Source organism: Protomyctophum parallelum, assembly GCF_964188405.1.
Source record: "Protomyctophum parallelum genome assembly, chromosome: 22".
Taxonomy (NCBI): domain Eukaryota; kingdom Metazoa; phylum Chordata; class Actinopteri; order Myctophiformes; family Myctophidae; genus Protomyctophum; species Protomyctophum parallelum.
Window position 1 is genome coordinate 15,111,601 of NC_139714.1, and position 72,089 is coordinate 15,183,689.

Sequence of the window (72,089 nt, forward strand, 5' to 3'; positions counted from 1 at the left end):
TGGATGTGCATGCAGCTCTATATATGTTGCTCTGTTATGGTTGACCCACAGAACGACCTGGCTGTAAATGTAGAGTAAAATGTGCTGCTCTCTCCCAGCGCCGGTCCACACACTAGTCCTCCTCATTCTAATGCTCAAATCCTCTTTGTGAAAGTGACGTGGCATCACTACTGATAGAAAGCTGGATTAAGCGTTATACACAGAGAGAGAGAGAGAGAGAGAGAGAGAGAGAGAGAGAGAGAGAGCAAGTGCTTTCATGGAGTGCACACATCAGGACAAAAACCCTCCACTCCATTTGACTTGTGCAGAAGAAGCCCCCCTGGGCACCCATCTCTTTCATCCCATTATACCAAACGGCTTCATGAGAGTCTCTCCAAAGACTGGGAGGACTTCAGGACAGCAGGCCGGCTCTCTGCATGGGACAACTATAACCACACAAGCCTCTCTGCTGTTTTGGCATCGGTTTCCACTGTGACACCCTCTCTCTCAGTGGGAGAATCTCCTGGTCTCTGCTGTTTTGGCATCCTTTTCCACTGTGACACCCTCTCTCTCAGTGGGAGAATCTCCTGGTCTCTGCTGTTTTGGCATCGTTTTCCACTGTGACACCCTCTCTCTCAGTGGGAGAATCTCCTGGTCTCTGCTGTTTTGGCATCGTTTTCCACTGTGACACCCTCTCTCTCAGTGGGAGAATCTCCTGGTCTCTGCTGTTCTGGCATCGTTTTCCACTGTGACACCCTCTCTCTCAGTGGGAGAATCTCCTGGTCTCTGCTGTTTTGGCATCGTTTTCCACTGTGACACCCTCTCTCTCAGTGGGAGAATCTCCTGGTCAACGCCCTCGACTGACACGCCTATAGAGGTTGCGGTGTTGTTGCTTTTATGGTTTTCCTTTTTTTCTTTCCTAAGCAGGTGCACCCTGCACGGTGACAGAGCCACGAGCACACACAGCCTCAACTCTGTTCCTCTGTGGGAACACTGCAGCTTCACATGTGATCACGGAGACAAGCAGGGATATAGTCAACACTCGAGCCCAGAACTGCGATTAAGATAAGAATGCATTGAAAACCTGGACAAGTTCATGTTGTTGTTGTCAATGTTGTGTCTCTCCCACGAGCGCTTCTGTTTTGTTTTCCCATCTGCAAACACATCTCAGTGACTTCCACTTTCCAGCGGAGACTTAATTTGAACTCCTTGTGCTCCTGGATTTCATGAATCTATCTGTTTGTTTTGTTTTCCCCCGAACCGAGAGCAGAATCTAACTGGCTGATATCTGCAGACCTGCGTCTAAAACTAGGCAGGTGATTGGTCCTCCGGGCCAGAAGGAATTCCGGTTCAAGGCCGAGAGTGAAGCCACCGTGGCTTCAGTAGACTCGGTCTGATGATGGAAGGGTTTGGATTTGATCACTTTGGAGCCGACGTGGAGAAGGACGAGAGCAACGAGGTGGACTATCGCACCATCGTAGGGGACGCCGAGCCCTCGTGTACCGCTGACCTTTCACCCCGCCGGGAAGGGGAACACAATTTAAGGCTGAGCCCCCACAGGCACGGACCCGGACACGAGACCTTGGCCCAGCGATACACACGCCTCCAGGCCGGTTTACACTCCGAGAGGTGAGTTATGGAGGAGCTACAGGGCTTCATTCAAGAGGTATTATGATCAGTAAATGCTGGAATACAAAGTCCATAAATGTCGTATCAAGTCATTACAGAGATATACACAATATTGTGTCTGGCAGAAACCACCCTAACTCCCTTTTTGAGGTTTTTGATTATTATTATTTAAAAAAAAGAGAGAAAACATAAATCAATGCTATATGGAACACCCTTTATGTTTGTGTAGTTGGTTAAAAGAATATATTGAACCGATAGAAAGGATTAACAAGTGCTTCAACTAAAACCTCCTAACTCCACTTGAGCTGGGTGATTTCTTTTCCTGAAAGATTCACATTTTGGAGTTAGGTGGTTTCTTCTGCAGACAGCAGAGATATGTTCTGCTTGTTGCTTTATTAACCAGTGTATAAATTACCTATAGTGTCCGTATTCTCGGAATGTCAATAAATTGGTGAACATTCTGCAAAAACAGGTGAACATTTGTGTTTATGAGCTTGTAGTTCGGCTATTTCCGACTAAGAGATAAGGGGGAAAGTCAATGAAGTAACTACGGGTTTAAGTTGTTCTCCACAAGAAGTGCTAAAGAAATGGAGTTCTGTAATGAAATAGCCACCATTTAAATCTGAGTCAGAATGTAATGTTCTGTTCTTTAACTATATAGAAGTGTCTATTTGTACGTCTCTAAATGTTTCGATGAATTGAACATGGTGGACCCTCTCGTAAACAAGTGTAATGCTTACGCATGTTTTATGATAAATGCTTTTGTGATGTATTCCCATGCTTTTGTTCTTGATTATTGTAAATCGCTCTGGATTAAGAGCGTCTGCTAAATGCCTAAATTGTAAATTGTAAATTGCTTAATTGGGTCGTCCACTCACAGTCAGTTTGTATTGAGTTTGTGCTTGAAATGTATACTGTAATTCTGCAAACTGTTAATACATATTTCAATCAATCAATCAAATTAAGTCTAAAAATATATATATTCTCCTGATTTCTGAGCATGCAAGCTTGGTTCTCTCTCTCGTCCATGCCCTCCAGCTTCGATGCTTTCACGGTCTGCATATTGTAGGCTTATGTAAATATGGCTGGATGTAGTCGGATGCGTTTACATAGTGAGCTCTTGCATTTTGGTCTGACTTGCAAATAACCTTGAAGGTGGGGAGGCCGATCCCTGGTTCTGGTCAATATGTTGGGTCTCATTTGTGGGTCATTTAGAACACGTACTGTTCCCCAAACACACGGGTCGGGACCCATTTGTGGGACACGGACACATTTTTATTATGGGTCCTTCATCTTTCGGTGTCCTACATTTTTGTTTTTTAATTATTATAATTTCAAAACATTTTCAAAAATCATACCCAGAAATGAATTATTAGGCTACCATATTATCAGATTTTTTTCCTTCAAAGTAATGTATTAAAAGAAGAAATTCCATATATTATTATAAAACTCATGTTTAAGAAGTAGAATAGTGAAAATAGCCAAGCTTGTCAATCTGCTATTTTCACTAATGTGGGTCCCGGAGGAATGTCTCATTTCTTTTTTGGGTCACAGGCGAAAAGGTTTGGGAACCAGTGATTTAGAGGATCCCATAACGTAACGTTTGGGAACCAGTGATTTAGAGGATCCCATAACGTAACGTTTGGGAACCAGTGATTTAGAGGATCCCATAACGTAACGCTTGGGAACCAGTGATTTAGAGGATCCCATAACGTAACGCTTGGGAACCAGTGATTTAGAGGATCCCATAACGTAACGCTTGGGAACCAGTGATTTAGAGGATCCCATAACATAACGTTTGGGAACCAGTGATTTAGAGGATCCCATAACGTAACGCTTGGGAACCAGTGATTTAGAGGATCCCATAACGTAACGTTTGGGAACCAGTGATTTAGAGGATCCCATAACGTAACGCTTGGGAACCAGTGATTTAGAGGATCCCATAACGTAACGCTTGGGAACCAGTGATTTAGAGGATCCCATAACGTAACGTTTGGGAACCAGTGATTTAGAGGATCCCATAACGTAACGCTTGGGAACCAGTGATTTAGAGGATCCCATAACGTAACGCTTGGGAACCAGTGATTTAGAGGATCCCATAACGTAACGTTTGGGAACCAGTGATTTAGAGGATCCCATAACGTAACGTTTGGGAACCAGTGATTTAGAGGATCCCATAACGTAACATTTGGGAACCAGTGATTTAGAGGATCCCATAACGTAACGTTTGGGAACCAGTGATTTAGAGGATCCCATAACGTAACGCTTGGGAACCAGTGATTTAGAGGATCCCATAACGTAACGCTTGGGAACCAGTGATTTAGAGGATCCCATAACAAATGACTTCTCTTAAAGGGACACTTCACCCTTTTTGCAAAAAAATATATGTTAATGACGTTTAGAAGCTTTAGATCACTTTCCTGGGGGTATTTATGTGTGTAATATGTGGTTTTAGTTATTTTAGATTGTAGCAGTGAGCCTGTTGTCTCTGATGTCATGGACACTGGTCTCACTACCTTTCTGGACTACAATTCCCATAATTCTTTGGTGCACTGCTCCTCCTTGTGGATAGGGGGAGAGCTGTCTTACTGAGACAACATGTAGTCCAGGAAGGAAGTGAGCCCAGTGTCCATGACATCAGAGACAACAGGCTCACTGCTACAATCTAAAATATCTAAAACCACATATTACACACATAAAGATCTCCAGGAAAGTGTTCTAAAGCTTCTAAACGTCATTAACATATTTTTTTTAGCAAAAAGGGTGAAGTGTCCCTTTAACGGGCCACTCCATCGTCATCCTATCTTCATATAACTTGGCCTCACTAATGCTCATTATACATCAAGCTAATGGAAACTATAGCCATTCCCTTCCTGGGAAGTTAGTACATTGAATGAGAAGCCACTGTTCTTTCATGAAGTAATGAGTACTTTTACTTGTAAAGGAGTATTTCATACATTGCAGTATTTTTTTTACTTTTACTTAAGTAAAGAATGTGAGTACTTTTTTCCACAACCAATATGGAGATAAGTGTGAAGTGCTTCTTTAACAGTTTCAACAGTTTCAACAGTTAAAGGACCACTTCGCCACTTTTCAACCTATCTTCATATAATAGGTCCTCACTAATAATCATGATAAAATGGCACGATTCTTTTCTACTCAGTCTGTGTCTCATAGGAGGGCTGTGGGCAGTTTAGAAACCGTCTTCCAGTGACATCATCATTAGGCAGATTTTTTTTTTACAAAAATGTTTAGATTTTCATTATCGTGAGAGCGATGGCTTCCATTTTCGCATTGCAACTTTTCAGGACTAGAAAGCCTGCAGTTTCTATTAGTTTGTATTCCCCACCGATGATGTCACTGGAAGACGGTTTCTGAACTGCCCACAGCCCTCCTATGAGACACAGACCGAGTAGAAAAAAAATTGCGCCATTTTTTCATGATTATTAGTGAGGACCTATTATATGAAGATAGGTTGAAAATTGGTGAAGTGGTCCTTTAAGGCACTATTTTAGGCTGGACTTCTCGGGGCACACACAAACACATTACCAAGCAAAGGTACCGGCACAGGGAATGCTACCACAGGGAAAGGTACCGGCACAGGGAATGGTACCACAGGGAATGGTACCACAGGGAAAGGTACCGGCACATGGAATGGTACCACAGGGAAAGGTACCGGCACAGGGAATGGTACCACAGGGAATGGTACCACAGGGAAAGGTACCGGCACAGGGAATGGTACCACAGGGAAAGGTACCGGCACAGGGAATGGTACCACAGGGAAAGGTACCGGCACAGGGAATGGTACCACAGGGAATGGTACCACAGGGAAAGGTACTGGCACAGGGAATGGTACCACAGGGAATGGTACCACAGGGAAAGGTACCGGCACAGGGAATGGTACCACAGGGAATGGTACCACAGGGAAAGGTACCGGCACAGGGAATGGTACCACAGGGAAAGGTACCGGCACAGGGAATGGTACCACAGGGAAAGGTACCGGCACAGGGAATGGTACCACAGGGAAAGGTACCGGCACAGGGAATGGTACCACAGGGAAAGGTACCGGCACAGGGAATGGTACCACAGGGAATGGTACCACAGGGAAAGGTACTGGCACAGGGAATGGTACCACAGGGAAAGGTACCGGCACAGGGAATGGTACCACAGGGAAAGGTACCGGCACAGGGAATGCCAACCGGGCTGAATCAAGTGCCCAGAAATAGCTACGGCGGTTACTGTACATGCAGGAACCACTGACCCACATTTGATTTGACACTATCAGGAAAGAGGAAGGAAATTCCCCTCAGCGCTGTCTGTCTGCCTGCCTGGCAACACACTGCTCAGGTATAATGAATAATACAACACAGGAACAAACTATAATAATAATAATAATAATAATAATAATAATAATAATAATAATAATAATAATAATAATAATAATAATAATAATAATAATAATAATAATAATAATAATAATAATAATACTGACCTATTTGACTCAGCAGGGAGTGGACTTGAGCACAGGGGAGGAGCGGTTAGGTTAGGGGTTAAAGGAGAATTCCATGCTAGAAGGCTTTCTTACATTTATTACCTTTCTTTGTAGTCGTCACGTCCCCACCAAAGAGGTCCAGGTGTTTTTTTGTGCAAAAACTCCTTATTGGCTATTTCCCCTACCATAAGCCCTCAATGAATGAAGAATTGCATTGAATTGAATGGGAATTGAATGGGGCTATGGGGTGTTGTGCTAATTCGCTTATTTCCATCGAAATAAGTAGTAAACTGTGCCGCTTGGGTTATTATTTACATTATGAAGAGAGGATACAGTATATACAAAACAATTATAATTTTGAGCGATGGAAATAAGCGAATTAGCACAACACCCCATAGCCCCATTCAATTCCCATTCAATTCAATGCAATTCATTTAGGGCTTATGGTAGGGGAAATAGCCAATAAGGAGCTTTTGCACAAAATAACACCTGGACCTCTTTGATGGGGACGTAACGACTACAAAGAAAGGTAAGAAAGCCTTATAGTATGGAATTCTCCTTTAAGTGTCTTGCTTGCCGAGGGACATGACTTCGACACATTACTGGGGCCAATCGAACCTTGAATGGAACCATTCTGTTTTGCTATGGCCACCCTAAGACCTAACTGAGACGTTAATAGACCTGGCTGCACCCACTGCCGTTATAGGAACCTTCCGCGTCTGCTATCAGCGGAAGTTGCGGGATTTTAGCGGAAGAAATGACATTGATGCTTTGCAAATCAGTTGTGACCAGGCTTTAATTTTCGCAGATAAGTAAGCCTGGGACCGAGGCTACATCCCATTGGGGTGGGCACTGGGCAGCTTTGTTTTTAAAGCAAAGAAATACTGGATATTCACTTGTGACTCCTAACAGTATACGGTGCCGAAGACCCAACAAGGGGTCACGGCCTGTTTGCACTGCATAGTGCATACAGTAGTGTAGTGCATACAGTAGTGCATACATAGTGCATACAGTAGCGTAGACTGCAGCACATCATGCAGAGCGACTGGAGCCATCCACTGAATGACCTCACCAATGTGACTGATGCAATTAAAACAATTAAACTCTGCTCGTGCCTTGTGACTGCCACATATACGTCTTCAAATGTCAGACTTAAACATTACAGTAAACAGTAAAGGCAGTCTGGTGCATGTAAGAGGTTGGACAGAGTCTGCACTGTTTTGCATGTAGATAGGCCTACTGTACTGTACTGTACAAGTAAAGTCTCAAGTCTTTGATGTCGAGTCTCGAGGCAAGTCCCCAAAGTCAAGACAGACATCAGATGTGTGACTCGAGTCCAAGTCGAGTCTCAAGTCCACACCTCTGGTTTAGAATGACGTGCAGATTGTTTTAGCTGCTGGCAGAGTTCCTGTTCCTTAATTATAGGGCAAAGAATTACAAATAAATGATCAAATGTGTGGGGCCTCATTTCTTTTTTTAAAGAAAGAAGGCGAAACAAAACACTATACATTATGATACATTTGGTTTCTCTCCTGGTTATGGGGGGGTTTATAACATTGTGCTATTTAGGCATATATCCTTTATCCTCCTGCATGAGTTCTGGTATCCCAAACGGAACATATATTTTCAGATTCATTTAAAGCTAGCTGGAGAGAAGAATTAACACCCGCAATTGATCAGAATATCAGGCGGACAGAAGCTTTATAAATATACATACATTTGGCTGGGGCTGGGGGTCAATTTACAAACAATTTAAGCATCCAGCAGACGCTCTTAATCCAGAGCGATTTACATTAAGCAGGAACAAAAAAGCATGGGAATAATACATCACATAAAAAGCATTTATCATGAAACATGCGTAAGCTAAGAACGTCCTTGTTATCTTGATTCTTGACATGACAAGGTTTGACAACCAATGTCTCCACTCACTGTACTGTAGTGTACTGTTCTCTGCTGTACACCAATGTCTCCACTCACTGTAGTGTACTGTACTCTGCTGTACACCAATGTCTCCACTCACTGTACTGTACTCTGCTGTACACCAATGTCTCCACTCACTGTACTGTAGTGTACACTGTACTCTGCTGTACTCTGCTTCCACTGTACACCCAGCCCGAGTCAGACTGGAGAGAAGAGAGGAGAGGGCTAAAACACGTGGTAGATGGTGGGAGGAGTGAGGCAGGGAGAGAGGGGATGTGACGCCGTATGACTGCCACTACATAACACACACACACACACACACACACACAGCAGCCAAGCAAGCTCAACCCGTTTGCTTTTCTAGCTATAGAGTCGCCGGGCCGGGGGTAGTGTACCATTTATTATTTACTGTATAGTGTGTGGAGCGACTGTATAGAGACACGCCGCTGGACTTCTGCTCTGTTCTTCAAGGTAATAAGAAAAAAAGAGACATTTTGTGCACAAGTTGAGTTCTTCTTTCTCCTTTAAAAAAAAAAACTCGAAACGTGGACAACGTGTCATCATCATCATCACATCACCATAAGCCCTTTAGCCCGTTTTGGTGTTAGCATCATGTTATGCTTTAGCTATTGAAAAATAGCAGATCTACAAGCTCATAGCGCGCCACCGAGTGGCGCGCTACGAGCTTGTAGGTCTGCTATTTTTGTCCCATAAGGAAATAGCTGATCGCGTTGCTGCTACATGTGTGTGCTAACCGACCGTAGCACACATGTGTGTGTGTGACTGTGTGTGTGTGTGTGTGTGTGTGTGTGTGTGTGTGTGTGTGTGTGCGTGTGACGGTGTGTGCAAAGTGTACGTGGAGCAGTGTCGCGCACCCCCCCCAAAAAAGAAATGGATAAATAAATAGCCGATCGGATATTTTTGAGCTTCTACATCTGCTAGTTTTATGGTGCATATTAAGGCATGCTTTCAGACGGCAACACAACACAGAACAAAACAAATCACCACTTCTCTTTCGGTTAAACATTGGTTTATCTTTCAGACCATTATCCTACAGCTATACACCCCGATCTGACAGCATTATTGTTTTGTATCACATTCATGTAGCGGCTACATTAATGTGATACAATTTATCATAGGCTACATTGTAGCCTATGATACAATCCTATTGTGGTTGATGATCTTGGATGGTCTCAAATGGAGACTTAACGGACGGTGTCATCATTGCTCACAGTGATATAACAGACCTGATGGCTGAGGATGGGAGGGGTTCTTATCTTTATAGGCTATATGGACCATTACTAAATCAGTATCAAATCTTAGACGCACACTGCACAACGCTGATTCCTTTAAATCGGGAGTGTCACATTCCACCCATCATATATATATATATATATATATATATATATATATATATATATATATACACACATATACATATAACTGCTGTCGTCTGACATGTTAAACCCGTTCAACCCGGAACCGACTCATATTGAAATTGAAAGCCAGTCACACATGCGTCTTTAAAGGTCAGACTTAAACATTACAGTAAACAGTAAAGGCAGTGTGGTTGGAAACAGTGCTGCATGTGTGTGTGTGTGTGTGTGTGTGTGTGTGTGTGTGTGTGTGTGTGTGTGTGTGTGTGCACACCGCACTGCATCCATGCTGTGCTACTGTTGACACACTGACTGCTGCTGTTACATATGTGGGTTAGTTAGGGCCTATAAATATATTGGCAGAGATGAGATGTGTTGTAACTTGCAAGTAACCTCATAACTGTTTCTGTATTATTATTATTATTATTTTATGTAGACCTCAAAGGCAGCCTTGTTGTGTGTGTTATGCAACGTAATGTATAGCCTACAGCAGTATATGTTGTTCACCTATATAATGTAGAGGTCACCAGGCCAATAGTTGAGATAAGCAGAGCTAAATATGTCATTATTCATTAGGTGTGTCTGCGACTCTGCGTGCACATCCAACTTGTCTCATTCTGTTCATACGTAACCTTACAGTAGCCTATGCAATGTTACATGGGTGTGTGTGTGTGTGTGAGACACGTATGCATGTGTAAATATATAACCTATTTACAACATGGCCTTTGTATTATGTAACCTTACAACATATAGCCTATGTAACCTTACAACATATAGCCTATAGCCTATGTAACCTTACAACATATAGCCTATGTAACCTTACAACATATAGCCTATGTAACCTTACAACATATAGCCTATAGCCTATGTAACCTTACAACATATAGCCTATGTAACCTTACAACATATAGCCTATAGCCTATGTAACCTTACAACATATAGCCTATGTAACCTTACAACATATAGCCTATAGCCTATGTAACCTTACAACATATAGTCCATAGCCTATGTAACCTTACAACATATAGCCTATGTAACCTTACAACATATAGCCTATAGCCTATGTAACCTTACAACATATAGCCTATGTAACCTTACAACATTAGCCTATAGCCTATGTAACCTTACAACATATAGTCCATAGCCTATGTAACCTTACAACATATAGCCTATGTAACCTTACAACATATAGCCTATAGCCTATGTAACCTTACAACATATAGTCCATAGCCTATGTAACCTTACAACATATAGCCTATAGCCTATGTAACCTTACAACATATAGTCCATAGCCTATGTAACCTTACAACATATAGTCCATAGCCTATGTAACCTTACAATGTATTGTATAGAGGCTATGTCACCTTACAACAAATACCAAAACAATCTCCTCCAAAACATGCAAATCCGGTGACCTCTGAGCAGTCTCTACCTGTTGTTCCTAAACGTAAACTATGCCTAAACTTAAAACGTAAACTATGCCTAAACTTAACCTAACCTTATTCCTAACCGCTCAGTAAAACAAACTATGCCTAAACCTAACCTAACCTTATTCCTAACCGCTCAGTAAAACTAACTATGCCTATTAACCTAACCTTGTTCCTAAACCTAACCTCGGTGAAACTATGCCTAAACCTAACCTTGTTCCTAAACGTAACCTCAGTAAAACTATATCCCTGAACCTAACCTTATTCCTAAATAAATGTAACCTCAATGAAACTAACCCTAAATGTATTTCTAATCGGTTGACGATCGACTTGTCTAAGGGTGAGCCTTCCGGTTACCCCTTACAACATACGGTTGTAGGGGGTTCTCAACCTTTTAAATTTTAAGGTCCCCCATAACACAGAGTGTACATACAAGGTTCCATTTGTACACTCTGAGAGAGTTAGACTTGTAAAGTGTTATTTATATAGTAATATGTTCGGTGGTGAGGACCGGTGACCACCGAACTACAACATGACGTCACTGAGCCGCGGTGAAGAGCAAACCACCGCCCCAGCCCTTCTCTCTGTTTTTACTCACCACCACTCCACGTTATTACAGCTCCGGTGGTCACCTCACCACCGGAGCGGTCGTCACCTCACCACCGCTCCGGTGGTCATCTCACCACCGGAGCGGTGGTCACCTCACCACCGAAAATCCAGACTGTGAATAGGCCTTAAGAGTCTCATTTGGACCCCACTGTGAGAGCCACTGGCCTATGTGCTCGTAGCTGTATATTATGATCGGTGTGTCACTGTCGCCCATATTTGAGTCGACCTCCAGCCATACTAGTGTCGGCAGCATGGTGTTTGTGTTGCCAGGTCTGACTACCTCCAGCCATACTAGTGTCAGCAGCACACATGCCGTGTTTGTGTTGCCAGGTCTGACTTACATGGTTTGATTTAGGGATGCCAAACGACTCATATTTGGCCAATCGACGAATCGAGGCCGAAAATCGACGTGTCGAACGACCTTTTTCCTTTTTTTTCATTATTTTTATATTTTTGTTGTTGCTGCGCAGCAGTTGAGGAGAACGCAACTATGCATTCCTTTAAGCAACACAACTTCTGCAGCTGCATCCATATGTTTAGAATTTGCATAAATGATCAAATCCCAATAATAAAAAAATAAACTTTATTTTGTAAAGGAGCAGCGGTGCTATCTGCTAGTAGTCCCAACTCTCAAGTGTCTGCAGCCTGTCACGAGCCCCGTAATGAACGCACGTTGTTCCGTATTTTAATGTCGGGTCGGAGAATAAATACAGTATGAATGACGGCGGGATTTATTTGACAACTCTGTCCTGCTTTCTTCACGAGAGAAGAGCGCTCACCGCTGCTAATATGGTAGCAGACCTGTGGCTGTCAGTTCACTTTACGGCATGTGTAGACTGTATATGAGATGTGAACCTGGGTCTGGGTCTGGGAAGCAGAGCTGCAGCCATTGGCTCATGATACGAGCACACGACCAATGGGACAGATCATTCAGTGTTGCTAAGATACCACCCCCCACCAAACACACACACACACACACACACACACACACCCTTGGACGATGGGGTCTATTCTCAAACTCAGAGCCACAGCGCTCTGCTCAAAGTTAATTTGCATGTGACGAGCCACTGACAGGCGCAGCACAGCAGTGTCACACAGACAAACACGTACCTCTCCCATTTGGAAAACATTTGAAACGGCAACGTTTATAACATTTTACATTATAAAAAAAATAATACAAATAAAAACGATTTTTCGACTCATACGTTTTGAGTCGCGGGAGGCATGAGTCGAAAATCTAGTCGATTTTCAACTTTTTTCAACATCCCTAGTTTGATTCTTTACGCTTTTTGTTTCCTGTAAGACAGACCGTGGCTCCCCAACGTTTTCTGGATCAGGGCCCACTTGAACATTTTCAAAAGTATTTGCGGCCCACCCATCTGACCGACTGAACACTTATGTAAATGGTGTGTGCTGTGTGCATTTTTTAAAGTTAACTGTTCATTTAATGATCAATCAATTGTGTTCCAGATTGGATCAATGGAACTATAACGTGAAAACTTTTTTTTCCAATGTATCAAAGAAAAACGTTTTCTTTGATAACATTTTTACAATGTTATAATAACTAGTGGTTTTGCAGAGTGCTGCCTCTCTCATAGTACAGTGTCACTGTGTCTCTGCTGATGGAAGGAGAGAGGGAGTGCAGAATGCTATGTCTCTCTCTCTCTCTCTCTCTCTCTCTGCTGCCAGGTGCACTGACCCGGGTCTGGCTGACTGGAGGAGATGTTTCTGTTGCCATGGTTATGTCTTTTTATTTCTGAGAAGGTCATATAAGCTCTTTGTCGGTAAACAAGGCTGTGTAGCTAGCTGCTCCACACTGGACCGGGCTGGCTGTAGCCAGGCACCAGAATCTATGGTTTTAACCACTGTCTTAACCCATTAAAGACCCGAGGCCGAAACTACACATAATGCCTTCTCGGTTCTCTTCACTTTCAATATCATTTTTCAAAAAAGTTAAAAAATAGCTCGCTGTGAGCTTGTATATACATATATCTGCTTGTATATGTCATATATCTGCTTGTATATACATATATCTGCTTGTATATGTCATATATCTGCTTGTATATACATATATCTGCTTGTATATGTCATATATCTGCTTGTATATACATATATCTGCTTGTATATGTCATATATCTGCTTGTATATACAGGTTATATCAGCTTGTATATAGTATACAAGCAGCCGATGCCCTTAGCTGTGTTGCACTGGATCGTTCATCTTAGATCGCCGTCGCCATAATAATCCATTCTATCCGTTTCTTTCAATGGCCTGTATCTCTATTCCTTGTCCCAGATGGCATTTTGGTCAAAACAGTGTTTCTTTGACGGCACAGAGCCGACGCTGTGGAGCTCTCCAGAGCCCCCAGGTTTGGATTCACATTGTCAACAAGGCCGGCCCAGCTCCGTGTAGTTTCCAAATTTAGGTCTACTGCGAACTGACCGGAAATGGCGGCTTTTCAAAATAAGAGCTCAAATTAAAAAAATGCTGGCATGAATTGGGTCCTAATTTTTCAATAAATGATAGCATAAATGATGTGTTCATCTGTGTGCTTTCTCTCTCCACAGCATGGCAGATTATTAATCTGTGCTTTCTCTCTCCACAGCATGGCAGATTATTAATCTGTGTTCTTTCTCTTCTCTCTCCACAGCATGGCAGATTATCTGATCAGTGGCGGTACCGGTTACGTCCCTGAAGACGGCCTCTCAGCCCAGCAGCTCTTCTGCGTCGGAGATGGCCTCACGTACAAGTGCGTTCATCTTCATCTTCCTCTTCATCGCTCAAATGTTATGCACTGCTAAACTAGACCAGTGATTCTCAACCTTTTGGTAACCTCAAGAACCCTCAGGTTTTATACGCATTATTGGGGCCACGGATCCCCGTTTGATGTTATCTACATACGAGACCCACCAGCCTACACCGTGAAACCCTCTTGTTATTTTAACTCTTAAGCGTGTATGAATGGAACCAAATTGACCCATTAGGGTGCAGTTCGGTTCCATTTGTACACTCTCTCAAGGGCCCATTTGGTTACTAGGTATGAATAATTTAGCTTGGGATAGGACCTTGGGGGGGGGGGGGGGGGCTGCATTAGTCCAAATGGACCCTTAAAGGTCTGCAACTCTCGGACTGTAGAAACGGAACCAATTTGGTTAATTGTGTACACTCCGTTATGGTTGAAATTAAAAGGTTTGAGAACCACTGATGTAGGAATACACCAACATTCCATTATTCATTGTTAAAGTGCAGCTATACAAGTCAATCTGGGAACTTGGTAAAACATAAATAATGTAAGGATATATATATATATAACGGTCGTGCAACATCAACTTGAAGCATTTCATTTAATTTATGACTGTAAATGAAACATGTTCCATGTGATAAATCACATGGTATCGTAATGGCATAGACTGGCATACATAACTCACCGATACCAGTATTTTTAGGCACAGTATCGGCAGCTTTTTCCGATACTATATCGGTATCGGAAACACAACTCTACTAATTTCAACATAAAACAGGTTCTCGTGATCTCCAAATGCTGCGCACACATACCGGGGGGGATGGGGTGGGGAGGTTGGTGTGGGGTGGGAGGGGGGGGGATGTGTGCGAGCTAGGCATGTAACGATATATCGCGATATATCGATATTGTATCCCGACGATATGTATCGATTTATTAAAAATAAAAATCGATTTTCAAAAAAAATAATAACTTATTTTTTAGGGGGGGCTAGTGTGTGATATGAAATGTCAGCTGTAATCATATTCCATCATATTCTCATGATTTTGGAGAGAAATGAGACAGTAGAGGCCTGGAGAGGGGAGCTGTATATGTGTCTGTGACTGTTCCCAGGTGATGGTCGTTATTGATGCTCATTAATACATCAAGGAAGGCAATTATCTTTGCAATGTAGTTAAATAAAAATTGTGAAAAAAGCTTTGGGGGGGAAGATTAATCACAAAAAAAAAAACATTTGGTAATTTCTCTGGAAAATCATTGTGTTGAAAATATCGTGAGAAATCGTATCGTGAACCTCATATCGTGATACGTATCGTATCGTGAGTTGAGTGTATCGTTACATGCCTAGTGCGAGCCGAACCGCCTTGTAACGGTCAAACACATTTTGAACCAGCAGATCTGCTGACGTCGTTGTCGTCTCCGACGGTCTAACGGCTGAAGAGCTTTGCTCTAACGGAGACGGGTTGACTTACAAGTGAGTAGAAAACAGTCGACTTCTAACCATTCTGTCACTGTATTGTGAAAAGAAAAGAGAAACTTTTCTCCTCAAGATGATGCTCGTACGACGAGGGGGAAGCAAATAATTGTCCCCACTAAAGATCTTCCCGTTGACTAAGACCAAGTAGTTTTGTAGTCATGCCAAATCCTTAACCTGATGTGCTGGTGTTGGTATGATTGTACGGAATGTGGCATGTGTGAATGCTGAAACTAATCTTGGTGACGGGGGATGATATTTGCTTCCAGCAGTAATATTGTGTGTAACTGCGTTAATGACTGTAACTAACAATCGTAGAAGTGCATGACCTGTTCTGTTGTGATTCCTCTGTCTTAACAGCTTGGCCCCTCATTCAAGCTCTGATTTATCAAAGCATTCATTCAGGCTCTGATCTATCTTAGAACTTAATGCGGGCTCCACTTTAGATTCATCAGACCTTCATTCAGGTTCTGATTTAACAGAACATGGTGGTTCTAATTGATCAGAACGTCATTCAAGCTTGTTTAACCTTTTTACTCACAAACTGCTCCTAAGCATGCACACTCTTGAAAAAGTCATCATGCATTTTCAGCTCTTATTTCTTTAGATTAATTTGTCTTTCTTACTAATAACATAAAACATTAATGTCAGTCATAGTGTGTATTAGTCCGAGTCGAGACAGAGTCCACAAGAGGCGAGACCCAGTCGAGATTGAGACCTTTTTTTCACATTCACATTTTTTCAATACTGTAAAGAAAAAATCACACCCGTGTGAACTGAGTGGTGCAACTCCCCTCTCTCCCCCCCCCCCCCCCTCTCTCTCTCTCTCTCTCTCTCTCTCTCTCTCTCTCTCATTAGCAGGCAACAGTGCAGCACTAATACTATCTCTCTCTCTGTTTCTGGCAAACAGCGCCCGTACTGGTACTCAGTCATACTCATGGTCATTAATACATAGGTAAACACATAGGTGAACACGGACACACGGACATTGCTGTTCCTTGGGAGTGGTTTCACCACTCAAAAATATCTAAATATGTTCTAAAGCACAGAAGCAGCAACAATGGATGATCGACACTATTTGAACTTGCGTTATGGGCAATTGGTTTTACAACCCAATGTTCAACATTTTCCTGGTACAAAGCTGTTCTGACCACAAATCTCAACTGTCACAGTTGTAAAATGATTGAAATGCCTAAACTCTCTCTCTCTCTCTCTCTCTCTCTCTCTCTCTCTCCTTAAAACATGGCTCAGAGTTACATCCTGTCGGAGCGTAGAGATCTCGTGTGTCCACATTCCAGCAGCACAAGTCAACGTTCAGTTCCCTTTAACCTGTAGCTCGTGTCAGACGCTCTGAACGCCAAGGCTTTGTAAATGCTTTGGAAAACCTCTGCTGTCGACTAGAGCCTCGACTGATGCCAGATTTTGTGGTATAATTGAGTATGTGACGAGAACATTTAACTTTAATGATGCAGTAAAATGAGCAATCAAGTAAGTGTAAAATACACAAACTGAGCATTTTATTTAACAGCTTAAGCCCTATTAAAAATGTGTCACATTGCAAGCTTGCAGATGTGCTATTTTTGAAAATGGCAGGCATGTGGAGTTGCGGACACATCTACTGCATGATTGCAGATGCCTCAAAGTCTAATGTCAGAATATTTTGGTCCGACGGAGCATTAGTCCGACTCTGGGTTAGGTTTAGGGGTGCTGCCCTGTGCTCGCTGTTATGGTGAGGGTGAGGGTTTGGGGTTAGGTTTAGGTGTGCGGTTATGGTGAGGGAGAGGGTTTGGGGTTAGGTTTAGGTGTGCTGCCCCGTGCTGGCGGTTATGGTGAGGGTTTGGGATAGGTAGTCGATGGGACCGATGGATCGCACCTATGCCCCGTCGGACAAAAGGCATGCACTCATTGGTCAGACTACTGTCAACCTGCAGCCTACAGCCCTATACACGCCATTTTGGAAAGAACTTGGGCCACTTCCCTACTTCCTTCATAGATGTTACAGATGATCCCTAATGAAGGCTCTGTTCCATTCTGGTCAAACAGAGTCAGTGTTAATGATACTAATGAAGGCTCTGTTCCATTCTGGTCAAACAGAGTCAGTGTTAATGATGCTAATGAAGGCTTTGTTCCATTCTGGTCAAACAGAGTCAGTGTTAATGATGGTAATGAAGGCTCTGTTCCATTCTGGTCAAACAGAGTCAGTGTTAATGATGCTAATGAAGGCTCTGTTCCATTCTGGTCAAACAGAGTCAGTGTTAATGATAGTAATGAAGGCTCTGTTCCATTCTGGTCAAACAGAGTCAGTGTTAATGATGCTAATGAAGGCTCTGTTCCATTCTGGTCAAACAGAGTCAGCGTTAATGATGCTAATGAAGGCTCTGTTCCATTCTGGTCAAACAGAGTCAGTGTTAATGATACTAATGAAGGCTCTGTTCCATTCTGGTCAAACAGAGTCAGTGTTAATGATGCTAATGAAGGCTCTGTTCCATTCTGGTCAAACAGAGTCAGTGTTAATGATAGTAATGAAGGCTCTGTTCCATTCTGGTCAAACAGAGTCAGTGTTAATGATGCTAATGAAGGCTCTGTTCCATTCTGGTCAAACAGAGTCAGCGTTAATGATGCTAATGAAGGCTCTGTTCCATTCTGGTCAAACAGAGTCAGTGTTAATGATACTAATGAAGGCTCTGTTCCATTCTGGTCAAACAGAGTCGGTGTTAATGATGCTAATGAAGGCTCTGTTCCATTCTGGTCAAACAGAGTCAGTGTTAATGATGCTAATGAAGGCTCTGTTCCATTCTGGTCAAACAGAGTCAGTGTTAATGATGCTGATGAAGGCTCTGTTCCATTCTGGTCAAACAGAGTCAGTGTTAATGATGCTAATGAAGGCTCTGTTCCATTCTGGTCAAACAGAGTCAGTGTTAATGATGCTAATGAAGGCTCTGTTCCATTCTGGTCAAACAGAGTCGGTGTTAATTATGCTAATGAAGGCTCTGTTCCATTCTGGTCAAACAGAGTCAGTGTTAATGATGCTAATGAAGGCTCTGTTCCATTCTGGTCAAACAGAGTCAGTGTTAATGATACTAATGAAGGCTCTGTTCCATTAAGGTCATACAGAGTCAAGGCCTATTCATAGTCTGGATTTTCGGTGGTGAGGTGACCACAGCTCCGGCGGTGAGGTGACCACCGGAGCTGAAATAACGTTGAGCGGTGGTGAGTAAAAACAGAGAAGGGCTGGAGCGGTGGCGGTGGTTTGCTCTTCACCGCGGCTCGTGACGTCATGTTGTAGTTCGGTGGTCATCTCAGTCACGTCATGTTGTAGTTCGGTGGTCACCTCAGTGACATCATGTTGTAGTTCGGTGGTCACCTCAGTGACGTCATGTTGTAGTTCGGTGGTCAGGTGGTCACCTCAGTGACGTCATGTTGTAGTTCGGTGGTCACCTCACCACTGAAATCCAGACTATGTATGAGCCTTCAGGGTGCTGATATTGTGGAAACACTGCTACCCCATGTGGGTCTCAAAGTGTGACATATATCTGACATAGCTCGTAGAAACTAAACGATCTTGTCGTTTTTTTTCTTTTTTAGCGCAATATCTTTCAAGCACTAGCTCTAGCACTGTCATGACGTCTGCTTTTTGTTACGCTGATTGGCTAGATGAGTCTTGTCTGTCAAGGCAACTACTTGCGCCCACTTTTCAAGCTGCCTATGGGACGACTGTGGCTCAGGAGGTAGAGCAGGTCGTCCAATGATCCATGGGTCGGCGGTTCGAATCCCGGCTCCTCCTCCTGTCTACATGTGGAAGTGTCCTTGGGCAAGACACTGAACCCCAAATTGCTCCTGATGTGCTGGTTGGTTGGTGCCTTGCATGGCTTCCGCCGCAATCGGTGTATGAATGTGTGTGAATGGGTGAATGTAATGCAATCTTGGATAAAGGCGCTATATAAATGCACCATTTACCATGTCCAGACTGATAACCAGGGGAGAAGCATAAGTGAATCCACGTTATCGGTTAGTAGTTATAGTTGTAACAATCGCCCTTTACTCATTCAAGGCAAATTATTAACTAATTAAGCAGGATCGTAGGGTTATAGTCAGAATTCTTTATATAGAGATGCTAATTAGCAATTGACAGAATCAAAAGTAGACAGTACACTTCACTGGTAACGCCTCTCCCTGTCTCTTTCCCTATCAAATAAAATAAACAGGCACACAAACTTAAACCAACAATCAATAGTTATTTCCCAAGCCCCCCAAAGTCAGCAGAGAATAAAGTCCGCGTCCGTCGTCCGCCTCAAATGAGGCGCGCATACACAAGTGTAGAACTGTCCCAAACTTCCAACGCAACGAAAAGTTCCTCTGCTCAAAAACGGTCCAACGGAAACATGAAAACGCTCGGGGTACCCCTATATTTATGATCCTTAAAGAACACTTTTGGAACGGTCTCACCGGTAGTAGCAGTATCCCTGTTAGCCTCCAAACACCGGCAGGTAATCCTCAATTCCAACGCCGATCCCCGACGGCAGCGGCATACGTGATGCCCAATCCGCTGGGCCCGACTGTTCCTTATAATTTACTGTGGCTGCAGATACGCTCGTTTAAACATTAAATAGCTGCCTCAATGTAAACGCTATCTGGCGCCTGGAGCTCCTCTCCTCTGTGCAGGCCTGCACTCTGTTTGTTGTGACATCTCTCCTCCCCGTGTGTCACTTCCTCTACTAACCTTGGGTGGTGACAATCAACCAGTCACTGACAGCTGTCAATCACCCCTGTACCAGACCCGTTACCTTTCACATATGAATAGAAGATAACAATATTTAAATACTCAGCATCACACGTTACATTTCTTTACATAAACAATAACCTGCATAGGTAAAATAAAGCAGAAAAACATTGAAATGTGCTTCGTCACATAGTTAGTTATCAGTCCAAAGCCAGGCTACTGCTGGATGGCCTCGGGATCATATTCATTCATATTCACGGAGCATACGTTATCGTCACGGCAGCACAAATCAATCCAATTTACTACTTTACGACGGGTCTTGCTTGAATTAGCGTTGGAGGCGATACAACAAGGCCCCTCCCAAAGGTCACTGGAGGGAGGACGGACGGACGGACGAACAATCCCTCCCATTGATTAACGCCTGGTCACGAATGCCACTTTCACCCCCCCCCCTTCTCCCATAGTAAGCTAATTGAATATGAAACGTGATGACTTTGAGCCTGTGTGACTGAAAGAACGTCCGGGGCTGTTAATGAAGTGCATGACGGTCAAAGTGGAGGTTGTGCACATGACTGTCCTGAGACACATGGTCATGTGTTAGTCATGTTGTAGTTCACCTAACCACCGAAAGTCCAGACTATGTATGAGCCTTAAGTCCCATTCACCTTGATTTCATCCCTGTTGTAGGCCCAGTTATTTTTGTCGACAAAACTATGGCGAAAACGGTTTGACTTTGATCTTTTTCACTGACAAACTAAATAAAAAAACTACTGAGCTATGATGACTGAGACTAAATATATTGACAATATAGATCACGGATTAAGAAAATATACTAAAATGTTAGGGAGGGACTAGTGGAGAAGAGATGGAGTAGAAGTAACAGACGGGTACGTTTTATTTTGTTTGCGCTCTGAAAACAGCTGGTCTACAAGCTCTAGTCTACACGTTGTGGTCTTGTAGATCGTCTACAAGCTCAACACGCTGTGTGCTTGTAGATCGTCTACAAGCTCAACACGTTGTGTGCTTGTAGATCGTCTATTTCCAGTGTGCTTGTAGATCGTCTATTTCCCAGAGCGCAACCAAGTCTAAAATTGTGGGTTCCAACGCCATCAAGGCCAATAATGCCAAAATGCATTTTAGTCACAACAAAATCACCTGTAGATTTTGGTGATTGTCTGACATTTGACTAGTTGACTAGACTGATTTCAGATGACTAAAATATGACTAAAACTAAATGGAATTCAAATAAAAAAAACTGACTAAACCTTGTCCTCAAACCTTTACCATTTTGGGCTGGAACCCCTTTTGGTGTTAGCATTATGTCATGCTTTAGCTATTGAAAAATAGCAGATCTACAAGCTCATAGCGCGCCACCGAGTGGCGCACTACGAGCTTGTAGGTCTGCTATTTTTGGAAAATCGAAGAACGACTGACACGGAAACATAGCTTTTACAGAGAACTGTCAGGATGTAGAAGACATTTATAGAATCTGATCTCAGGTCAGAATGGTAAACTGTCAGGATGTAAAAGAACATTTATAGAATCTGATCTCAGGTCAGAATGGGTTAAACATCATGTGTTCCTACTTCCTAATGGATCCAATGTAGTTTACTATGTAGTCACGAGTTCCAGTTAATACTTTTCATTTGGTTAAATATTTATAAAATACACAGACGGACGTTTCCACTTACAGCCTGGCCTCCCTATTCTGGGCATGTCATATCGTAGGCCAAACATTTCAAAATGTTTCAAAGGTGGCAATTCTGTGTTTTGCCGATCTACAATGTCACAACTTTCACGTGATGTGACTGTAGCTTGGCTATTATCATCACACTGTGTGTGTGTGTGTGTGTGTGTGTGTGTGTGTGTGTGTGTGTGTGTGTGTGTGTGTGTGTGTGTGTGTGTGTGTGTGTGTGTGTGTGTGTGTGTGTGTGTGTGTGTGTGATCTACAACACAAGCTACTTGTCCTCCACTAAAAATCACATTTGGACTTAATGATTATTATTACTGGAGCGCAGAGCAGGTCTCCCTGAGTGTCTGTTGTTGAAATGTCCTTCAAATTGTCCTATGTGTAACATATGTCTTGTGACACACAGACACACGCACACAGAGACACACGCGCACACAGAGACACACACACACACACACACACACAGAGAAGGGAGACATACGACAGGAATCCTATGAGTGGAATCGGGTTCAAACTGGGGTCGTTAATGACTCACAAGGAGCATGTGATCTGTGCGCTGATGACATCAAGTTTAAGTTCAAAAGAAAGTGCACTAGATTCACAGACATTTCCACTGCATGTTGTAGTGGAAATGTACATTCTTCGCATTCAATGTGAACTCAAAGTCATTGTTTGTAATTTATTTATTTTAGAGGCGACACGGCGACATTCAGGGTGAATAGTGTTACAGCGTTGTCTATGAAATGGAACTCTAGAAAATGTGCCTCCTCTTTTTGAAGTTATATGATATGATATAGTACTTTATTGTCAGTTCACACTGAAATGTGTCTTGCGACCCAGCAGCCAAGTATGCAGAACACATATACACACATTTGACATAACACAAAGAACAAGACAATTTACATACATAAAGACATGAAGACAAGAGCAATATCCACCGCTTAGATTATCCTGTGGCTACTACAACTCCTGATTAAGCCTCAAGGTCGACTGGTGGACAAAGGACCTCTTTAGTCTGACCTTATTGTATGCTGGTACACCATATCTCCTTCCTGAAGGTAGCAACCTATATTCTCCATACAACACATGCTTAGTATTAGAGGTGATATTCCTTGCTAACCGTAGGATGCTGTTATCATACGTGGATGTACAGTATAAAGTTTCTGATGTTGTTGTCCAACAATCTTTGAACAAATTTTCAGTACAATCTTTGAACAAATGTTCAGTACAAATTGTAACAGGAGTCCAGAGCGTAGTTGTCTGGGATGGAATGTTATACTGTACACTGTACAGTATAACAGTGTACAGTCACAAACATGGATATTCAGTTCTATGCCTTGAGCAGAAATGTATTAATGCTTTCCACAGTAGGTGGAGCATACAGTATATAACACAAACGCATAAGACACTGGTAAGCAACAGGCGGTCTGTAAATGTATATATAATTTATATAGCGCTTTTATCCAAAGTGCTTTACATTGTGCATTACAGTCAGTCCCCCATTTAGGGTGGAAACCATACAAGGCACCAACCTTCAATATCTTGACTAAAGTGTCTAAATGGAGAATCTACTCACACCTGAATCACCCTGCTGGGCAAGACCTACGCTGTAAAGGCTATCATTTGTTTGGGGCGGAAGTTGCATGATTTTAGCGGAAGTATCGCCCAAGTGATGCTTTACAAAACGGTTTACATTCTCCGCGAATGAAACGAGTGTTGTGATTGGTCGGGACAATATCGTATCCGGAGTAGCAAGTAGCATGATTGTATGTACAGTTTGTATGTACAGTATGTACAGTTCTCTTTCCTCTTTAGGCTCTTGGATGATGTTTTGTGTTAAAAATATCTTATCTAATGTATCTAAGAAGAGACCATCTTATCTAATATAAGACGAGACCTTGAACATTTCAATAACTCTTGTTTTTCTCTATTCAAAAGGGAGTTTAATCGTATCTCTTTCTATGCAAAAATGATTACACTACTAGCATTTATATTTATCTGTAACAAATGGTTAAGGCAGTTCTATCTGTATGCAATATAGTTATTATTATTATTATAAGGCCAGAATTTGGTTCTCCCAGTAACCGGCAGAGTAGTTCCGGAGAAACGGATTGTGTGTCCTTGCTCATTCCCTGATGGACTGATGGAGGGGAGCTACTGGGACGTAAGTTGGGATTTGATCAACCCTGGCTGGGTCGCCCATGAGTGAGGGGTTCTGATGTTGGTAGACCCGAAACCCCGTTGACCTTAGGAAACATCACTGAGGATACGTCCCAGGTGCATCCATGACCTCAGGATACATCACTGAGGATACGTCCCAGGTGCATCCATGACCTCAGGATACATCACTGAGGATACGTCCCAGGTGCATCCATGACCTCAGGATACATCACTGAGGATACGTCCCAGGTGCATAGAGAGAGAGAGAGAGAGAGAGAGAGAGAGAGAGAGACTGACTCAGTTCACACGAGTGTGATTTATTTGTTATAAGGTGGCCTGTCGCAAGTTCCAGTTTTTAAATGTGCCATTGATTCTGTTGTGGGTCAGCTGGTCCACCATCTAATGCCTTGCCTTACACGTACATAACTGTTCTGAGTCGATCCCCCTGACATACAGTACAGGATTCACTGTCTGAGATCTAGAATACTGTATTCTACCACAGGTCGTTTCGAGGAATAAATCTGATTGGTTGAAACAGCCTTCTAGCCGTGGGTTAAACCAGCACCGTTCACCACCTAATCAAAACAAAGAATTCAGCCGCTCTGTTCTCCCAGAGCGCTAGCAAACTCGGTGGCTAGGCTAGCTAGTTTATTGGGACATTTGTGGTCGTAGTGACTATACATCTGTCATTAAAAGAAAATATTCTTTCAGCGATTTTCTTAGTTTAGTGATGCTTGCGGAACTCGACTTCGTCTCGTTCCTGACCGCATCACTGTCGTGGCAATAATCACGTTAACCCACACCCTCTCGTGTAATATTGCTTAATTATACACACTAGCCCTTACCCGTTGTGAGATACTTGGTGATATCTGGTGGCCGTGGGGGGTACTGCGCCCAATTCACTAATAAATTCATTATTAATAATTAATAATGTGTCAAATCGAAAAAAGGGCTCCCTTAAGACCTCCATATTCATATGGTCAATGCCTCTGTGAAAAGTGTGGGAGTGATTGGTGCAGGCAATGAGAAGATAAGTGTTTGTTTCTGACACACAGACATTGTTAGAATTATAGTATGATGATACATAACTGTCCTGAGTCGATCCTCCTGACATACATAATTCACTGTCTGAGATCTAGTATACTGTATTTATTATGACTGACTTCTGTTTGTGGCATTCTGGACCACGCCCCTTAGCTTAGCGTCATGCATTTGTCTACATTTACCATTCAAATGGAGACCACATTGAAACGTCACCTAGCCAGTGTTTTTCTTCAGTAAGGCTGTACGTTGTGGAGTATGAGGTTGGCATGGTTAGATCTAACCTGGCCGGTAATTTATCTCTTAAACAACTTGCTTGATTACTGGTTTATTTTTAGACTTTGTGCACGCCCGCAATGTCTGTTGCCTTCCATGATTATATACAGTATATATACTGTATGCTACAGTCACACCAGGGCATTTACTGCAGCTACTCATAAATAATGTATGTATAGAATGTAGACACACACACACACACACACACACACACACACACACACACACACACACACACACACACACACACACACACACACACACACACAGTACAGTACAGACAACAATGGAAAGTAGTTTAAGAATCTTTCTGTATGATCCTGGTATCCAACTCTGTTGTGTGTTAGTATAGGTCAGGACATGAGTCAACCCATTACAGCATGTGTGTCATTTAAACTTTTTAGCCGGGGTCCCGACCACTGTTTTAGGGTGTGTCTGATGCTGGGAGGACTGATGGGTCAGTGACTATAGAGTGCTGAGGTTTTGTGGCGGGACCTTAACTGCTGGCAGATGTTTCTCTGTGTGTGTGTGTGTGTGTGTGTGTGTGTGTGTGTTTGTGTGTGTGCGCCTGGTCTGGTCTCGTCTCGTCCCTGGGACTGTGACTGTGTTGATGTTTTGCGGGTGTCTGGACTGTGGGAGCCGAGGCTAAATGGGACGGGACTCCTCCCGCTCCGCCCTCCATCCGGTCTTCCCGTAGTTCGCTGGGTTTTTATTTCAGGCCCGTTTCGTCTCCCCGGTCCCACACCCACACGAGAGCACTCTGTAAGAGGATAGGGCCCCCTTCTTTAGGGGTTAGGTTTAGGGCTCGCTGCTTTTTTCACTCTGTAAGAGGATAGGGCCCCCTTCTTTAGGGGTTAGGGTTGGGGTTTAGGGTTTAGGGCTCGCTGCTTTCTTCACTCTGTAAGAGGATAGGGCCCCCTTCTTTAGGGGTTAGGTTTAGGGCTCGCTGCTTTTTTCACTCTGTAAGAGGATAGGGCCCCCTTCTTTAGGGGTTAGGTTTAGGGCTCGCTGCTTTCTTCACTCTGTAAGAGGATAGGGCCCCCTTCTTTAGGGGTTAGGTTTAGGGCTCGCTGCTTTTTTCACTCTGTAAGAGGATAGGGCCCCCTTCTTTAGGGGTTAGGTTTAGGGCTCGCTGCTTTTTTCACTCTGTAAGAGGATAGGGCCCCCTTCTTTAGGGGTTAGGTTTAGGGTTTAGGGCTCGCTGCTTTCTTCACTCTGTAAGAGGATAGGGCCCCCTTCTTTAGGGGTTAGGGTTTGGGTTGGGGTTTAGGGTTTAGGGCCCGCTGCTTTAGGGCTTAGGGTTTGGGTTGGGGTTTAGGGTTTAGGGCTCGCTGCTTTAGGGCTTAGGGTTTGGGTTGGGGTTTAGGGTTTAGGGCTCGCTGCTTTCTTCACTCTGTAAGAGGATAGGGCCCCCTTCTTTAGGGGTTAGGGTTTGGGTTGGGGTTTAGGGTTTAGGGCCCGCTGCTTTAGGGCTTACGGTTTGGGTTGGGGTTTAGGGTTTAGGGCTCGCTGCTTTCTTCACTCTGTAAGAGGATAGGGCCCCCTTCTTTAGGGGTTAGGGTTTGGGTTTAGGGCCCGCTGCTTTAGGGCTTAGGGTTTGGGTTGGGGTTTAGGGTTTAGGGCCCGCTGCTTTAGGGCTTAGGGTTTGGGTTGGGGTTTAGGGTTTAGGGCTCGCTGCTTTAGGGTTTAGGACTCGCTGCTTTAGGGCTTAGGGTTTGGGTTTGGGTTTAGGGTTTAGGGCTCGCTGCTTTAGGGTTTGGGTTAGGGTTTAGGGCTCGCTGCTTTAGGGCTTAGGGTTTGGGTTGGGGTTTAGGGTTTAGGGCTCGCTGCTTTAGGGTTTGGGTTGGGGTTTAGGTTTTAGGGCTCGCTGCTTTAGGGCTTAGGGTTTGGGTTGGGGTTTAGTGTTTATGGTTTAGGGCTCGCTGCTTTCTTCCAAACGCCACTCTTTAACCCTTTGGAACCGGGAAACTAAGCATCTGTCGTTTTAGATGTTAGCCACCGCCATTATTTTATGCTTTGGCTATTCAAAACTAGCAGATCTACAAGCCCATAGCGCGTCACTTCGTACCACGATAATGAGCTTGTATATCTGCCATTTTATTTAATTATTTTCAACGTGTACATCTTTGAAATTACAGTCTTTTTTCCTTTTAAACTGCGAATATTTCTAACTCCCATCCTTGTTTCTGGGGGTCCCTGAAACAATAGTTTGAGATTGGGGTCTGCAGACAAGAGCCAAACGCCTCGTTTTGGGGGTCCTTGGCATGAAAAGGTTTGAGCACCACTGATTTACCCATTCTGGGCGGGAACCTCTTTTGGTGCCTCAAACATTATGTTATAATTTAGCTGTTGAAAAATAGCAGATCTACAAGCTCATAGCGCGCCACCGAGTGGCGCGCTACGAGCTTGTAGGTCTGCTGTTTTTGTTTAATCGTAAAAAAGCGGCACAAATCTTTGAATGGGTATATATTCTTTCAGAGCGAACGCTTTTTTTTATTTCGACGTCAAACAAGAAAAACAACATAAGATACTTGCATCTTATGTCGTTTATGTTAATAAAATGGACAAAGAAAAGTGTCCCGCAGTAAAACACTGAAGCAGGATGCTTCAGTATTCTGTGGTTCATTTTAGACGAGCTACTAAAGCTAGGCCACATTATTTAACTTGTCCTTTTCCAGCCAGCCTCCACCAACCACAACCTCTTCACACCCACCCATCCGCTGACGTACAAAGCACTGCTTATTCTCTCTCGCGATCTGTGTTTTCTCGCCCATCTGCCAAACCACCAGACAGACACATACAGCTGCCAGTGTGTGTCACACACACACACACACACACACACACACACACACACACACACACACACACACATCATGCCTCAACGTCTAGCTCTCATTCTCAGCCTCTTGTGGAGTTGTTGTAGTGCTGTTGTTGTTTAAGCCAGTGGTTCTCAACCTGTGGGTCGGGACCCCACAGGATTTTGTGGGATGCCTCAACTCCTAGGGTCACCCCGGTTGAAATATGATTGGGGGGGGGGCTGGAAAAGGTGGAGAACCCCAGGTTTAACCCATTCAAGACGTGAGGTCGATTCTAAAAACGTGTTCTAAAGTTTTCTGACAAAACTGTAAATATTACCATGGCTGGTAATCCTCGACTCCCAAACCCGACGGCCTTTACTGCACGTCATCTTTACTGCATGTCGGCCTACTGTCTGTCCCTCCATAAAAAATGTTAAAAAACCTGGCCAAAATCATATGTATTTGTGCGGTGCGTCACGCATCAATCGAAGACAGTTCACCGGCAGTCAATGACACATACTCGTAGCCTAATTGTCAATGACTGCTATATTCTCCATCTACCGAGCAATCTGCGTTCCTACTCTCACCTATGGTCATGAAGTATGGGTCATGACCCAAAGAATAAGGTCGCGAATACAAGCGGCATTAGACAACCTCTCTTTGAAAATGAACTATAGGCGCGTTATATTGTTGTATCGTTGTATCGCTTTGCGCTTGAAAGGCCCTTAATGCATGAAAAACACAGAAAAGAGACCACTTCCGCCTGACCCGGAAGTGATAGCCCTCCATCTTGGAGCCTCATCCTCATTGTAGGCTGTGTATCGATGAGCGATGGAGGAACTTTCTTAGCGCGATCAAAGTTTAGTCTTCGTGTTTTATAAGGTCCCAAAGATCGCAGTTTGTCTCATTTTGAGGAGAAAAATGACTATTAACCCATTTTGGTGTTAGCATTATCCATTATGCTATGCTTTAGCTATTGAAAAATAGCAGATCTACAAGCTCATAGCGCGCCACCGAGTGGCGCGCTACGAGCTTGTAGGTCTGCTATTTTTGAAAAATCAAAGAACCACTGACATAGAAACATAGCTTTTCCAGAAAACTATCATTTTCAACATGTTTAGAATCTGATCTCAGGTTAGAATGGGTTAAGTGTGTGCGGCGGATCGGGATGTAGGTGTTTCTACCATGTGAGTAAAAGCAAAAATATATATAAAAAAATATATATATATATATATATATATAATGAATTACTGGATTCAATGAAATTAAAAGACAGGTTTTCACGTTCTGGCAGAGGCGGGTCGAGGTCTGGTCCGTGGCTTAGATTGGGTTAAAGTATTTGTGACAATTGGGCAAGAGGACACATTTCTAATGTGTGCAGATTTACTGTAGCAAAGTACAACTAAAGGGGGGGGGGGGGACTATGACACAATTTACTTTATTTTGGTACAACGCCAGGCATTGGTTAACCTCTGGAGCAGGGGAGGGCAACTTTGACGATGGAGAGGGCCACTATATTTCCACACTCACTCCCTGGGGCCATATATTACTGTCGTATATATATATTCGAAATGGAATCCTGAAAATTTACATTATTATGTAATTTCAAATGCCATTAATTATACGTGTGTTGACGCATTGAGCTACTAATTTAGACTGAAGTAATTAAAGCAGGTCATGTTTGCATGTTGTGGAATTGTAAACAGCTGGAACCAACATTAAATCAGTATTCTGACATTAACCTGAGGGCCACATTAGGTGAAGGTGGGGGCCGCATGTGGCCCCCGGGCCGCCAGTTGCCCACCCCTGCTCTGGAGCATTGACCTCTGACCTCCTGCCACTCTGTGTTTTTTGTCTTTCAGTGATTTCCTGATTCTGCCCGGCTTCATCGACTTCACCTCCGATGAAGTGGTGAGTGTTTCTAATGTCTGAGGAGGGATAAGGACAGTGTCCCTGAGGAGTGTCCCTGAGGACAGTGTTTCTAATGTCTGACGAGGGACATAATTTAGGCATTTAGCAGACGCTCTTAATCCAGAGCGACTTACATTAAACCACATTTAGTGCCGGAAGTGCATCAAAATAGAAGCTCCGGGGTGCCAGAGTTGTCTGATCGCTCTTACTCCATGAACCGGAAACACTTAACTAAAAAAGTTGACTTTACTAAGTGACCTCACATCCCCGATCATCTTCATTTATTTTTTTACGCTCCAAAAAGCGTTCACATTTTGCGGGAGAGACGGATGAGGAGCAGAAATGAAGCGCCAGCATATCGATCCATTCATCACCACGGAGAACACCCTGGATTAGGAAATACGAGTCATTCTTTCCGCCGCGCTAACATGGGAGTCAATGACAAGCTAATTATTGCACTGAGCGTTAGCATACAGAAAGCGAAAAGCGAAATGCCAAAAAAGAAATGGGAAACATTCTGAATATTCTTATCTCGCCCCGCGTCGCTGGGACGTCGCTAGGACGTCCACAGACGTCGTAGGCACTAATATTTCGGGATCCTTATGACGGTCTCACACGTCGTACGAACTGAAACGGTTAAGCAAAAACAAAAGCATGGCATACATCACATATATAAAAAGTAGTTATCATGAATCATGTATAAACTAAGAACGTAACAGTGTCAAGTCAACTATACTATATTATATATTATACAATATACATGTGTACTATAAAGTGCTATGACTACATAAAATGTACGAGCTATAAGTCTGTCTAAAATACTATCTAAGTCTACATAAAATGGAAAAGGTGGAGAACCCCAGGTTTAACCCATTCAAGACTTGAGGTCGATTCTAAAAACGTTTTCTGACACAACTGTATAAATATTGGCCTGGGCCGTGGCTCAGCGGTCCAGGCACCTTGACTCATGGTAATCCAGTCTGGCAGTGTGCCGCGGGTTCGACTCCCGATCCCGACGGCCTTTACTGTATGTCATCTTTACTGCATGTCAGCCTATACTGTCTGTCCCTCCATAAAACACAGGGACAGTGTCCCTGTTAACACAGATTCTACAAATGCCTAATAAATCGGTAGTTCTCACAAGCTTCCACGCTGTGATCTGCAGTACCAACCTGCTCACCTGAGCAGCTAGTGGGCGAGTGTCTTGCTCAAGGACACTCGGGACGTGTCGAACCCGGGACGTTTTGCCTCCCAGATGGTCGCTCTACCCCCCCCCCCCCTCCCCCCCTCCTGATCATAATCATAAGCCTCATTAGTTATTACAGGCTGTTTGTTACACATACAGTAACGACCTCGCATTCATTTTTTAGGTTCGCCACTTTCCGCTGAAATAGTTTTCATTTAGTTTTGTTGGGGCTCTTAACCACTTAAGCCATTTTGGGGCGGAAACCCCTTTTGGTGTTAGCATTATGCTATGCTTTAGCTATTGAAAAATAGCAGATCTACAAGCTCATAGCGCGCCACTCGGTAGGTCTGTAGGTCTGCTATTTTTTGAAAAATCGAAGAACGACTGACATAGAAACATAGCTTTTTCAGAAAACTGTCATTTTCAAACAGACATTTTTAGAATCTGATCTCAGGTCAGAATGGGTTAAGGCCCTTACTTACGTCGTGGTGTGATGGGTAGCGAAAGCAGACGGATCTACAGTACAAGCTCTAAGATATTTTGTCTTTGACAGAATTTTTTCCCGTGCAAAAACATGACAAAAATAGGAGCGCCAGGTTGTTGAAAGTGCTTAAAAAACCCTCAGCATCTCCCCTCCTGTGGTCAGGCTATTTCCGTCAGCATGGCCTCCTCCCACCGGCTGTTTACCTCTCTCTGGTTGGTGTGTGGGGGGGTAGTTAATCTCAGGCATTAGCCCCCCCCCCCCCGCCCCCTTCTGCTCCGTCCATCTCAGGGGTTTTAATCTAATTGATATCGTTAATCTCCAACCTGTTCTATGCCGGAGTTGAGCGGAGCCTGTCGTTGCTGTGGACGACCCCTTTTGGTGTTAGCATTATGTTATGCTTTAGCTATTGAAAAATAGCCGATCTACAAGCTCATAGCGCGCCACCGAGTGGCGCGCTACGAGCTTGTAGGTCTGCTATTTTTTTTAAATCGAAGAACGACTGACATAGAAACATAGCTTTTTCAGAAAACTGTCAGGATGTAGAAGACATTTTGTAGAATCTGATCTCGGGTCAGAATGGGTTAAGGGCCATTTCACACCACGCACTACAACTAATAGTGATGACTTTAATGACGTGGTTTTAAAAAACGGTACACTATAAGTTAACATTAATGTTCTAATGCTCTGTGTATGGCCCCTTACTGTCCTGTGTCTGTACTATGAATGTACTGTACTGTGTATGTAGTATGTACTGTGTATGGCCCCTTACTGTCCTGTGTCTGTACTGTGAATGTACTGTGTATGTACTGTGAATGGCCCCTTACTGTCCTGTGTCTCCTGCCCTGTTGTCCACTTATTATAAACCACTTTGGGCTTGTTTTTCTGTAAACGTCGCTTGTAAATATTGGAGGTTTGATGTTTTTTTTGTGTAGTTCCAACTAAGCGCCGCTGTCCTAGTTTCCCTCTAGACAGGAAGTGTGTTCGACTGACTCAGCTGCTGTTTGTTCAAGTTAACGAACAGAAATGGAAAAAGCGGCAGAGACGACACAGAGCAACAAAATGAGACGTGGTGGTCTTTGAATTTGAAGTCGATCATGCTAACAAGTTTGATTACTAAAATGGTCGCTGTCACTAACCGGCCGCACTGGGAAAGTTCTGCCTACGTCGATAGATACAACCCAACCCAAATATTATAATATAATATAATATTTGGTCATCTATACTACCGGTTATTATATTTGTGCCCTCAAAATACAGAAAGATTCATTATTGTGGTCAAAACATAAATCATAATAATGGTTACGTCACCAAGCCAACTAAGTATAAAAATGAAAGCTGTATTTATTGGTCCCTGTGGGGAAATGAATCTGTTGTATACGTAGCAGTCAGAATGAAAAGCATGTAAGAGTAGAGAGATAAGGTAAATGATCCCCTCTTGGTGAGGTGCAGTGGGCCAGGGGGGCCTCAAACTGAGGTGAGCCGGGGGCCTCGTACTGAGGTGAGCTGAGGTGATAGATTCTTTTGGGACGGTGGTGTTCCCGAGGTGGCGGTCCTGTGTGTGTGTGTGTGTGTGTGTGTGTGTGTGTGTGTGTGTGTGTGTGTGTGTGTGTGTGGCACGCTATGAGTTTGTAGGTCTGCTATTTTTGAAAAACCGAAGAACGACTGACATAGAAACATAGCTTTTTCAGAAAACTGTCAGGATGTAGAAGACTATTTTAGAATCTGATCTCAGGTCAGAATGAAAACTGTCAGGATGTAGAAGACATTTTTAGAATCTGATCTCAGGTCAGAATGGTTCTCAAACTAGTAGCTGGAAGTTTGAGACTCACTGCTCTATAGTTTGTCTACCGTAGATAAGGAGGGAAGGCTTGGACACCGTAAACGGGTTCCCATGTTGTACATCTGTTGTTTTACCCAGCATGCCTAGTGACGCGTGGTCTTTGTTGTGGGAATCGGACAGTTTACCTTTTGAGATACCAGCGGTGGAAGAAGTACTCTCATGTTTTAATAAAGTAAAAGTAATCAAATACTTGTTTTAATTCAAGTAAATGGCTGGTATTTAAAATGTACTTGAGTAAAAGTATACAAAATATTATATAAGTTATATATATACGTTGGCAACAGTGAAAGTACTATGCAGAATGTCCCATTCCAAGTTTTACAATGTGACACATTGTGAGCTTGTACAGTACATCAAATGTATAGTATAAGGCTAAAGTGGTTAAATGTATGTTTTGTAATAATACAATACACAATTACAAAGTAACACAAGTTTTCAAATAATTGTAGTGGAGTAAAAGTACTGAGATTTGGAAATACTCCAGTAAAGCCAGCCACCTCAAATTTGTACTTGTACCATTTTGGGCGGGAACCCCTTTTAGTGTTAGCATTATGTTATGCTTTAGCTATTGAAAAATAGCAGAGCTTGTAGGTCTGCTATTTTTGAAAAACCAATGACATAGAAACATGGCTTTTTCAGAAAACTGTCAGGATGTAGAAGACACTTTTAGAATCTGATCTCAGGTCAGAATGGGTTACGTACAGTACTCAAGTAGTACATGCACTTAGTTATTGTTTTTCCACCACTGTGAGATTGATGCTGGGAATGGCAGAATTCCCCCTGCTGGGAATGGCAGAATTCCCCCACCCCTTTTTGAGCTTCAGGGTGTGTTCGGAAATGTGCACGCAATGAACATCAATGATGAGGTTTAGGTGAAAAAATAACAGATTTTGTTTTATGAATGAATTGAATTAAATTAAAATATAAATGGTTCTAATGTTGCAAAGGTGGGTCTTGCAAGGTTAAGTCTGCCCTCTAGTGGATGATAGTGACTGGAGGATATCTTTAGTGCCTCGTAGGTCTTTAACTCCTGAGTTAAACTATTGTTAGCCCATTCTGAACGGGAACCCCTTTTGGTGTCAGCATCATGTTATGCTTTAGCTATTGAAAAATAGCAGATCTACAAGCTCATATCGCGCCACCGAGTGGCGCGATACGAGCTTGTAGGTCTGCTATTTTTGAAAAATCGAAAGAACGACTGACATTTTTAGAATCTGATCTCAGGTCAGAATGGGTTAATCATAATGTATAGCATAGTAGTATAGATGTATAGTTTATATGTATAGCTTCATTATATAGATATTCCACTGTTACTTTCTTAGTTTACGCATGTTTCTTGATAAATGTTTTTATGTGATGTATTCCCATGGTTTTTGTTCTTGCTTAATGTAAGTCGCTCTGGATTAAGAGCGTCTGCTAAATGCCTAAATTGTAAATCAGACCAGTGTGTGTCCAGTGGAAACCTCGCATGAATCTGATCTCAGGTCAGAATGGGTTAAACACCTGCATTACTTAATTCACAAGTCTACACAATTGGAGAATGTCGAAGAATTGTTTGCCTGTTGTCTCTGAGAGGGGTCTGAGAGGGGTCTGAGATGGGTCTGAGGGGCTAAATCTCATCAAATGGTGGTCCGTGGCTCAAATGCCAATTAAATAATGGCCCTTGATATCAAAAGCGTTGGAAACCCCTGCTTTACAGTACAATGTAAAGGATGGCAAATATTGTTATAACTTTGTGTAAAATTAACCCATTTTGGGGCAGGAACACCTTTTGGTGTTTTAAGCATTATGTTATATGTTAGCTATTGAAAAATAACAGCACCACAAGCTCATAGCGCGGCACAGAGTGCCGAGCTACGAGCTTGTAGGTCTGCCCTTTTTTTTTATTGTGAAATACGGCGCAAATCTTTGAATATATATATTCTTTCAGAGCTAATGTTTTGGGGGGGGGGGGGGGGGGGGGGGGGGGGGGGTCCCTGGAACAACATATTTTCAGATTTCGTTAGCCAAACACATATATAATTCTAGGGGTCCTTGACATGAAATAGTTTGAGAACCACTGATATAGAAACATAGGGTTTTTCAGAAAACTGTCAGGATTTAGAAGACATTTGTAGAATCGTTCCCAGGTCTAAATGGGTTAAATCTTTTTTCTCAGGACCTGACCTCAGCACTGACCAGGAAAATCACCCTGAAGACCCCGCTCATCTCCTCGCCCATGGACACGGTCACAGAGTCGGCGATGGCCATCGCCATGGCGGTAAGACAGCGTCATGTCATGGTACTCTGTCCTTTAAACGTTAGCTCCACTCGGGGGCACGGTGGCACAGTTGGTAGTGCTGTCGCCTCACAGCTAGAAGGTCCTGGGTTCGATTCCCGCTCGGGACGCTGTGGGTGCTGTGGGTCGTGTTTCCTCCTCCGAGTCATCAGTGCCCATACCCAAGGTGGGGTTGGCATAAGGGCCTTTCTGTGTGGAGTTTGCATGTTCTCCCCGTGTCCCCTAGGGTAGGTGGTGGTACCCTCACAAAAAACATGCAGTAATCCTGGTCACTAAACTGCCTGGCCAGCCGGGGCGCCTGATGGAGGGGAAAGGAACTGGTTGGAATAACGTGTTCCTTCTACATGCTACGTCCAACCAGGGAAACTCCCCCCTGTCAGGTGTAAAGGAGCAACTTGGACACTCAGGCATGAAGGAAGCATGAGTTCAAGTCCGTTGCTCTCCCCTTGTCCCCCATATATGGGGACTAGGTTGGTGGAGGGTTTGTAGAGCCCAGGATCACATTAGATGATTGACACAGGGGTGAAAAATGGGTTACAAAATCGTGGGATAAAGATTATTAAGAAAAAAAAAAGATAGCTCCACTGATGCAAGCTGGAACACAATTGATTTAGAAAAGCATTCAAAACCACATGATTACAGCAGTAAAGCATTCAAAACCACATAATACATAAAAAATACAAAAACATATTTCAAGTAACATACAGTACAGTACATACAAAATCATTACAGGAACATATTCAATATACATAAGTGATTTGATTGTTTTATAAAAACGAAGCTATGCTCTGGAGTCTGAACCCACTCCCATGGATCTGACCTCTTAACACGGCAGCCGAATGACCACCGCGTTAAGAGGTCAGATGGGGTCAGTGGGTCGCGAACACTTTAAGGTCAAGTAAGCCCTAGCTGTGAAACCACTGTTCTTTGAACACAATACCTTGGAAATGGTGTTTTGGTGTTAGCATCATGTTATGCTTTAGCTATTGAAAAATAGCAGATCTACAAGCTCATAGCGTGCCATTCGGTGGCGCGCTACGAGCTTGTAGGTCTGCTATTTTTGAAAAATAGAAGAACGACTGACATTTTTCAGAAAACTGTCAGGATGTAGAAGACATTTTTAGAATCTGATCTCAGGTCAGAACGGGTTAAAGAACAAATGACCACAACTCTAAAGCGTTTATCTGTTTACTTGGCAGCTGATGGGAGGAATTGGTATTATTCATCATAACTGCACACCAGAGTTCCAAGCCAACGAGGTCCGCAAAGTCAAGGTGAGACCAGATTGTGGTTTCTTTCTATAACTCTCTGTGTCTGTGTCTGTGTCTGTGTCTGTGTCTGTGTCTATGTCTGTCTATGTCTATGTCTATGTCTGTGTCTGTGTCTGTGTCTGTGTCTGTGTCTGTGTCTGTGTCTGTCTCTGTCTCTGTCTCTGTCTCTGTCTCTGTCTCTGTCTCTGTCTCTGTCTCTGTCTCTGTCTCTGTCTCTGTCTCTGTGTCTGTCTCTGTCTCTGTCTCTGTCTCTGTCTCTGTGTCTGTCTCTTCAGTGTTGATTTCGCCAACTAATACTATGACGAAAAATGTTGCACAGATAGACTTTCTCACGTGTTTAATCTCGTGTCCCCCAGAGGTTTGAACAAGGCTTCATCACGGACCCCCTGGTGATGAGCACGCGCCACACCATCGGAGACGTGGTCGAGGCCAAGGTCCGACACGGCTTCTCTGGGATCCCCGTCACCGAGACGGGCAAGATGGGCAGCAAGCTGGTGGGCATCGTCACCTCCCGAGACATCGACTTCCTGTCTGAGAAGGACCACAGCAGACCTCTGGTGGAGGTGTGTGTGTGTGTGTGTTGTTCTCGTCTACATTAATGAAATGGATTTAAACAAAGAACACTACACTGCCTAACCCTAACATGTTGTTAATGTCCTCCCAGGCCATGGGACCCTAACATGTTGTTAATGTCCTCCTAGGCCATGACCAAACGAGAGGAGCTGGTGGTAACATGATGTTAATGTCCTCCCAGGTCATGGGACCCTAATATGTTGTTAATCATGTCCTCCCAGGCCATGGGACCCTAATATGTTGTTAATCATGTCCTCCCAGGCCATGACCAAACGAGAGGAGCTGGTGGTCGCTCCGGCTGGCGTAACGCTGAAGGAGGCTAACGACATTCTGCAACGCAGCAAAAAAGGTAGCAGTAGCTCCCCTACATAATTATTAATATATATTATAAAGGTAGCAGTAGCTCTCCTACATAAATATTAATATATATTATAAAGGTAGCAGTAGCTCCCCTACATAAATATTAATATATATTATAAAGGTAGCAGTAGCTCCCCTACATACATATTATAAATATAAAATGTAGCAGTAAGCTAACCTATAAAGGTAGCAGTAACTCACCTACATAAATATAAATATTATAAATATAAAATGTAGCAGTAAGCTAACCTAAAGGTAGCAGTAAACTAACCTAAAGGTAGCAGTAAGCTAACCTAAAGGTAGCAGTAAGCTAACTTAAAGATAGCAGTAGCTCACCTACATAAATATTCCTGGATTGTCCATATTCACACGACTCTTTATTTTTGTTTATTTTTGGACCACAACGCTTATAGTAGACGATATTAAGATCACCTCATGTTATTCTCCATAGAGAAATTACTTCCGCGAACCAGGGGAATGGAAGGGATGAGCGAGTGACTTCAGGACTTTAGAACCAGGGGAATGGAAGGGATGAGCGAGTGACGTCAGGACTTTAGAACCAGGGGAATGGAAGGGATGAGCGAGTGACGTCAGGACTTTAGAACCAGGGGAATGGAAGGGATGAGCGAGTGACGTCAGGACTTTAGAACCAGGGGAATGGAGGGGATGAGCGAGTGACGTCAGGACTTTAGAACCAGGGGAATGGAAGGGATGAACGAGTGACGTCAGGACTTTAGAACCAGGAGAATGGAAGGGATGAACGAGTGACGTCAGGACTTTAGAACCAGGGGAATGGAAGGGATGAACGAGTGACGTCAGGACTTTAGAACCAGGGGAATGGAAGGGATGAGCGAGTGACGTCAGGACTTTAGAACGAGGGGAATGGAAGGGATGAGCGAGTGACGTCAGGACTTTAGAACCAGGGGAATGGAAGGGATGAGCGAGTTACGTCAGGACTTCGGTGCTCTATTGCATTACAAAGAGTTGTTTCTCTCTCTCTCTCTCTCTCTCTCTCTCTCTCTCTCTCTCTCTCTGGGCGTGAACAGGCAAGCTGCCCATCGTGAACGACAGTGACGAGCTGGTGGCCATCATCGCCCGGACGGACCTGAAGAAGAACCGGGACTACCCGCTGGCGTCCAAAGACTCCCGTAAACAGCTGCTGTGTGGCGCCGCCATCGGGACCCGGGAGGACGACAAGTACAGGCTAGACCTGCTGGTGCAAGGCGGCGTGGACATGGTGGTTCTGGTGGGTTCATTTCTGTCCTCGTGGACATGGTGGTTCTGGTGGGTTCATTTAAAACTGCCCTCCCCGTTGTAACAATCGCCCTTTACTCATGCAATAATAATAATAAAACTTTATTTGTATAGCACCTTTCATGACATGAAATGCAGCTCAAAGTGCTTTACAGAACAATGGAGAATAAAAGAAAAGCAAGGCAACGACATTAAAAAACAAGAGCAGTAATGCAATACAGTGAGGACATGAATAACAAAAAAAATTAAGATCAATTAAAAGCAATGTTGTAGAAGTGGGTCTTGAGCTGAGCTTTAAAAATGTCTACAGAGGCTGCCTGACGAAGATACAGTGGGAGTTTGTTCCATGCCGTCGGCCCGTAGAAGCAAAAAGCTGCTTCCCCGTATTTTTTAGTTGCCATTTTTTTAGGCAAAGCGAGCAGGCCAGCAGTGGAAGACCTTAGCGGGCGGTTTGGGACATATTTAGGCAGGCAGTCATGTAGGTAGGAAGGTGCGAGACCATTGAGAGCTCTATAGACAAGTAAAATAATTTTAAAATCAATTCTAAAAACAACCGAAGCCAGTGCAGTGAAGCCAAAACTGGAGTAATATGTTCTCTCATCTTAGTTCTAGTTAAAACTCTGGCTGCTGCATTTTGGACAAGTTGTAATCTGTCTGTTGTCTTAGGCAGTCCTGAAAAAAGTGCATTGCAGTAATCGAGCCTGCAAGGCATGCAAGGCAAATTATTACTAAGGAAAAATTAAGCGGGATTGTGGGGTTATCATCTGAATTCTTTATATAGAGATGCTCAGACATAGCAAATGACAACATCAAAAGTAGGCATTACACTTCACAGGTAACCCCTCTCCCTGTCTCTTTCCCTACTAAATACAATAAACAGGCACACAAACTTAAACCAACAATCAATAATTATTTCCCAAGCCCCCCCCCCCCCCCCCCCCCAAAGTCAGCAGAGAATAAAGTCTGCGTCCGTCGTCCCCCTCAAACGAGGCGCGCGCACTCGAGAGTCTACAACTGTTCCAACGCAACGAAAAGTTCCTCTGCTCAAAAACGGAAATACGAAAACGTTCGGCGTACCCCTGTATAATCCTCAAAGAACAACTTTGGAACGGTCTCACCGGTAGCAGTAGCCCTGTTAGTCTCCAAACACCGGCAGGTAATCCTCACTTCCAACGCCGATCCCCGACGTGATGCCCTGCCGATACTGCCTAAAATGCTGGTATCGGGCGCCAGAATTTCCGTTGGCTGGTCATTGGCCGATAAATAAAATAGTCACCCGTCACGTTGTCCGGCTGCCTTGCTTCAATACGTCACGATATCATAAGTGTTTTTTTCCTTCCTACAGCCAGATGTGTTCCCGTGCACTAACCACGGCACACACAGGAGAATCACACGGGGCCTTTTGACAGTTTTACAGCATGCTTCGTCGTACCATGGTGTGTGTTGTGGCTAACAGCCGATCTATAAGCTCACAATGCGCAAGCTAAGCTGCCATCTTCTACTATGGAGGGCCGGCTTCTCATAATGCAACTGTGCTGGCATCATATGGCCTAACCATGAACATGGCAGCAGTTTGTACATTCAAGCCTACCTAAATAATCAGCCGTTCATACAACCTTACTTTAGTTGAACGACGTTGAGATGCATACTGTAGCCTGCCCTGAAACATATTCAGCCAGTTTGTTAACCCATGTAGGCCTGACGTCGAAATAAATAAGACAGACAGAGACACAGAGAGACAGAGAGAGAGAGACATATAGCGCTCTCTGTCTTTCTCTCTGTCTCTCTCTGTCTCTCTGTCTGTCTCTGTCTCTCTGAAACTATACGGACAGACGAAGGAACAGTGCAGTGTATCTGTGTTGTCTGCTATAGAATGTCTCTTCTTTCTGACCAATAGGACGTACATATTCACCAATATGTACAAAACCTTTTCAGGAGCTTGTTAAACTAAAAGCCTGAGCGTTGCAGCTTGCCCTCATGAGGTCAGACCATTTATTTACTGCAATATCCTCGTTAAAACGATATCAGACAGAATGTATTAATGAAGCAAAGTCTCCTCCCTCGTCCCAAGTTTGTCCTCGTTCGCTGAGAGCACTCGACTAACGGTGTTGTTTTTTTTTAATTTCAGGACTCTTCACAAGGCAACTCTGTGTATCAGATCAACATGATTCATTACATTAGACAGAAATACCCAGAACTGCAAGTAGTGGGAGGGAATGGTGAGTTTATGAATCTCTATATTTGTATTATTGGGTTTGTTTGATACAATGAAATAACATCTTTTTATGGTGCTTTTCCTACTGTGTGATACCGGGGAGGGGGGGGGGGGAGGGAGAGTGTTGGGCGGGAGGAGTCAGTATTTGACAGTGGTGACGACACAGACGACGTGTGGGGAGGAATTGACTGACACGGCGACTCCATCGCAGAGAAAAGGGGGTTAAAAGCTGCTGAAAAAAAGCTTTGCTGAAAATGCTACAGATCTACAGCTTTTCCTTGGAATGCCTCCTTTACTTGGAAACGTTGGCCCCCAGAATTGGGACATCAGGGTTCATGTGGTGCATTATAATAATTCTTTATGGCGCCTCAATAATAACTCTTCATGCTGTCCCCAGTGGTTACAGCGGCCCAGGCCAAGAACCTGATCGATGCCGGCGCCGACGCGCTCCGGGTGGGGATGGGCTGTGGGTCCATCTGCATCACACAGGAAGGTAGGCGTGCAGCATCCTGTCTGACGAACGCAACATTCCCGTACTTTGGGGGAAGGGGAAGGAATTTATGCAAATTTGCACTGAACTGATCCGAGTGTAAATATTCATAGAATATCAAAGCGAAACGAGAATGACATTCCAATGTATGAAATCTGCAACTGCAATAAAACTGGCAAAAATGTTGGAGTCATCAAGTCTTCAAATGCAAAGAGAGTCTAGCTTGTCTATACATGCCGTTAAGTGAACAAGATTGGCACGTGAAACTTAACCCATTCTGACCTGAGATCAGATTCTAAGAAATGTCTCCTACATCCTGACAGTTTTCTGAAAAAGCTATGTTTCTATGTCAGTCGTTCTTCGATTTTTCTAAAATAGCAGACCTACAAGCTTATTAATTATAACCACATTCTAATAGCGCGCCACCGAGTGGCGCGCTATTAGAATGTGGTTATAATTAATATAACCATATAAACCATATAAAATGAAATGGGAGTTAAATGCTGCAAATTGTAAAAATGGCAAAATATGACTCCTAACGTCGTTGAAGTGGGACTCATTAATATGTCCCTGGGACTCATCCCTGCATCCCGGGACTCATTACGTTGAAAACCTGTTTACGACACTGGGTCACAGTCGGTTCCAGTCTGAACAGAAAACACATGACACTTCTATTGTGAACTGATGCACGGTATCCACTGTGTGTGAACGGTGACGACGGCTGACGTGTGTTCTGTCCTCTCCACAGTCATGGCGTGTTCTCTGTCCCGTTCTCTGTCCTCTCCACAGTCATGGCGTGTTCTCTGACGTGTTCTCTGTCCTCTCCACAGTCATGGCGTGTTCTCTGACGCGTGTTCTGTCCTCTCCACAGTCATGGCGTGCGGGCGGCCCCAGGGAACCTCCGTGTACAAGGTGGCAGAGTACGCCCGGCGTTTCGGCGTGCCAGTCATCGCCGACGGCGGGATCCAGACCGTCGGGCACGTCGTGAAGGCGCTTTCCCTCGGGGCGTCGACAGGTGAGGTTTATAGTCCTAAAGGAGCGTCGACAGGTGAGGTTTATAGTCCTAAAGGAGCGTCGACAGGTGAGGTTTATAGTCCTAAAGGAGCGTCGACAGGTGAGGTTTATAGTCCTAAAGGAGCGTCGACAGGTGAGGTTTATAGTCCTAAAGGAGCGTCGACAGGTGAGGTTTATAGTCCTAAAGGAGCGTCGACATGTGAGGTTTATAGTCCTAAAGGAGCGTCGACATGTGAGGTTTATAGTCCTAAAGGAGCGTCGACAGGTGAGGTTTATCGAGGTTTTTGTCGCGAGACATGGCCCAAGCATAACCGGGAAAAGACGTGGCGAACCCCTCTGTTAAGCCACGGTGGTAACCTTTCACCTCCTCCTCCTCCCCCCAGTGATGATGGGGTCGTTGCTAGCGGCGACCACGGAAGCACCAGGAGAGTACTTCTTCTCGGACGGCGTGCGCCTGAAGAAGTACCGCGGGATGGGCTCGCTGGACGCCATGGAGAAGAGCACCAGCAGCCAGAAACGATACTTCAGGTACTGACCCTGAAACCATACTTCAGGTACTGAGGAGGCGGTCGTCCTCTAGCCCTGGTCCAGGGCTTACAGCGAGTCTCTCTGTGACGCCCTGTGGAAGTCCCTTCCGCAGCCCTCTGGTGATATTCTCACTCCCGTGCAAGGATTTTCAAATCCCAGCAAATAAACAAAACGACGTAACTACTCACCGACACAAAGCCTGCTAGACCTTAAGGTAAAAGTCTATTCTCGTATAGCTGGGAAGCGTCTCAGGTCCCTAGTTTCTCTCTAAAATGCACTTTGTGCCATTTTAATAACGCAATGTACCCTGAATTTCTTCTACTACGGCATTTCCGGGTTTTTCCTGCGCCGATCTGGTTGGATTCATTTTATTTAATGATTAAACTTGTGCATTTTAGAGAGAAGCTGGGGACCTGAGACGCTTCCCAGCTCCGAGAATAGACTTTTACCTTAAGGTCTAGCAGGCTTTGTGTCGGTGAGTAGTTACGTCGTTTTGTTTATTTGCTGGGATTTGAAAACCCGCGCACGGGAGTGAGAATATCACCAGAGGGTCATGGATCAAATAAATATTTTCACGATTTTTCTAAAATAGCAGACCTACAAGCTCGTAGAGCGCCACCGAGTGGCGCTCGACAAGCTTGTAGGTCTGCTATTTTAGAAAAATCGTGAAAATATTTATTTCAGAAAACTGGAGGATTTAGAAGATTTTTTTTTTTTAATTTTGAGGTCGGGCCTAAATGGGTTAAACGTTTTGTGACCTCATCATCGTCCATGTCTGTGATTGGTTGATGCCCTGTCTGTCCACACACAGCGAGGGGGACAAGGTGAAGGTCGCCCAGGGAGTGTCTGTCTGTGATTCATGTCTGTGATTGGTTGATGCCTGTCTGTCCACACACAGTGAGGGGGACAAGGTGAAGGTCGCCCAGGGAGTGTCCGGCTCCGTCCAGGACAAAGGATCCATCCACAAGTTCGTCCCCTACCTGATCGCCGGGATCCAACATGGCTGCCAGGACATCGGCGCCAAGAGCCTCTCCGTGCTCCGGTGAGTAGCCGTTTCCACTGTCGTAACGAGCCTGAATGTGGAATGTGTCAATATTTTACTTTTCTTTAATTTTTAAAAAAAAATTATCCCATGATTTTGTAACCCTTTTTTCACCCCTGTGTCAATCATCTAATGTGATCCTGGGCTCTACACACCCTCCACCAACCTAGTCCCCATATATGGGGGACAAGGGGAGAGCAACGGACTTGAACTCATGCTTCCTTCATGCCTGAGTGTCCAAGTTGCTCCTTTACACCTGACAGGGGGGAGTTTCCCTGGTTGGACGTAGCGTGTGGAAGGAACACGTTATTCCAACCAGTTCCTTTCCCCTCCATGGCCATGGCTGGCCAGAGGGAGGCAGTTTAGAGACCAGGATTACTGCATGTTTTTTGTGAGGGTACCTACCCTAGGGGACACGGGGAGAACATGCAAACTCCACACAGAATGTCTCAATATTTATGATCAGGGCAATTCATCCACCGGAGGGCGCTGAAAATGCAGCCTGAACAGTGAACCTTTCTCAGGTGGACAGCAGCACATTTTGTTGTTGTACTGCCTGGAATATAATTAAGTTTAGTTGATTTGCACAATATAAAGGCTACAAGTACATTTATATTATAAATGGTTACAGTGAAGGGACGGAAGGAATCCCATATAGGCTTAGCCTTAGTCAGAGTCCATTCCTTGTTAAAGTACAAACGCGTTTCGGCGCGCAGGCCTTCGTCAGTGTCAAAATACAATTTACAATTTTGACACTGACGAAGGCCTGCGCGCCGAAACGTGTTTGTCTGTCTGGTATTATGACTGCTGCTGCAGAGCACTATCTTTATTAATAAAGACTCTTACTCGACTGGAAGTGCGGATTTAATTCATAATTCTATATGTTCTTTTGGAATCTGCAATTCTGCACCCATGCAGCACACGCAACCAACTATGCACACCTCTATGCAACCAACTATGCACACCTCTCGCCTGTCGTGTTGGTTATTATGTTGGTACACTGAGCATCATTTGGCTCCATTCCATGTTTTCTCAGAGCCATGATGTATTCTGGAGAGTTGAAGTTTGAGAAGAGGACCATGTCTGCACAGGTCGAAGGAGGTGTTCACGGCCTGCATTCGTAAGTACCGCACACTGTACACGGCCTGCACTCGTACAGTAAGTACCGCACACTGTACACGGCCTGCACTCGTACAGTAAGTACCGCACACTGTACACGGCCTGCATTCGTAAGTACCGCCCGTCAAACATCGGATCCGCAACCCGCCCGTTTACCCGTGATTTAAATATAAAACTCCAAACCTAGATCTGCCCCAGCCGTCGTCAAATGGACCCGTTAACCCGCCCTGGTACCCGTTCGTATCACAGGCTTTGCATGACATTATTTAAATGAACTAGAAATACGAGGAAATGACAGAAGGAGAAATCAACTATTAACGACCACCTGAGTTTTCATGTTGCACGGTAAGACTACAGTCATTGGTATTGTTGTATCACATGGGTGGGTCGTGTAGCTTTCTCCACGTTAAGCCGTGTATATGTTCAACAACACAGCCATGCCTTAATAACATTGAGGTGGTGAAAGCTTGACCTGCATAGCAACAGTTGCTAAACTATTTGGATTGGCATTTATTGGACAATCGCTTTTTGGGGTGGGATTTAGCGAAGGGCTAATTCGGTGGCACCCTAGTTAAAAAGTCCTGTAGGATTTTCTAATGGGATCCTACGGGATTTTGAAAATCCTATTGGATTATTTTTCCAAAGTTCCAAAATAATCTTATAGGATTATGAACATTTAAAAATGTTCTCATAGAATTTCTATAGTTTTATGAAATTCCTATAAGATGAGTTCTAATAGGATCCTATAGGATTTCCAATATAATCCTATTACCGTTCCAATAACATTTCTATAGTATCCCATTTCATCTTACTTTGTCACTATCACGTAAAGGCAGAAAAGACCAGAAAATAATTGTATAGGTCAATTATTCTATCCAAATGTTTTGACTAGGGCACTAAGGGCAGTAACATTAGTCAGTTGATTCTTCATAATGTTTTGACTAGGGCACTAAGGGCAGTAGCATTAGTCAGTTGATTCTTCATAATGTTTTGACTAGGGCACTAAGGGCAGTAACATTAGTCAGTTGATTCTTCATTATGTTTTGACTAGGGCACTAAGGGCAGTAACATTAGTCAGTTGATTCTTCATTATGTTTTGACTAGGGCACTAAGGGCAGTAACATTAGTCAGTTGATTCTTCATAATGTTTTGGGCACTAAGGGCAGTAACATTAGTCAGTTGATTCTTCATAATGTTTTGACTAGGGCACTAAGGGCAGTAGCATTAGTCAGTTGATTCTTCATAATGTTTTGACTAGGGCACTAAGGGCAGTAGCATTAGTCAGTTGATTCTTCATAATGTTTTGACTAGGGCACTAAGGGCAGTAGCATTAGTCAGTCAGCGATCCCAGGTAGGATGCATTAAGTACGTCAGGCTTCGGTGCTCTATAAGCGGAAACTCTCTCAAATTGCCTCGGCCTCCATGCTGAAATTATACACATTGTATGCTTAAGCAATATTACACGAGAGGGTGTGGGTTAACGTGATTATTGCCACGACAGGGATGCGGTCAGGAACGAGACGAAGTCGAGTTCCGCAAGCATCACTGAAGTGGCAATAATCACGTTAAACAACACCCTTGAGTGTAATATTGCAATTCTACAACAGTTGCCCTTAAAACTAAGAATCGTTGAAAAAAAATATTTCTTTAATGACCGATGTAGTAACTACGACCACAAATGTCCCAATAAACTAGCTAGCCTAGCCACTGAGTTTGCTTGCGCTCTGGCAGCTGAATTATTTGTTTTAATTTGGTGGTGAACGGTGCTGGTTTAACCCACGGCTAGAAGCCGTTTCAACCAAGATTGCTTCCTCGAAACGACCTGTTGTAGAATTGGTGTTGCACAGCGAGAATGGCAAGCTCACATGTCACATTGTGCCTTGGTGTTCCGCATTGTGAGCTTAAGTAGTAGTAGTAGTAGTAGTAGCATAGAGAATAACTTTCTGGCAGTGACGACATTAAAAAAAAAGTATCCTCTTGTCTCTTTCTGTCTCTCTTGTCATAGATATGCATATATCCCATGTAAGTATCATGCTTCTACTGTAAGCATTGTGAAGGTGTAAACTTTACCCTCCTTCTCTTATACTGTAAGCATTGTGAAGGTTTAAACTTTACCCTCCGTATGTCCCATGTAAGGATCATGCTTATACTGTAAGCATTGTGAAGGTTTAAACTTTACCCTCCATCTCTTATTGTAAGCATTGTGAAGGTTTAAACTTTTCCCCTCCTTCTCAATGTTTGACTTCTCCCTGATCTTGAGTGTTGTATGCTGTAGAGTTGGATGAGAGCAAAGCGCTGTCCGTTGTTGTGTCGTTTCAGCGGCCCTGAGCAAAATGGAGCACGGTTTGGTTTCCATAGGGATGTCAGTGAGGGTGTTTCGCGAGGCCTGGGCTGCCCTCTGGCCCGTTAAAGACACATCGTTAATCACACATTGGTGTAAACTATTTTATTAGGGATGTGCGCAGCTAGCCGACTATAGGCTATTAAATGGTGCTGCCCCTACTAATTGTTCACTGAACGCAAACATAAACATGCCAGCATTCATGGATAATGGAGACATTCCGAATGGCTTGAAGTACACGTCCATTCAGAAAAGTTAACCATGGGTTTCCCCGTTTGGATTTCACATGAGAAAGATATTGATTTTGTAGTTCTTTGTGAGAAAGATATTGATTATGTAGTTTTGTCTGAATGAGCTCATTTTCAACCAACTGATTTTGATTTGTAGGACATCTTTGAGCATTAATGCATTGACGCGCAATGGTGTACTTTTCTGCTGCATTTAAACTAACCTTTGGCATAGCATTTGCATATTATATTAAGCATTTAATTAATTGTATGTGGCCCTATAGATTTAAATTAGTTCAGTTTGGGCCGTTTTCTGAATGTTGCCTTATTTTTTTGTTTTACGAAATCGTCGGAAAACTTCCGAAACGAAAACTTCCATTCCATTAGTTGCTGTGCATATCCCTGATATATTTATAGTGTAATCAAAGGCTTCGCTTGTATCCCATACTCCCTATAGCCGTCCCATACTCCCTATAGCCGTCCCATACTCCCTATAGCCGTCCCATACTCCCTATAGCCGTCCCATACTCCCTATAGCCGTCCCATACTCCATATAGCCGTCCCATACTCCCTATAACCGTCCCATACTCCATATAGCCGTCCCATACTCCATATAGCCGTCCCATACTCCCTATAGCCGTCCCATACTCCATATAGCTGTCCCATACTCCCTATAGCCGTCCCATACTCCCTATAGCCGTCCCATACTCCCTATAGCTGTCCCATACTCCCTATAGCCGTCCCATACTCCATATAGCCGTCCCATACTCCCTATAGCCGTCCCATACTCCCTATAGCCGTCCCATACTCCCTATAGCCGTCCCATACTCCCTATAGCCGTCCCATACTCCCTATAGCCGTCCCATACTCCCTATAGCCGTCCCATACTCCCTATAGCCGTCCCATACTCCCTATAGCCGTCCCATACTCCCTATAGCCGTCCCATACTCCCTATAGCCGTCCCATACTCCCTATAGCCGTCCCATACTCCCTATAGCTGTCCCATACTCCCTATAGCCGTCCCATACTCCCTATAGCCGTCCCATACTCCCTATAGCCGTCCCATACTCCCTATAGCCGTCCCATACTCCCTATAGCCGTCCCATACTCCCTATAGCTGTCCCATACTCCCTATAGCCGTCCCATACTCCCTATAGCCGTCCCATACTCCCTATAGCTGTCCCATACTCCCTATAGCCGTCCCATACTCCCTATAGCCGTCCCATACTCCATATAGCTGTCCCATACTCCCTATAGCCATCCCATACTCCCTATAGCTGTCCCATACTCCCTATAGCTGTCCCATACTCCCTATAGCTGTCCCATACTCCATATAGCCGTCCCATACTCCCTATAGCCGTCCCATACTCCCTATAGCCGTCCCATACTCCATATAGCTGTCCCATACTCCCTATAGCCGTCCCATACTCCCTATAGCTGTCCCATACTCCCTATAGCTGTCCCATACTCCATATAGCTGTCCCATACTCCCTATAGCATTTATATACTCTGTCAAATGGCAAAAATTATGCATGTTGAAAATAATAATAATAAAACGTGTATATATATATTATTATTATTATTTTGGTTTTGCAGTAAGACTCTGCTGATCCAAGTAGGCCTATAAATTAGGGTTGGGTTTAGGTAGAGAGTTAGCCGAATTTCTTTTCCGTCAAATACAGGAACATCCGTTTCATTTTGAATCGGGTCAAAGTAATGGTTAACGGATGGTTGAAACCAGGTCCGGTATAGGTTTATATAGGTTTATATAGTTTGGGTATAGGGTTGTGAATATGGGGATGCAGGCATGCATGCTGAAATGAATCTCCAAAACTTTTATTTCTTATATTATCTTTAATCTCTCTTCTCCCTTCTGGCTCCAAAACTGTGGAATGCACTTCCCATTGCAGTCAGAACTGCAGCATCACTCCCAATCTTCCGCCGTAGTCTGAAAACCCACATTTTCAGACTCCATCATGGCCCATAGCACTTACCCTACCCCCTTAGATAGCACTTCCGTAGACTTAGATAGCATCTGATACAGACTTATAGCATGTTATGTAGACAGCACTATAATTGCATTGTGTATATAGTCATAGCACGCCATAGTACATATGTATAGCATAGTAGTATATATGTATAGTTTCATTATATAGATATTCCACTGTTACTTTCTTAGCTTACGCATGTTTCATGATAAATGCTTTTATGTGATGTATTCCCATGCTTTTGTTCTTGCTTAATGTAAGTCGCTCTGGATTAAGAGCGTCTGCTAAATGCCTAAATTGTAAAATTGTAATTGTAAATTGTAATCTCCGTCCCCCCGTCCCATTGTCGACAGTTACGAGAAGCGTCTTTACTGAGCCAGGGAGCGGAGCGCGGAGCGGAGCTGCCCCCCCGGACGTCCCCACGACTCCCACAGCGACCAAACGGAACTGACACCAAGCGCCCACAAACGCCCTCTCTGCTCCCCCTCACTCCCCCCTCTCTCTCCCTCCTCCCCCCCCCCCCCCCTTCTTTGAACCGAGTGCCCCCCTGGAGGAGGGAGGAGGAGGAGGGGTTGGTGGTGGTTTTTTGGGGGAAATGGAGGTGAGGATCTGCCGAATGACACCCGTCACCTGGAACACCCCCGCTGGGATTTTGCACTCGAAGCGGAGCAACAGGGTCGTCTCAAAGACATGCACCCACCCCCACATATCTGAGTATGCAGCCAGCCCCGTGTGTGTGTGTGTGTGTGTGTGTGTGTGTGTGTGTGTGTGTGTGTGTGTGTGTGTGTGTGTGTGTGTGTGTGTGTGTGTGTGTGTGTGTGTGTGTGTGTGTGTGTGTGTGTGTGTGTGTGTGTGTGTGTGTGTGTGTGTGTGTGTGTGTGTGTGTGTGTGTGTGTGTGTGTGTGTGTGTGTGTGTGTGTGTGTGTGTGTGTGTGTGTGTGTGGTCAAACCTATAGCGGAGCAACCATGTGCTGTCTTGTCCTGTGCTTGGTGAAACCCGTAGTAACCAACCATGGCTTCAAATTCCATCAGAATGTTCTCGTTTTAGATTTAACTTTTTATGTTTTTATGTCGTTTATTATATGATCCACCATGATCGTACCAGCGAGCTCCACATCGGACACCTCAAAGCGAGCCCAGTTCACTGTCTAAAACCTACTGTGCAGAAAACGGACGCTAGTCTGACTAGGGTTCTGTGTGCAATCAGTCGTGGCAAGCAATCTTTTATTTCTTTCTCATTAGCAGCATTTTTATTAACCATTGCAGATGGTTGGCTATACCGTGAGAAGAGTTAGCCTATTCTTATATTTATCTGTGATTCTCCTTCTTTTTTTTTTTAAAGGCACTGTGACTTGAGGTATGAAATCTCGATGAAGACGGTTGTCACTATATATAAATGTCATCCCTGGTCGTCGCCTGCGTACAGTTGACGAGGCCGAAAGCCTGAAGTTGAGTCTTTTCCTTATGTGGCCAATAATGCGTTTAAACATTCAGGACCACTTAAACCAAATGAAACCAGAGTCCCGTTACAATGTTTTTTTGTGTGTTTTTTTTTTTGTGTGTGTTTTTTTCTTTACGGGGACCGCACGCTCAACTGCACAAAATTGTGTCAATCAATGAAATGATTAGTTTCTCATGGGGGAGAACTTCCTTCCCGGAGCTTTAATAACTTTTAGAAAATTTGAGTTTGAGTTTATAATGAAGTTGTATAGACTTGGCAGGAAGTTGAGCACGAAGGTTTTCTCTTTCTTTTTTTTTATATATATATGCATGCTTAGTTTTTTCAAAAGCCACAACATGGATATATTTATATTCAGCTTTTTTTTCCTAATTGTATGTATACTGCCAAGTTATACTGACACCAAAATTAGCTCATCGAGTCGCCTGTTACCCAGAACATCGCATTTCATTCCAGTCCTTTCGCAAGATTTTGGCACAGGTTGTCCAAATACGTCACAGATTCTTTTCTTTTTTTTAATGTTTCCTTATTTTCTATTTTTAAACCAGCGATATGCCTTGAAACGGGGATGAACTTAAAGGTGGCACACAACAGGAAGTCCTTGAAAAGGGGATGAACTTAAAGGTGGCACACAACAGGAAGTCTTAACACCAACCTGGCAACGCATCGATGTGCTCGATGCTGCCAGACACGCCCCCTCGTCTCCCTATTGGTCGCCCTAACTCGGGGGGGTGGGGCAACTGGCGGCCCGGGGGTCACATGCGGCCCCCCACCTTCACTTAATGCGGCCCTCAGGTTAATATCAGAATACTGAGATAATAATATTGGTTTCAGCTGTTTACAATTCCACAACATGCAAACATGACCCGCTTTTAATTACTTCAGTCTAAATTAGTATCTAGCTCAATGCTCAACACAAGTACTGTATAATTAAAGGCATTTGAAATTACATAAAAATGTTAATTTTCAGGATTCCAATAAAAAAATGTCAAAGAATTATTCAAGATTTCAATTCGAATATAGCAAAACATAGCCGATCTACAAGCTCAAAACGCGTCGCAGTGTGACGCGTTTTGAGCTTGTAGATCGGCTATTTTTGCTACGACAGTAATATATGGCCCTAGGGAGTGACTGTGGAAATATATATCTATAGTGGCCGTCCATGGTCAAAGTTGCCCCCCCCCCCCCTGCCCTAACTGTTATCATTCAGCTTCTCGTAGGACTAGACAGACGTTCAGACGTTGTCGTAAATGTCCTTTTTTTTTATTATGGCGGACGTGATATTTTAGGGTGTCCTAATATAGGAGTCCTATACTGTGGTGTTCTGTATTGTGCTGATGTACACTGCCCTCTAGAGGGCGCACTTGACATAACGGAGCTCTTGCAGTTGACCTGAATTATAAAGCATATCTTCATGGAGACATTTGTATACCTACAAGCAGGAGAAGATCCAGGTCTGTTTCTGTTCAGTGTTCCACCTGGAGATTGGCTTTTTTAAATGGATCTGATTCCCCGTAAAGCTGGGAATTAAAAAAAAAGCATGCTTAGGCTGTAGGCCTACACTTACTTTTCAAAGCTTTTCAAAGTTTGGCTGTGTATATTGATCAACAGTTGCTGTTATTGACTGAAGACTCCCAGCTCGCAGTGAATCAGATTACATTATAAAATCCCATGACAGATTTTTAATAAATCATGTTTACACAGGTTAACTTTGCCATGAAATATTGCAAAGGAGAATAAATAAATAAAAGTCAAAACTGTGTATCGACTGTGTGGCTTCATTTTGTTATGCAACTTTTTTTTATTATAGTAAATGAGCAAAATGTAAAAAATCAAATACAAAGTAATGGACTGTTTTAACCCATTCTGACCGGGCACCCATTTTGGTGTTAGCATCATGTTATGCTTTAGCTATTGAAAAATAGCAGATCTACAAGCTCATATCGCGCCACCGAGTGGCGCGATACGAGCTTGTAGGTCTGCTATTTTTGAAAAATCGAAGAACGACTGACATTTTTAGAATCTGATCTCAGGTCAGAATGGGTTCATCAGACCAGTGTGTGTCCGGCGGAAACCTCGTATGAATCTGATCTCAGGTCAGAATGGGTTAAAGATGGAGTGCCCTGATTTGATTTATTCCAGTTTGTCATGTGTCAATGAGGTGACAGTACTTCATTAGGTTGTGGTTATGTTCAATGATGTCTTCCCTTTGTATTTACGCTTTCTTCCTATAGTCAAACGTGCCAATGAATAGCCTCGGTCCCAGGCTTACTTATCTGCGAAAAGAAAAGCCTGGTCACAACATAAGACAGAGAAGCTATCGGCGGACGTATCCTCCGGAATATCCGTCAGATGTATTTCCCCCGGATACGATATTTTCCCGACCAATCGCAACACTTGTTTCATTCGCGGAGAATGTAAACTGATTTGTAAAGCATCAACGTGATTTCCTTCGGCGATACTTCCGCTAAAATCATGCACTTCCGCTGATAGTCTTTTAAGCGTAGGTCTTGCCCAGGGTGGCCAATGAAGGGGAAAAAAACTGATCTAGTGACATCACAATATCATCCCCTCCCCTTTATCATACAACAACAGCTGTGGGTGTGGCTTTAGTTCAGGTGGATCACCACCCACCAGGCATACTTAATTAACTGGTGGGCGTGTCCACATAATTTTAACAAATACTGTACACTTTCTGAAAATACTTTCTCCTTATATAATAATAATAATACCTGATCATGTTTTAGGGTGGGAAAAAATCACAGCACTTCATCTTTAAACAAATAAATTCTGCATGTTCAGAGCAGGAATCCAGAAGCTTAAAGGACCACTTCACCACTTTTCAACATATCTTCATATAATAGGTCCTCACAAATGATCATGATAAAATGGCACAATTTCACTCTGTCTCTCATAGGAGGGTTGTGGGCAGTTCAGAAAGTCCACCAGTGACATCATTGGGCAGTTTATTTTTTAAACAAATGTTTTTACTAAAATGTTTAGATTTTCATTATCGTGAGAACGATGGCTTCCATTTTCGCATTGCAACTTTTCAGGACTAGAAAGCCTGCAGTTTCTATTAGCTTGCATTCCCCATCGATGATGTCACTGGTGAACGGGTTTCTGAACTGCCCACAGACCGAGTAGGAAATAATTGTGCCATTTTATCATGATTATTACTAGTGACGACCTATTTTATGAAGATGGGTTGAAAAGTGGTGAAGTGGTCCTTTTAATATATATATATATATCAGATACAGGTGATGGTATTCCTGCTGGGCATTGCTGCCTGACGCACCTCCTCCAGTGCCTTTTGAACAGGTGTGCTGTGACACCTCACTGAACACCTTTGTGGGCCTAAACGGGTCATCAGCTGAGGACCACCATTCATCAACGTTTCGCTCCTTTAACCCCAGTACGTCTCATGGTGGCGGAGCGGTGGCAGGGATCTCTCCCTGCCACTCCCACCCCCTGCTGATGCCCTAGGTGTTTGTCCCCCAACTCTTATGCTTCCTCCTTAGCCACAGCCAGAAGCTGCCTTTCTCCGCCTCCTCAGCCAGCTCTTTCATGGCTTTCCGATGCCCCGCTCCTGTGCATCCAATGTCGCGGAGTAGGCGTCCAGTTGAGGAACCTACGAAGCCCCTACACCCCACTTCCACAGGGCAGATAACAGCTTTCCAGCCAGCCTCCCTGCACTCTGCCGCCAGGTCTGAGTACTTGGCTCGCTTCCGCTCATAAGCAGCCTCCAAACCTCCCTCCCATGGGACAGTGAGTTCGACCAGAAGGACTGTCTTGCAAGCCTCTGACCACATGACTAGGTCTGGCCGCAGCGATGTTTCCACGATCTCCCTGGGGAACTGGAGTTGCTTCCCCAGGTCGACCCTCATGGTCCACTCATTTCCCGGTGAGAGGAGTCTTGCAGTATCTCTCTGGCGGGAGGGTTTGACACCCTCTCCAGCCCTCGCAAACTTGATGGGATGTCTGCCTGGAGCAATTTATTATTTAATATAAAGAACAGTTGATGCATTTTTCCAGTAGGGGTCACTGTTATACCATCACGGCAAGTGAAGTTCTGTATTGTATACAGCAGGGGTCTTCAACAGGGGGTCCTCAGATAATGCAGAGGGCTCCCAAATCTTTGTGTGGTAGGAACTTCATTTTTATTTTTACATTAACCACAGGAACAATAGCATTCCTATTCTGGGGAGGTCATTATCCAGAAATAGCCAATCTACAAGCTTGTAGAGTGGCTATTTTTGGCAAAGCAATCAAGTGGACAAGGTACTGAGCCACAAATATTGAGGGTTTAAGTGGTTAAATGTCTGAAACACACATTTAACCCATTTTGAGCTGAGATCAGATTCAAAAAATGACTTCTACATCCTCACAGTTTTCCGAAAAAGCTATGTTTCTATGTCGGTCGTTCTTCGATTTAAAAAAAATAGCAGACCTACAAGCTCGTAGCGCGCCACTTGGTGGCGCGCTATGAGCTTGTAGATCTGCTATTTTTCAATAGCTAACACCAAAATGGGTTAAATGTCTGAAAACACACATTTAACATGGCTCCAATATGTAGTGAGGTGGTCCCTGCTTGATCTCTCAGCTAAAGGGTCCTTGGAGTGAAAAACGTTGAAGACCCCTGGTTGGTATAGACCATTAGAGCATTTCAGATCTGACAAAATGTAATGTTTATTATAGCCCACCAATACATCAAGATATCAAAATGACAAATCTTACTCAATTGAAACGATACAAAAATCACTTAATATCAGTAGTCTTGTTTTAATAAGTGCTTAATTCAATCACAGTATTTATCTATCGTCGGAATGCAATACAAAATTTGTACAAATTTACTTTTCTTTCCCCTTTTTAGCCAACAACACTTTTTTTTGGAGAGTATCAAACGAGAGACGTTATCAAACATGAAAAAAGTCACGTTTACAAATTTCCTCTTGGGGTTTTGTGACATTCTGTATAGCACCTGCACCCCCCCCCCCCCCCCCCCCCCCCCCTCATAGACTTATCACAAATGACCGCCTGCAAGAACTTAACAAATCCTTAAAGGTGAACGTAGCTGAATTGGAACCTTACATGCAGCCATTGTTTTGATGCGAGGAGATCTCGTAGTACATGTCAGAAAAATACCCTGTGGCTTCGTCTGGAATAATGCACTCGTTTACTCCTATAAGGAGTTCCATGCAGAAGATAGCACTGCGTCCCAAATTTGATTTGATTAGCTTAATGTGCAGAAACTATAGTAAAATACACACATCACTTCGTGGAGGTGCTGGGTTCAAAAAGTAACATAATGAAAGATACATTTTATTGACGACGTTTGGAGCCAAGGCTCTTCATCTGGTCAAAACTCTTTTTGACCAGATGAAGAGCCTTAATTGGCTCGAAACGTCGTCAATAAAATGTATCTTTTGAAGCATATGAGTGTTGGGGTTCCCTTCTCTTTTCATTAGCTTAACCCATTCTGACCTGAGATCAGATTCTAAAAATGTCTGTTTGAAAATGACAGTTTTCTGAAAAAGTTATGCTTCCATGTCAGTCGTTCTTCGATTTTTCAAAAATAGCAGACCTACAAGCTCGTAGCGCGCCACTCGGTGGTAAAATGAACAACATACAAAGTGTATACAGGGTATATCTGCACAATTAATACTTTTTTTTTTTTTTTTAATACTAAATTACCGGTATATGTAAGACAGAAAGGGACAATCATTGGGGAAAATGGCCTCGCAGTGTGAGGCGTTGTGTGAGCTTGTACTGTAGTTAGGCTATTTTCACAGAATGTATCTGTGAAACCAAGTAAATGTCTCTACAATTCCAAGTGCTTGTCGGGGTGGGTGGGGGGTCGACAGATCATATATGATTATTTTGGGGGGGTCGCGGCGCTGAAAAGTTTGGGAACCCCTGAAGAAGAGTAAATGGTTAACGTTTTGGCAACATTAAAGCATTGTGGACACTGCTTGGGTCAGAAGAAGAAATGTAGGTGGTCATTATTTCAGTGTAATGCATAATGGTATACTTTAAGCCCGTTTGCTGTAGTGACCATCAATTGTACCAAACTTTCTCACGATGCTCAAGTAATTGTGCATCCTGTCGTCTGTGAAACCTCGTCTGTGTAAACGATAACATCAAAATGCCAGGGTGGCTCCTTGCATCAAAATAATGGTATTTATTTAGCTTCAAAGTCTGTAAGGTTTTGCCTTTTTTAACTGTTTTTAACATTTGGCATCATATGACATAATTATTCCCAGTGTTTGCCAAATCTACCACTCACATTCAAATAGGCTGGTTTTAGCCAAACTATCCCACTGGGTGAGACGCCAAAAGGCTTCGTTCATACCGTCGCACAACCTTTACGTCAAGTGTCACTCGCCAAAAAGGAACATTGTTTTCAAATGTGTAACTTTTGTCAACAAATGTACCTCCACAGTCCTCGGTCTGTAGCTACAGGTCTGTAGCCCTCACGCCATCGATCATAAATCGATAGTCACGCCGTCGATCATAAATCGATAGTCACGCCATCGATCATAAATCGATAGTCACGCCATCGATCATAAATCGATAGTCACACCATCGATCATAAATCGATAGTCACGCCATCGATCATAAATCGATAGTCACGCCATCGATCATAAATCGATAGTCACGCCGTCGATCATAAATCGATAGTCACGCCGTCGATCATAAATCGATAGTCACACCGTCGATCATAAATCGATAGTCACGCCATCGATCATAAATCGATAGTCACGCCATCGATCATAAATCGATAGTCACGCCGTCGATCATAAATCGATAGTCACGCCGTCGATCATAAATCGATAGTCACGCCATCGATCATAAATCGATAGTCACGCCATCGATCATAAATCGATAGTCACGCCATCGATCATAAATCGATAGTCACGCCATCGATCATAAATCGATAGTCACGCCATCGATCATAAATCGATAGTCACGCCATCGATCATAAATCGATAGTCACGCCATCGATCATAAATCGATGGTTACGCCGTCGATCATAAATCGATAGTCTCACTGCAGACACTGGAGGCGTCGATCTGCCGGCACACGGTGATGAACTCCTCCTGGACGGAGCGCTCCGCCTCGGAGGACAGGTCCAGGTCCAGGTCCAGGCTCTCCTGCGAGGCCGCCCCCAGGGTGTGGTAGCACCTCTGGAGGTCCGCGGACCCCCGACGGTGGCCCGAGGAGCTCCCCCCACCGCCCTGGGGCGTCTGCCGAGCGCCGCGGGGCCCTCCTCCTCCTCCTCCTCCCGGGCTGGGACAGAGGACCAGCGAGGAGCCCCCCCCGGCCGAGGCCCGGTACAGGGAGCAGCAGGAGGACGAACTGCCCCGCCACGGGTCGGCTGAGGAAGAACCGCTGGACGTCGTCGTGGACAGAGAGGGAGAGGGCGGAGCTCCTTCTGGAGGTCGAGGGGTCACCTCCACACAGGACGAGCTCCGATACAGGCCCGGGTCGGTCAGGAGCGTCTGGCCGCCGTTGGGAAGCTGTGTGTTGTGATTGGTCAGGGACAGGTCGCTGCAGCGGACGGGCCTCGCGGGGCCGAAGATGCCCATGGGGAACAGAGCCTCGCCGAACAGCGCCTCGTCGATGCTGCGGCGCAGGTTGATGGGCGACGGTGGGCGCAGGTCGGCCGTGGAGTCGCTGGTGAAGGACGAGCCTCCTCCTCCTCCTCCGTGTTCCCCCGCGCCGCGCGGCACGTGGTCCAGGTCCAGGTCCAGGTCCAGGTCCCGGTAGGCCAGCGCCCTGTTGCTGTGGTAGAGGAGGTCCAGGCCGTTCAGACCGCTCCCCCCGCCGCCCAGCCGGTCGTCCACCAGCGTGTAGAGCGGGAGGCTCTCCGTCTCTCCCAGGAGGCCGCCCGAGGCGTCCTCCATGGAGAGCTTCTCCTGCTGGCCGAGGGTCCACTGGTAGCCGCCCGGGAGGAGGATGGGGGACTTGGCCCCGCCCAGCAGCTCCGCCCAGCAGCCGCTCCCCCCCCCCCCCCGCAGAGGCCGGGAGGCGGTCGACGGCGCAGTAGACGGGCTGCGCCACCACCAGGGCCAGCGTGACGCAGACCCCCAGCTCGCACGCCCTGCAGCTGAGCTGGAAGGCCCACCAGGGCCAGGGAGACCCTCGGAAGGCCTCCTCTGCCCCGGCCGCCCCCGCCACGCCCATGGCGCTGAGCACGGCGTACAGCTGCAGCGCGGCGCACGCCAGCAGAACCAGCGCCGAGGCGCACGCCGTGGCCGCCGCCCGGTTCCAGTCGCGGCTCTCGGCGAACGGGCAGCGGTTGTAGCGCTCGGCGGGCGTGGGCGACGTGTTGTTCAGGCGGTAGATGTGCTTGGAGTCGGCGCGCACGACGACGTAGAACACGAAGTAGGCTCCGGACAGGAACGTCGCCAGCGCCACGAACGCCCCCCGGGCGACGAGGACGAGGCAGAGCGAGGCGGGCCGCTGGCCGTAGACCCTCAGCAGGGTCACCGGGCCCAACGCCGCCGCGAAGTGCACCGCCAGCAGGCAGGCCAGGAAGCAGGGCCTCTGGAAGGCCGAGTAGGACAGCTGCATCCGGGAACGCATGGACAGCAGCAGGAACGCCAGGCCGAAGGCGGCCGTTAGGCACGGGAACGGCGCCTCGGCCAGCGCCAGCGCCGCCTCCGGGGCCGCGGACCCCCCCAGGAGGCGGTCCCCCCCCCCCCCGGTGGCCGTAGGCGTCGTACAGCAGCGAGAAGGCCCGCGTGGCGCCGGCGGCCAGCAGGAAGAGGCTGACCAGCGCAAAGTACACGCAGCCGGACGGGCAGCGCAGCGGCAGGCACAGCAGGTTGAGCGCCGAGGCCAGGCCCAGCGCGGCGAAGGCGCACCCAGCGCCGTAGACGTGCGCGTCCCAGGCCGCGCCCCACGCGGCCATGGCGCTGTCCCAGTCCGTGTACAGCGGCACCAGCATCATGGGCGGAGGCGGAGCCGTCGTCGCGCCCTCCGGGAAGAAGGGCGGGCCGTTGTCGTTTGAATGGTTGTTGGCGGTGGCGTTCCCCTGGGCGGAGACGTCAGAGGGCGATGGTGGCGGTGGTGGGGATGTCGTCGCCGTCGTTTTGGCGCCCGAGGTCCAGGTGGTGGAGAGGTTGCAGATCCCGGAGCGTTCCTGGTTGCAGTCCGGGAGGAGCTGGATCTCGTTCTCCGTGGGGTCGTAGATCAGCCAGTCCTCTGTGTGTGGAGAGATGTAGTATGGTGCTTCAGTGGGACCGCCTGGATAAAGAACAGGTACGTTAACTTTTAATGCTTTGATATACATTTATGCAGTGATTCTCCAAAGTGTTTCAGCTATAATACATAATGCCATATTATGTATGCCATGCTTTCGTTTTTGCTTAAATGTAAGTCGCTCTGGATCAAGAGCGTCTGATAAATGCCTAAATTGTAAGGTCCCAAAAGAGTCATTTGGTGTCTCCCCAGGACCCACACAAAGATGACATTATGGATTCCATGATGCATCGTCATATTTTCACCATTCTAAAGGCTTTTAAGAATTCCTGAAAAGAAAAGTAGGCTATAAAGTTAAAATAAATAAATAAATAAAACAAATAGAAAAGAAAGAAAGATTTGTAGCCTACTTTGTGACCCAACATGGGTTGTGGCCAAATATTTGATGAAATGCTGCATGCATCCATAAACACTGAGCATAATCTGCTCCATGACTAAACAAATGAATCACAGAACACCCCGAGGGTGCTGCAAACGGGAATCACAGAACACCCCGAGGGTGCTGCAAACGGGAATCACAGAACACCCCGAGGGTGCTGCAAACAGGAATCACAGAACACCCCGAGGGTGCTGCAAACAGGAATCACAGAACACCCCGAGGGTGCTGCAAACAGGAATCACAGAACACCCCGAGGGTGCTGCAAACAGGAATCACAGAACACCCCGAGGGTGCTGCAAACAGGAATCACAGAACACCCCGAGGGTGCTGCAAACAGGAAACGTTTAATATAATGCATATTATGAAGAGGATTGTTTTTCTGTGCGTCTGTGTAGGAAACACCTTGTTTACATCAGCTGCTCATGAGAAGGTACAGCCTACTAGTTTCCACTTGTTCTCTGAGCCAGCGCACGCACACGCACACACGCACGCATGCACGCACGCACACACACACACGAGCTGTGCCAGGACCGTGAAAGCAATGCTTTCCCCGTCATTTGCTAATCCTGTATAAAAGCCCAAAGCTTGTAAGAATGCAACCTCAAACTGGGCTGGGCTCTCTGTGTGTGTGTGTGTGTGTGTGTGTGTGTGTGTGTGTGTGTCTGTGTGTCTGTGTGTGTGTGTGTCTGTGTGTCTGTGTCTCTCCTAGAGAAATTATTGTTTTATGGTTCAAATGGTTTGGGCAGTTGCAGATTCAGGTTGTGGTTTTAGCCTCATGGCTAATAAGCCAGACCGAATCGGCCGTTGGCAAAAATAAATTGCCTGCCGGAAATACCACACGACACGAGTGTGATTTGAGTCTGGCTTATTAGCCAGGCTAGTTGTGGTTATAGCATTAGACATTTAAGGTTAGGTTTAGGTGTTATTATAGCCGTGATTTACACATAGTCGTTGTGGGTGTCTGTTTACTTTCACTATGTGAAAGTAGAAAAAGACAGTCTCTCTCTCGCTCTCATAGACAGACTGTTTTTCATATCTCATTAATCTCATCGCAAAACACTCTTTATGTCATCATAAGCTGCTTATTAAGGACTGTAATCAGTGAAGTGTCATATTGTATTGAACATGTACTGTATATCCATCTGTCATATGACTCATACAACTGTAACTGTCAGCAGATATCCTCTCTCTGTGTTCCATTACAGAACTGTCTCTCAAGTTGCTGATAGATGCCCAGAAAGATGAGTCCGGGCCTCTGAAAGTAGTTTCCCTCGCCAACCGGCGTCTGCCCCCCTTTTAACCACATTCACACCTGGCGTTGGTATTTCGGGGGCATTGGCCATTACATAAGTGAACCTTTTAACCTAAAAATAGAGAGGGGGAAACAGCTAAACAATTGGCGATTTATACAAGCTCACAACAACACGTCGCATTTGCGCCACACATACTGTAAACAGGGTTTAAGTGGTTAAGTGGGAGAGGTCACAGACTTTGTAATCACATCAAGAGAGAGAGAGAGAGGGTGTCCGGTACTACAGAAGACTGTCTGAGTTCTCTGGATAGAACAGACAACAGTTCAACTGTGCTTTCTGTGGCTTGGTTATGTCTTTATGGAAATACAGTTTTCCCCCCAAACAAGAAATGGAAAAAAAACGTCTTTTATGCCCCCATCTGTTAGACATTAGGTTGTGTAATGACGCGTGTTAAAGTCTCATTTGTGTCGCCTTGCAGTAAACGGGGTTGTATAAACATGTACAGCGTACAGTCGTGTACAGTGTTGTGTTGCAGAGGAGCGGTGCCCGTGCAAACAGTAACGTCGGCCTATTTAATCCATTCTGGGCGGGAACCCCTTTTTGGTGTTAGCATTATGCTATGCTTTAGCTGTTGAAAAATAGCAGATCTTGTAGGTCTGCTATTTTTGAAAAATCGTGAAAATGTGCCTGAAATCTTTGAATATATTGTTACAGAGCGAGGTTTTTAACTCAAATCTTTGCTATACTGGGGAGGTCACTGGAACAACATATTTTCAGATGGAGGGTCGGTCGGCGGAAAATAACAACATTGTTGGGCTCCTTGACATGAAATATTGAGAACCACTGATATAGAAACATTAAAAAAAAAATTGTCATGATTTAGAAGACATTTTTTTATATTTCGACGTCAGGTCTAAATGTGTTTAAGGATTTAAACGGTCGCTCCTCGGGCCCGGCCTCCCATGCAGGCCAAACCACTTAGAAGCGACCCATTTCCTCCACCGTGCTTAACACACGTCTCACACAATCACAATTAGCAGCGTTTGCGTTTGGAAACACCAGATGTCTAATGCAACGCACGGGGAAATCACAATCTATTAAGCTAGTGGTTCTAAACCAGTGGTTCCGGGGACCACCATGTGGTCCTTGAAGAAGGGGTTCCAGGTGGTCCCTTATACGTTATGGGTCCATTTGGTTTCAATTTACTCCAACGATGACACAATTCTTTAGTTTTGGGTCTGAGAAGTTAAATCTCATCAAATGCTGGTGCAAGTGTTGCAGCGCGAAGTATTGTGCAGAGCTTGTAGATTTGATACTTTTTTACGTGCCAAAATAAGCCTACAGGTACAAGTCTAATAGTGTTTGATTTATTTGTATGGGTAAAAAAAAATCACACCTGTGTGAACCGAGTGGTGCAACTCCCCTCTCTCCCCCCTCCTCTCTCTCTCTCTCTCTCTCTCTGCTCCGTCAGATTAGCTTTATTATGGATATCAATCCGCGTCGCTGAGAACAATTTTTTCATTATTATTTTGGCCCGGCCTTTCCTTCTTTAGCGACCTTAGACCGGATCGCGCATGCACGCTGCCGTCCACCTCCCATTATACAGGCAGACTAAAAGCTGAATAACTCCTAATCTACGGAGCTCTCCATAGTTTGGTCAATTAGCGCGATGTTCGGAGGTCTTTGCTGATTATCCGGTGGTCTAGATGGAAACATTGGTGCTTTCTAGAGCAAGGATGGCTATATTTTAGCTCGCTAGCATTGACGCTATTTATTTAGCACAAGATGTGATCTGTTTCTGTGCTGCGTGCGCAGCCTCTCCAATTTCACGCATGCGCACACCACTCGTGCTCACACAGGTACACAGGTACACAGGTACACGGACATTGCTGGATGTAGGAGTGGTTGCACCACTCAAACATTAAGTTAGCAAAAGATGCAGGCTGACGTTAGGTAAATGGTCTGCATTATGGCATCTTTCTCCAAAGGGATTTACAATGTTACAAAATGTTAATGTTTACACACACACACACACACACACACACACACACACACACACACACACACACACACACACACACACACACACACACACACACACACACACACACACACACACACACACACACAAGGCAGAGGAAAGCATGCAATGCAAGGCACAAACCTGCTCATTGGGAGCAGAGTCAGGGATTCAGTGTCTTTTTGCTCACGGACACTTCAACACAAAGCTGGGGAATTAATCGATAGTTTAGTTTTAGTCATTGTTGTAGCTTAGTTTTTATTTAGTTTGAAAAAAAAGTAGTCGACGCAAATAGTTTTAGCCGATGAAATCACCACTGGGTTGAGACTCTTGTCTGTGTACGACGACAGATGGTGAACGCAGTATTTCTGTAAGCGTCTTTGCAAAGCCATGTGGGAAATCCATTACATCAGGCGGCGATGAATGAAATGCTGCCGTGCCAGTTATGGCGACTATACTGTAAACGTGCAGACATTGTCCACCACAAAACAACACCCTAAAGCCTTGTGGAATATAACGTTCAAACTATTTTCCCTGACAACAAAAGGGGGGGAGGATACGTGCGGTCGAGACTCTGGGATTTAAGTCAGTGGAGGGCTGTTTCATCTGTGTTTTAATGCCCTTTTAGAAGTGGTATTCCTGCTGTGTTTCCACCCTGTGATGGTCATCTCTATTGTACTGCTCTTGTCCCAGATGGTCTGTCATCTCTATTGTATACTGCTCTTGTCCCAGATGGTCTGTCATCTCTATTGTATACTGCTCTTGTGTGTGGATATCCTTGAAATAACTTCCATATAGGTGGGTTTCTAGGCCTTCTTTTGAAACTGGAGCAGTAGGCTACCCTCACAAAAAACATGCAGTAATCCTGGTCTCTAAACTGCCTCCCCCTGGCCAGCCGGGGCGCCTGGTGGAGGGGAAAGGAACTGGTCTCTATACTGCCTCCCCCTGGCCAGCCGGGGCGCCTGATGGAGGGGAAAGGAACTGGTTGGAATAACGTGTTCCTTCCACGCGCTACGTCCAACCAGGGAAACCCCCCCCTGTCAGGTGTAAAGGAGCAACTTGGACACTCAGGCATGAAGGAAGCATGAGTTCAAGAGTTGTCGGACCGCACCTGGATCTACCGCTCGAAATGCTAATGCAGCGACTCCATCGATCATAAGCACTATAAAAGACCAATAAGCCGTAGATCTACGTTATTGGTGAGGAGCGTGTTTTAAACGTTTGTTTTTTAAATGTATGGAATTTCTTTGATTGTCCTTTGATTTCATCAGGGGTTTGAAATAACAACACTTAAACCCATTTAGGCCTGACGTCGAAATAAAAAAAAAATCTTCAAAATTCTGACAGTCTTCGGACATGTTTCTGTATTAGTGGTGCGATCAATTTTTCTAAAATAGCAGACCTACAAGCTCGTAGCGCGCCACTCGGTGGCACGCTACGAGATTGTAGATCTGCTATTTTTCAATAGCTAAATTATAACATAATGTATGTAACCACCAAAATGGGTTAAAAACATAATATAGGAAACCAAAGCATAAAGGGACCCATAAAAAAGTGTGTCCGTGACCCACACATGGGTCCCGAGTCCCAGCGTTAAGGGAACCAGTGTGCTACGCTACTCTCTACATGTGGTGCTGTTTTCTCCCTCCATTGTTGATGGATCCATCCATCGCATGGCCTGACACTGCCTCCATTAAGCCCGCCTGGGGGGCTTCAGATCCAGGGTCTCGTGGGGGTTGAGGCCTGGGAGGCCTGACTGGAGCACTCTATGCCGGGCCCTGTGTACTGATGTTGCATGGAACCCAAAAGGCCCGAAGCCTCGTTTCACTTTGATTAGTGTGTGTGTGACGTGTGTGCGTGTGACACGTGTGTGCCTTGTTGTTTTTCTATGTTGTGTGCTTGTCACGTGCACCGGCCTCTCTCTCACCCCTCCTCAGCGCACGACATGTGTGTGTGTGTGTATGTGTGTGTGTGTGTGTGTGTGTGTGTGTGTATATTCCTGCACTATACCTGCATTGAGTGACCTTGGAAGATTCTGACCTTCAAATGTACATCATTTTTGTTTTGATTGTATTGCTATATTGTTGTACTGTTCTTTCTGCTTTGGCAATGTAAACGTATGTTTTCTCATGCCAATAAACCCCTTTGAATTGAAGTGTGTGTGTGTGTGTGTGTGTGTGTGTGTGTGTGTGTGTGTGTGTGTGTGTGTGTGTGTGTGTGTGTGTGTGTGTGTGTGTGTGTGTGTGTGTGTGTGTGTGTGTGTGTGTGTGTGTGTGTGTGTGTGTGTTTTCCACTCCAATCAGGAAGCTGCGATGCCGCTGTGCACTGTGTAGAGCAGCTACAGTATGACACACCACCGCTGAGTCGCAAGATATTTTTCAGGACATTATCATCTCCGCTCTCTTGCATTCGGTCGTTTCTGTCTGTCTGCAGCTAATCTCGTGAACTATTACTATATCGGCTCTCAAATCTTTTTAATGTCCCTTAACGACAACTATGTTGTTTTCTTTTTAATTACAAAGCAATGATCCCTCCTAGAATATGGGATAAGCATCTCGCCAGGCCCAGGCTATGATCTATAGCCAGGCGTGGGCAACTGGCGGCCCGCGGGCCACATGCGGCCCCCACCTTCACTAAACGTGGCCCTCGGGTACATTTTGGAATACTGATATTTTATTGATTTCAGCTGTTTACAATTCCAAACATGCAAACATGACCCGCTTGAATTACTTAGTCTAAATTAGTATAGCTTGCTGAGTAGTGTTACAAATAATGTTAGTGTCTTTTTTATGTCCAATATATTTGTATTTAATTCATGAATAAAGGTAACATAACTGTTAAAAGTGTTTTGAGCGGGTGCAGTACTTATAGTTTAGACAGTTTTTGGTTTAGACTAGTCCATTGGTTAGACCAGTCATTAGTCCTACAACTACAACCACCCCCCATCTCAAACCCTCACCCTAAACCTAACCTCCCACGGGGCAGCACACCTAAACCTAACCTTAACCCATGTCTAACCAATGACTAGTCTAAACTAAGTATGCAGCCTTTTTGAGATGTGGCCCTCTGGAGTGAATGTGGAACTATAGTGGCCCTCTGGAGTGAGTGTGGACCTATAGTGGCCCTCTGGAGTGAGTGTGGAAATATAGTGGCCCTCTGGAGTGAGTGTTGAAATATAGTGGCCCTCTGGAGTGAGTGTGGAAATATAGTGGCCCTCTGGAGTGAGTGTTGAAATATAGTGGCCCTCTGGAGTGAGTGTGGAACTATAGTGGCCCTCTGGAGTGAGTGTGGAAATATAGTGGCCCTCTGGAGTGAGTGTTGAAATATAGTGGCCCTCTGGAGTGAGTGTTGAAATATAGTGGCCCTCTGGAGTGAGTGTTGAAATATAGTGGCCCTCTGGAGTGAGTGTTGAAATATAGTGGCCCTCTGGAGTGAGTGTGGAACTATAGTGGCCCTCTGGAGTGAGTGTGGAAATATAGTGGCCCTCTGGAGTGAGTGTTGAAATATAGTGGCCCTCTGGAGTGAGTGTTGAAATATAGTGGCCCTCTGGAGTGAGTGTGGAAATATAGTGGCCCTCTGGAGTGAGTGTGGAAATATAGTGGCCCTCTGGAGTGAGTGTTGAAATATAGTGGCCCTCTGGAGTGAGTGTGGAAATATAGTGGCCCTCTGGAGTGGGTGTGGAAATATAGTGGCCCTCTGGAGTGAGTGTGGAACTATAGTGGCCCTCTGGAGTGAGTGTGGAACTATAGTGGCCCTCTGGAGTGAGTGTGGAACTATAGTGGCCCTCTGGAGTGAGTGTGGAACTATAGTGGCCCTCTGGAGTGAGTGTGGAACTATAGTGGCCCTCTGGAGTGAGTGTGGAACTATAGTGGCCCTCTCCATCGTCAACGTTGCCCACCCCCTGCTCTAACTGCTATAGGGCGGCCGAGCAAGAACTGTATACTGTACCACTACTGTACTAATCAATGCCAGGAACATCATAAAAAACGGGGAAACCAGCTCAACGACATTCAATATCTGCCCATTAAACATTCAGCGGGCCCTCGTTAAAAAGCACTGCATCATCAGTGCAAAAACAAAGCCAATCAAAGCTCTCCACACTCTGTAGTAATTCATCCGTGATTATACTGAAGCCGTGCCAGACGGCGTGGTGGCAGTGAAATAAAACTGCCGCGTCATGCCGCGAGACAACGCTGTACAACGGCCTCATATTTCATACGGCTTTTAATACGTTTTCATCACAGCCCCCGGAGGGCGCTGATGTGACGACAACGCCGACCGGAGAGACGGAAGAGGCAGAGGGATAATAGTGTTAATTACACAAGTGTGTAGCGATCTACAAGCTCATAACACTGACATATAGAAACATGGGTTTTCCAGAAAACTGTCAGGATTTAGAAGGCATTTGTAGAATCCTGAATGTTTGTAAACAAACCCAAAATGTTTGTAAACAAATCTGAAATGTGTATAAACAAATCTGAAAGGTTTGTAAACAAATCTGAAACGTTTGTAAACAAACCTGAAACGTTTGTAAACAAATCTGAAACGGTTGTAAACAAACCTGAAACGTTTATAAACAAATCTGAAACGTTTGTAAACAAATCTGAAACGTTTGTTGTAAACAAATCTGAAACGTTTGTAAACCAATCTGAAATGTTTGTAAACAAATCTGAAATGTTTGTAAACAAATCTGGGTAGGTACCCTCACAAAAAAACATGCAGTAATCCTGGTCTCTAAACTGCCTCCCCCTGGCCAGCCGGGACGCCTGATGGAGGGGAAAGGAACTGGTTGGAATAACGTGTTCCTTCCACGCGCTACGTCCAACCAGGGAAACTCCCCCCTGTCAGGTGTAAAGGAGCAACTTGGACACTCAGGCATGAAGGAAGCATGAGTTCAAGTCCGTTGCTCTCCCCATGTCCCCCATATATGGGGACTAGGTTGGCGGAGGGTGTGTAGAGCCCAGGATCACATTAGATGATTGACACAGGGGTGAAAAATGGGTTACAAAATCGTGGGATAAAAAAATATATAAAAACTAGAAAAAGTGCCCTTCCGGGCACAGGTCTCCACCAGGTTATCCACAGATCCGTGCAGTTAGAGGTAAAAACACTTTTCGGCCAGTTATAGCGCCACCTTGAGGCTGAGTTGAAATTGTTCATGTGGCATTTCGTCCTCGGCCTAGTGGGAATGTGGGTGCACAATTTCACGGAAATCACGCGATGTGTTCATGATTTGCAGCATTTTGTTTGAAACTGAGCACTCCTGTGAACTTTGGAAGCCAATCTTAACCAATCAGGATGGAGTCTGATAAATCTGAAAGACCCGTTTCGTTGAATGGCTCTAGAGAGACTGTGTACCAATTTGCGTGATGTTTGGACAAAATCTGTAGGTGTACTGTGCAAAAACTTGTTTTGCACAAAGCGGCCTCCTGGTGGCGCTATAACAGGCCGTTCTGGAAAGTTTGGGGCAGAGGTTCATGGTTGGCATCCAGGGAGTGTGTGTGCAAAATATGGCATTGAAAAACTTGTTTTGCACAAAGCGGCCTCCTGGTGGCGCTATAACAGGCCGTTCTGGAAAGTTTGGGGCAGAGGTTCATGGTTGGCATCCAGGGAGTGTGTGTGCAAAATATGGCATCGACCGGGTTAACGGTGGCCGAGATTAGCTGTTCACGGACACACGGACACACGGACACACGGACACACGGACACACGGACGGACGGAGTGCAAAACATACTCTCCCCACATGCCTTCGGCCTGGTGGAGACAAAAAGAATAATCCTGAAGTGAAGGTGGGGGCCACCAGTTGCCCATCTACAGTATGGTGTACAGTAGATGGTGTTTGGTGAACACAGGGACGTCATGCTATATGATGTGGCCTCATAACGAAAGCCAGAGATTTCTCTTTTTAATCTTGTTATGATAAAAGGACAGTTGCTTCTCTTTGAAGCTGTATAAATGAAGGCATTACTGTAAATGTGACCATATCAGTAATGGCGTCATAGCAATAATGACATTATACATTGTCAGATAGAATGGGTGTGGGTGGTTAAGACAAACAGACTACATTATACATTGTCAGATATGGGTGTGGGTGGTTAAGACAAACAGATAGAATGGGTGTGGGTGGTTAAGACAAACAGACTACGGCGGGTAGTTGGAACAGAGGGGTGTCATGTTATGGGTGTGGGTGGTTAAGACAGACTACAGTGAGCAGTGGCGTGCACAGATAGACACTAGGGGGTGCTAGAGCACCCCCCTGCCCTTTTGGCAATGTGCTCTTAAAAAAATATTAATAATAAATAAAAAAGCTTAATTTGTAGTGTGTGGACCATGCGGTGACATTGATCAATTCTTGATAAAAACGCTTCTACTATATTATTTAGGCCCCCACAATCTAAAGCTATGTTTCTATATATGTCAGTGGTTCTTCGATTTTTAAAAATAGCAGACCTACAAGCTACCCTATACGAGCTTGTAGATCTGCTCTTTTTTATCAATAGCTAAAGCATACCATAATGCTAACACCAAAAGGGGTTCCCGCCCAAAAATGGGTTAAGGCAACCAGCCGGTTCTACGCGCTGCACAAGGTGCCCTTTTTTTCACTTGAGCACCTGCCCCTCTAAATGTCTTTGCACGCCACTGACAGTGGCTTGTTGGAACAGAATGGTGTCATGTTATGACAGGATATGGCGGCATGTCCATGTTTACTTTCCATGGGGCGATGATCTCTCTCTCTCTCTCTCTATCTCTGCCTCTCTCTCTCCGTCTCTCTCTCTCTCTGTCTCTGCCTCTCCGTCTCTCTCTCTCTGTCTCTGCCTCTCCGTCTCTCTCTCTCTCTGTCTCTGCCTCTCCGTCTCTCTCTCTCTGCCTCTCTCTCTCCGTCTCTCTCTCTCTGTCTCTGCCTCTCCGTCTCTCCTCTCTCTGTCTCTGCCTCTCCGTCTCTCTCTCTCTCTCTGTCTCTGCCTCTCCGTCTCTCCTCTCTCTGTCTCTGCCTCTCCGTCTCTCTCTCTCTCTGTCTCTGCCTCTCCGTCTCTCTCTCTCTCTCTGTCTCTGCCTCTCCGTCTCTCCTCTCTCTGTCTCTGCCTCTCCGTCTCTCCTCTCTCTGTCTCTGCCTCTCCGTCTCTCTCTGTCTCTGCCTCTCCGTCTCTCTCTCTCTCTGTCTCTGCCTCTCCGTCTCTCTCTGTCTCTGCCTCTCCGTCTCTCTCTCTCTCTCTCTGTCTCTGCCTCTCCGTCTCTCTCTCTCTGTCTCTGCCTCTCC

The 72,089-nt window shown here is 44.8% G+C and overlaps 2 protein-coding genes across 3 annotated transcripts; one reads left to right on the plus strand and one right to left on the minus strand.

Annotated features, from left to right (window-relative positions):
• Window positions 1-8,360: 8,360 nt before the first annotated feature.
• Window positions 8,361-51,132, plus strand: impdh1b (IMP (inosine 5'-monophosphate) dehydrogenase 1b). Of its 2 annotated transcripts, XM_083757835.1 has the most exons (16): window positions 8,361-8,491; window positions 14,083-14,181; window positions 15,569-15,646; window positions 30,194-30,242; window positions 35,911-36,012; window positions 37,230-37,304; window positions 37,658-37,864; window positions 38,136-38,223; window positions 39,281-39,480; window positions 41,617-41,707; window positions 42,101-42,196; window positions 43,065-43,208; window positions 43,591-43,735; window positions 44,634-44,777; window positions 45,814-45,897; window positions 50,806-51,132. In XM_083757835.1, the coding sequence occupies exons 2-16, from the start codon at window positions 14,084-14,086 to the stop codon at window positions 50,825-50,827; spliced, it is 1,623 nt and encodes a 540-aa protein (XP_083613961.1). In that variant the 5' UTR covers window positions 8,361-8,491; window position 14,083; the 3' UTR covers window positions 50,828-51,132. The 2 variants fall into 2 exon arrangements, with proteins under 2 accessions (XP_083613961.1, XP_083613962.1); XM_083757836.1 differs by lacking the exon at window positions 15,569-15,646.
• A 7,810-nt stretch (window positions 51,133-58,942) lies between these two features.
• On the minus strand, window positions 58,943-61,209 carry prrt4b (proline rich transmembrane protein 4b; the record flags this gene model as incomplete). The annotated part of the gene is given in 3 exon segments (XM_083758079.1): window positions 58,943-59,936; window positions 59,938-60,608; window positions 60,610-61,209. Coding segments are annotated over 3 exon segments (2,265 nt in total).
• Window positions 61,210-72,089: the final 10,880 nt, after the last annotated feature.

Coding starts and splice junctions, on each gene's coding strand:
- impdh1b (XM_083757835.1), top strand. CDS start 14,084: ATGGCAGATTATCTGATCAGTGGCGGTACCGGTTACGTCCCTGAAGAC. Junction 37,305..37,657: donor ACGAGGTCCGCAAAGTCAAG/GTGAGACCAGAT, acceptor CGTGTCCCCCAG/AGGTTTGAACAAGGCTTCAT. Junction 44,778..45,813: donor AAGAGCCTCTCCGTGCTCCG/GTGAGTAGCCGT, acceptor ATGTTTTCTCAG/AGCCATGATGTATTCTGGAG.